The sequence below is a fragment of the Strix uralensis genome, chromosome 7 (assembly GCF_047716275.1).
Source record: "Strix uralensis isolate ZFMK-TIS-50842 chromosome 7, bStrUra1, whole genome shotgun sequence".
Classification (NCBI taxonomy): domain Eukaryota; kingdom Metazoa; phylum Chordata; class Aves; order Strigiformes; family Strigidae; genus Strix; species Strix uralensis.
This window is the reverse complement of record NC_133978.1, coordinates 36,073,568-36,134,515: the sequence shown is the minus strand read 5'-3', so window position 1 is coordinate 36,134,515 and position 60,948 is coordinate 36,073,568. Positions and strand designations below refer to the sequence as shown.

At 42.2% G+C, this 60,948-nt stretch overlaps 3 protein-coding genes and 1 non-coding gene across 6 annotated transcripts; 2 read left to right on the top strand and 2 right to left on the bottom strand.

Moving 5' to 3' along the window:
- Nucleotides 1-645: 645 nt before the first annotated feature.
- DENND10 (DENN domain containing 10) lies at nucleotides 646-10,247 on the bottom strand. Of its 3 annotated transcripts, none has more exons than XR_012629731.1 (10): nucleotides 10,176-10,247; nucleotides 9,372-9,568; nucleotides 8,058-8,137; nucleotides 6,344-6,492; nucleotides 6,044-6,155; nucleotides 5,584-5,684; nucleotides 4,372-4,479; nucleotides 3,695-3,789; nucleotides 2,360-3,020; nucleotides 646-1,089 (listed from the first exon to the last, which is right to left on the bottom strand). XR_012629731.1 is itself a non-coding variant. In XM_074875398.1 (9 exons), exons 1-9 carry the CDS (start codon nucleotides 10,219-10,221, stop codon nucleotides 2,844-2,846), a joined length of 1,065 nt encoding a protein of 354 aa, XP_074731499.1. In that variant the 5' UTR covers nucleotides 10,222-10,247; the 3' UTR covers nucleotides 646-2,843. The 3 variants fall into 3 exon arrangements, 1 of the variants encoding a protein (XP_074731499.1); XR_012629732.1 differs by having other exon boundaries at nucleotides 646-2,526; nucleotides 2,784-3,020; XM_074875398.1 differs by having other exon boundaries at nucleotides 646-3,020.
- A 2,523-nt stretch (nucleotides 10,248-12,770) lies between these two features.
- Nucleotides 12,771-46,353, top strand: EIF3A (eukaryotic translation initiation factor 3 subunit A). Its single transcript, XM_074875397.1, has 22 exons — nucleotides 12,771-12,909; nucleotides 16,549-16,739; nucleotides 16,931-17,067; nucleotides 18,106-18,269; nucleotides 19,584-19,783; nucleotides 21,174-21,382; nucleotides 22,392-22,563; nucleotides 23,600-23,704; nucleotides 24,489-24,587; nucleotides 25,290-25,406; nucleotides 26,410-26,595; nucleotides 29,236-29,583; nucleotides 30,122-30,226; nucleotides 31,984-32,097; nucleotides 32,376-32,498; nucleotides 33,475-33,628; nucleotides 34,643-34,827; nucleotides 36,394-36,482; nucleotides 40,955-41,685; nucleotides 42,999-43,173; nucleotides 43,599-43,768; nucleotides 45,077-46,353. The coding sequence occupies exons 1-22, from the start codon at nucleotides 12,861-12,863 to the stop codon at nucleotides 45,316-45,318; spliced, it is 4,065 nt and encodes a 1,354-aa protein (XP_074731498.1). The 5' UTR covers nucleotides 12,771-12,860; the 3' UTR covers nucleotides 45,319-46,353.
- LOC141946250 (small nucleolar RNA SNORA19) lies at nucleotides 24,950-25,082 on the top strand. The gene has a single exon (XR_012629771.1). It is a non-coding gene; the product is annotated as a small nucleolar RNA SNORA19 (small nucleolar RNA).
- A 6,481-nt stretch (nucleotides 46,354-52,834) lies between the features above and the next one.
- Nucleotides 52,835-54,049, bottom strand: NANOS1 (nanos C2HC-type zinc finger 1). Its single transcript, XM_074874055.1, has one exon. The coding sequence runs from the start codon at nucleotides 53,941-53,943 to the stop codon at nucleotides 53,155-53,157; it is 789 nt and encodes a 262-aa protein (XP_074730156.1). The 5' UTR covers nucleotides 53,944-54,049; the 3' UTR covers nucleotides 52,835-53,154.
- Between the last annotated feature and the right edge of the window lie 6,899 nt (nucleotides 54,050-60,948).

Sequence of the window (60,948 nt, the reverse complement as noted above, 5' to 3'; positions counted from 1 at the left end):
TAGGGAGTATCTTTTGCCTCAGCTGAGGAAGGAGCAGTGCTGCAATTTATTTGAATTCTAGGCTTTCAATTATTCTACATGCTGCATGCCCTTTGGAGGCATGTCTCCTAGCAGGTCAACAGGAACCATCATTCACCACTTCGTATTTATCCAAGAACAGAAAGTCAGTAAGATGAGAAGGCATGAATGAAAATTTTACACAGTCTTTGCTTCTAGGAGGAAGAAGAAAGGATGTCATCTGACTTTGCAAAACCAGCAACTGCACACACACTCTGCTCGCATGCATCCTGGGGAAAGGGAAGTGAGAAATAAGCAGAAATCTTTCCCTGTCCTGACCCTCCAGATTTTTCTATTTTATTCTAAACCTTTTTGAGAGGAAACAGTGTCAACAGTCATTATGAAAATTCAAGAACATTAGGACAATCTCGTGAAAGTACTGAAGCTGAGGGAAGCCAATACAACTTCCTCAGTGCTGACAAAAAAAAAAAAGCGCACATACAACAAAACTGTTTGAATATATAGTAGTACATTTCTGACCTAAACATCAAGCTGTAGCTTAATCCCAGTATTGAGAAACTAAGAGCCAAGGCCTGTGACTCAGTGGTCAGAACTACTCAGGAATATATTTACATAAATTAAAGGATAGACTGTTCAGGATTTTTTTAATGACATAAGCGTGCTATGAGTCCAGTTCCTTAAGTGCAAAATTGCATTTCATTTGTTTCGCACAAACGTCAGAATACAAGATCTAACACAACACCAAGACTTTCAACTTAAATATTTCCAAAACAGAAAGCAAAGTAAGCATTCAATATTTAGTTTGTAACTGAGCTTCTCTGCTTTTTGTGGTTGTCTAACACCCATACTACCCTAATGGTATACCTTATTTGTTAATATGAGAAACTATGTGAATTTCTTCAGTTACAATATGGTGTTAAGACAGATGACGGAAAGCATGGTCAGGTTCTTCTTGGTGAAAGACTTCCATTTCAGTGGACTTTAAAGTAGGTCCTGAATGGAATTTTCAGCATAATTTTGCAGTTGTGCTATTCCAACTGTTGTAGAAGTCCCAAACCAGAAGCAGCAATACTAAAGAATCATTAAGAAAAAACAATGGGCAAATGGTGAGAAAAAGCTGCAGAGCACTTGCAGGTAAATGAAGGCAATTGCAGTATTTTTCTCAAAGTTAAAAAAAAAAGCACACTCTTCTGTGTTCAGAATTTAAACTGCAGAGTAAGTGTTTAAGGTAGAATTTCATACCCCTGAAAATAGGGGATTATTCTGAAGCACTTTCATTTACTGACTGTAATAACTAGCCATTTCATACAGATGCCATATTCCTTACCCACATTCTAAAATAGATTCCCTTAATGTATGCAACATAACAAAAGGACAACCCTTTTTCAAACCAATATTGCTTGCACATAGTTATTGATGAGCTCTACCAGTTTCAGAATAACAAACATCCAATTATTTAACAATATAAATATTGATTACTAAAGTTTTAATCATAAGTATAAAATCTCTATGTAAAACAACATGCCACAGCCTATCTGTACAAAGGCCAGGAAAAAGGTTATTTTTTCTTATAACAAAGTGCTACTGCAGAACTGAGTGATTTGTTGTGGACATTTCTGAAGAAATACAGATCATTTGGCTCAGAGTATTTCCCTACAAAGAATCTAAGTTCTTCTCAGAAGATTACAAAGCAGTTAGTTTCAGGCTGCTCAATGAAAAAAAAATCTCTGGAGTTATGGCTATGCAACCAAATAAGTAAGCAAATTTTAATTTTCTCTAAACTATTTCCCAGTTTTCACTGTAACTTCAAAAGTTTCCATCTACATTTAGTCTACAAAGAGCACCATCAGATAGTACCTGTGTTACAGCTCAAGCAGTTTAAGAGGTTGATGCTCTACCTGTGGTACCTGGCCATCTGAACATTTCTAGTCCATTAGGCTTTAACAAATCTGATTTTCTGTCAAATGGATCAGGAATGAATGGCCAGGTATCTTCTCAGCAGAGAACCCCTTCTTAAATGACTCCAGCTGTAAAGCAGCACTTCTCTGTGAGCCCCCTAGGAAGTTCCAAAAGTCCTCTTTTCCCACTACCAGAGGCGTGGCATGGAGTGAAAGGGGGAAAAAACCTCTAAGGCAAGAGTGTAAGAGAGATGCAAAAACTCCCAGCTTTAGAATACCTCTTCCTTTATATACTAAGGCTACCACATCAGATTTTCCCAGACATCCTTTTTTACACCTAGACACTTTCAAGTAGAAAGAAGAGAACTTGTCCATTTATTTGGGATTCCCAGGTATGGGGCAGTCTAGAGCAAGAGCAGTATCTGACAGGCTGACTGACATACCTGAAGCCCAGAATGAGCACTCAGACCAACAGCACGTTCCGTGTATCCCTGTGCAGAGACTAGCACATCCAAACCACACTGGTTTTACAGCACATGCGTTACAGCCCGTGTTCCAGACCCCAGGAAGACAAGTCAGAGCAAGAACAGAGATGTCCGACACCTCGAACCTGCAGGACAAACAGCCACAAACAGCACAGCCAGGACACACAGGCCTATGCTGCTTGTCTACACACTCACGTTGTGATATGAAATACAGGAGCCATATATACAAAGTTATAGTTGGGGAAAGATAATGACACCAGGAATGCTCCCAAATATGCCTCCATATGTTCCCAGTCAAGCTCCAATATTCTGCATTATATCGTGGTAAATATGACATTCACTCTTATACCTTTAATTTTTCCATATAAAGTATCAAGTATACCTATCTGTATGGCAAAGACAGTATTTCTGAGTTGGTCCATAACACTGCGGTGCATCAAAATCAGATTTTGAGCATTTGTTCAGCAGCTGCTAAATGAAAAAGAAAGTTTTCTGTAGCTGGTGGAAATCGCTTTTGTTTCAGGGCCTCAGAGTTAAGGGTTGGTTTTTCATTGCCATCGGAAACTTCAGTAAGTGAGGCTAAAGTAGCCAAGATTTCTTTTGTCTTCAGAGAAATATCCTTGAAGAACAGAAAAACAACCAACCATGAATATAGTATGAGGTATTATAACAGGTTTTAACATACACTTACTGAAAAAGAAAAATCAATACAGAGCAAAAAGCAAATAATTATAAATAAATAGTTAATTTTAAATAAAGACCCCATTTATTTTAAGGGAAACTTGCAACAGCCCTTCAGCCTGCTTTGTGCGATGTTGAATAAAGGGAGCACAGCCACTCCACAGGCTCCTCTCACTGGCCTGAGCTCTTTTCACTAAGTTGCTCAGTTGTGAAATGACTAATAATCTATTAGACAGAGGAGGAAGTGAAAAAAATCATCATAAAAATCAGGCTTTACAGCTGAGAAGCCATAGCTCCGTAGGACTTTTTCAAAGGTATTGAGCAAAATAACATGCTTTGTAGAATAAAACCGGGAAACTAATTTTACTGGAAGTCCTATAATCAATATTGTTTCTGAAGTTTCTTCAGCAATGTGATTACCCAAGAGATAATATAAACCAAGTATGTCATCCTTAAAAACCCATATGAAGAATAAAAATGCTCATTTGTAATAACGCAGAGGGTAGAAGAGACAGACCGATTCTCAGGGACAATCTTCCTCCTACTCCCCTCCTTCTGCCAAGATTTAGCAATAGAAGTAATTTGACTAGATTTAAAAATAAAAATATTAACCTTAATGACTTGGCTGTCTGATTTATCTGGATCTTCTGCAGATTGAACAATTAGTAGTCCAATTTCTTTGTGAAGTTTTCCCATTGTCATTGCCTCTGAGTAAGAAAAAAAAAAGCACACATTAGTATAAAATGACCATTTTCTGTGATATCTAGAAATACCTATGAATAACAAGCCAAAACAAGGAGTCCTCTTCATGACTGTCATTTGATATCTATCAGTAAAGGCAGTAACCTGACATATCAGCAGCCATGCCAGCACAGGCAAATTGTCTACCTCTAAGTGGCCCAAAGCAGATGATAAGGAGCAGCAAGATGACAAGCAACATATAAGCTTTCCTTTCAAATAGTCCCCAGTCTCCAAGTATTTAATGCAATGTTTTTCTAAAGACTCATGTGGTATCTCTGCACTCAGCTGAATGTCTCTTCCATGTAACTAATATGGATGGTTTCAAATCTCAATTGTACATTTGTTGGAAGATGAAGCATGTCTTTCCAAATTGCAACTTTCACCAGTCTTACAGGGTCTCAGTAAAACTGAAAGACAGCTTACATACTGACTTTTCAGACCCTGGATGGAAGAAGGATCAAGACTGCTTGACCTACAGCAAGGTTCAGCAATTACAATCAACTCTGGAATAAATAGCCTCTAAATACAAAATATAAAAAGCAACCAACCTTTTACTACAGGGGAAATAGTGATCTCACTATCTGCCAAATTCACATACACATCATAGAGGTCTGGTCTACTGTTCACTTCAGAATCTGTAAATCCAGCAATGTAACCTAGAGAGCAGAATTTTGGCAAGATTATAATCTTCATAACCAAAACAAAACCAAGATATTGAGGAAAATCACAGTCCTAAAGTCTGTTCTAAGAGTTTGACGTAAGACTCATTAGGCCTAGGTTGCTCTCTTGATATTGTCATTTAACAAGCGCATCCAGCAGAACGTTATGCTTCCGAGGAGCTTAAAAATCAACTTCGAAAATTGCTGTGAACATGGACGAACCATTAACACTACATGCAATATAAAAAAGTTATCGATCTGAAATTTTAAACTCTCTTCCTACCATGCTACTAAAATTATTCATTTGCAAATGAAAAAGCCACTGAACTTCCTCTTTAAAAGAATCTCCAGATAAAACCAGCAGATTTTCTTGTTTATAGCATGCCAGGTGAGGAAACTTAGAGCAGCTTTTCTCTTTGGAAGACGTTTAGTGAGTTAAAACAAGCACTGTCGGTAATGTAGTAGAAATATTGAAGATGAGTAGTCTTCTTGCTCAGTATTCTGTACAAAAAAGACTCTTAATTGTCACGTTATGTGTCAGGCTAATCTCTGCATACACCAAGGGCCTCTTTCAGGATTATGCATTAAGTACTACGCATACACAGCAAGGTGTCACACAGATCAAACTCCTACATAGCTGGTGGTAAAGTCTACCTGTGATTAGGAACCAGACACTTCACTGACAGCACTCAGAATAAAAATTTGGAACTTCAGAATTAGGAACTGGAAAAGAAAAAAATCCTAAAAATTCAGTTACTAGCTATGTGTAGAAGTTGGAGTAGCTTGTCTAAAGTGAGCTGCTTCTGTACAACAGTGACTTTCAATCCCTCTGATCACAAAAAAGTCTCAAAGCTGCTTTGCATCTGTGATTAGGGGTAGGCTGATATGGATCCACCCAGAAACACCAGATTAACTAGTTATTTTTTTTAACATACTTGCTTAGTTGATTTGCCTTTTCCTCAAGAAAATTATGTTGTTTAACTTTGAACAATAACAGTAACAGCAAAGTAACCATTTTTTCCCCCCAAAGAGCAAGACCTTGCAGCAACAGAAAATGGAATTAAATTTTCTTTATATTTTTGATTAATAAATTATCACTACCTGTGCAGGCTTTTAAGGCTTCCACTTCCTCCTCATTTAGATGGACATATGAATGAAGAATTGACCAGTCTTGTCGATGCCACACTAAAGCAGGCAAAGTCCTAGAGAAATTAGATTGGTACTTGACACGCAGTAGATTTTTACTTATATTAATTAAAGTTTCACAGTATGAAATGCATGTCCTAAGAACAAACTGGTATGACTAGGTCTCATTTGGCATGCATATACATGAAGTAGAGACTTCTATCAGTGCAAGCAGAGTTCATCACTCATTCTACAGTCAAATTTCTCTTGAGTTGATGAACACGTGGTTAAAGCCTTAAGAGGAATTTAGCAGAATTTCAATAAACAGGTTTAAGAAAGATTTTTTTCTCCCAGAATATGGGCATTTCTCTTAATAAAGGTTCAAAATCTGTTGGACTTTTGGGGGTGGGTGGGGAGGTAGGGATTGACAAAGTACCTGGTAAACTCCTGGATAGCTTCTATTCTAGGATGGTACACTACAATTCTCTTCTTTAACATCAGTGCTGTATATAAGATAACTGTTTCCATTCCAAACTGAGAAACTATATCTAGAGAGGAAAATTATTTTATAGAAAAGATATACGTGCTTTTATTATAATTTGTTTTTTGAAGAAGTTTCATCATAGCAGCAGAGATAATACTGTTAACATTATTTACTTGAAGTACACATGAAAACTGGATTATATTTTATATTGTACAAAAGAAATCAGAATAGAGACTTCTGGTATTAATTAACCTTTGATGGAACCAGCAAGATAAGCCTTCCGAGCATCAAAATCCTTGCTGAGGAAAGATCCATTCTCTTCGCTTTGGCAGATCCCCTTTGTAAGGACTGCAATGTAACTCTCCATCATTTTAACTGGACTTCCATGCTTCAAGTAGATTCTGTGTGAAAAGAAAAGAGTCTGGTATTTTGACTGCAATCAGTACCAGCAGACATGAAAAAAGAAAATCACAGTATCACAAATAGCAGTATTATTGGCAAGAATTCTTATTTTTTGCACACCTGGTTCATTTATAAAATACTAAAATAGAAGTGTTTCAAGATGCACACAAAAACATGTTTGTCTTTCAGGATAAAAAACTACCTTGTATTTTTATTTGAGTCTCCTATTTTATGAAAGAACCAACATTTACCAACATAGAAACACAGCATAAAGGTGTAAGCAGGTGTCCAGACGAAGGATTCTTTGCACACTTGGAAGGTACCTGCTTTATGAAAGAGCAACTACTACAGTAACTTCTGTTACTACATGCAGACCATATGACTAGTTAGTTTTTAATTTTTTTACCCAAGTATCATTAGACACTTTTCCCTACTCTGTTAAATGATGAAAGAAAAATATAGACGTGTCCTTGATATTCATTTAAAAAAAAAAAAAAACAAACCACAAACCAAAACCACAAAACAACCATACACCAACAAAACCCACACACTTTTAGCTGTCTTCCAGACAGCAGAGACACACCATAACCTATTTCACAGGTTAGGGTACTTCAGGAATAGCACCGAAGCTCTCAACTATCTGTTTTCCATATTAACTATAATACAAAGCTATGTCACATTTGAAACTCAATTATCATGTTTAAAGGAATCCATCCTGGATTTGAAAAGAAATATTAGCTGATAAATCAGCATTAATGTGTTTCACAGTGAATCTGGTATTTCGTATTTCAGTGAAAAAGAACAATCTGTTTTTCAGTGCCCTGCAGAACTGGTAAGCCCAACAGCATTCCCACGTCTGCGATACAATAACCTCACAATTGCATCCAATTAGTGGCAAAATCGCAGGGAATACTCTTGGTATCAAAAGCCAGGACGTGACTAATTTGGGAACTGAAGGAAGAGCAAAGAAAGATGCAGAGAGAGATCATGAGAACGGGGATGTGGAGGAAAGTGAGCAAATGGTACAAGGGAAGGAGAAGATGGCAGCCTGGTTGGAAGAAGAGAGAAGAGAGAGCCACAGACCTCGAGAGGCAGAGGGCTGTCATTTTCCTAGAGGAAAGGCAAAACCATCCCTGGGTGCTGTACTTAGCTCAGAGGAGTTGCAAGAGGTGTCTGCAGTAGAGATGTTGTAGAGGGATGCAAGTTGCTCACTAGACACATGGTGACCTTTGACTACACAGCACTGACCTCTTCCCAAATGTTTATACTTTTAAAAATATGTTCTCAGAGAAAATGAGTGGGTGGGTGAGTGGTGGTGGTGGTGTCTGTCTGGAGAAGACACACTGAAACTTACTGGGCCTCTGACATCCATGCAACACTTCCTGCATGAACTCAAGATAAGCTCAAATCAAAGATTTATATAAACAGAGTCACAGTTTGTAGGACTGAGTTTCCAGCAGATCATTAGATCAAATGCAAACACAACACAATGACATTTAATCTTTAGCCTTGGCAAGATCTAAACGTGCAGACAGCAGTACATCAAAACAGCTTTTATACAGACCTACACAGTATCCTAGTAAAGGCTGCATATTTCTCTGGGTTGAAGTCTTTGGCCATCAGAACAATGGAGAAGTGGGTCACCTGGGCAAGACACACACAGAAAAATACACAGCTTATTTAATGACCCCATACAAACAGTCTTTTTCACATTATTGAACTTACTGCAGTACTTTGACAAGGTGTTTCAATTAAAAAAAAAAAAAAAGTAGTGAGCAGTAGTGGCAGATCCCAGTCACTAACTGCCGAAAAGGCCTGGTTAACAAATTTCTGATGTGACTCATTTCCATTGAGTCAGCTCTAGTACATACTATCTTTTGCTTAATCTACTCTTATAGAGTTGTTTTCCTTTTATCTCATAAGATTATTTTAAGAGAAAGGCATTTTTCTTCCCCACAGCAGGTAGGAAACTTCCAGAATCTGTTGCCAAAGGAGGCTGTGGAGGCAGACAGCATCAATATATTTAGAGACCAGAAAAAAATTCACAGATAGCAGGCCCACAAACAGAAATACTCTTTAACTTCCTTAATCAAATGACTGTGGGCTGAGACAGTGTGAGGCTAAAAGTCTGCAGACAGTGACCAGGCTCACATGTCCTCCTTAAATAGCATCTCCCACTGCCACTGTCTGAGACAGCACTGGGACACTTTATTCTACTTTTTTCATATCATTAAGGTTCATAGGAGATGTAAGCTTGGAGTGAGGAAACACAAGCAACATTTTGCTGTGGGCATGAAAATTACCACATTATCTTTCTACTTAAAAATTAGCGTGAATATGAAAAATGGAATAAACTTAACAGACAATTTAATGAACTACATAACAGGGAAAGTATAGAACATACAAGTATATTTGCAGTCTTCCAGTTACCAGAGCAGTAGAAAAGAAAGTACTTATACAACTCAACTCTTTCGAGAAAAAAGAAAAAAGCATCAAGTTCTATATGAACAATAGTTCGGACACCCTTTGCAGAGTTTTTTTGACAAAAAAAAAAAAGAGAAAAAATTTGCTGAAGTAGAAATGCAAAGTAACTAGAAATAATGGCATGAAACAGCATTTCTATTTTAATACAAGGAATCTAAATTGGGTAATGAGTATCTCAATCCCTCTGCAATTCCATCAAATATGCATCTTGGTGAAGAACAAAATGTGGACTGGTTAGCTAGCTGGGTAAGAGCTGCATCTGTTGAGCACACAAAACCTTGAATCCCTTCCCTTCCTCACAGCATACAATGGGAAAACACTGCTTAAACTCCAGAGGAAACTCTGCAGAAGTCTTCCCTGCACTCTACTGAAAAAACAGATGACCAAGTCCTACCTTTTTCAAGGCTGGAGAATCTTGAACTTCCACAGTTGTGATGTAGAACCATGACCTTTTATACTGGCCAAATACAAACGTATGAAGCAATTTATTTTCATCTGTGAGGCAGCACTTCCGCAGCAACAGACTCCTCAGTTCAGCTGTTATGGATGGGTAACACCAAACCCACAAAGCATCTCCATTGGTGTCTTTTTCTATGGTGGAAAGATGTTCACTGTGAGAATGCCAAACAGCAGCAAGGAAGTAAATCGATGGGTTAATCAGGGTTGTTTCCTGGTATCAGATTAAAATTCCACTTTACCCTGACCCCAGACACCCAGTTCTGCCACTACGGTTGAAGCTGTAGGGCAGCACTTGTGCTACGGGTCTTATTTTTTAAGTGTTAATAAATATCCATTCTTGATCTGCTTCACGAGGTCAAAAAAGCACCAAGAGTCTGAATACACATTCTTATGAGCAAGGCACTGACCAAAGAGCGCCCAGACCAGCTAATTTATGATTTCCCGTGCTTTTCCTATTTCTGCTTTCATACCGAAACCTCAGAAGCCGCGAACCCAAGACACTTTGCCCGAGTTGTGCACGGTTTAGCTCTGCAAGAGGCAGACTGAGACGCCGGCCCCAGCGAGGCGACACCCCTCAGCACAACCACAGGCTGGCAGGCGCCCGGTCGGGACAGGCCCTGCAGCCGCTGCTCGGCAAGGCACTGCTAACCGGCACCCCCCGCCAGCCCCGAGCCCCAGCCCGGCCCTCCCAGCAGTCTCCCGCGCCACAGCCCTTCCCCAGGGCCGGGGGGACCCTTACCGATCAGTCCCACAGCCAGCAGCGGCTGCGCCTCCGGCTCCGCCATCTTCCGCCCCCGCCCCCGGCCCCGGCCCTGGCCCTGGCGCCTTCCGCCCGCCTCAAGCTCCGCCCCTGTCCCCGCCCCCTCATCCCCGGGCCCACCCCCTCACACCCCCCCGGCCGCCATTTGCTCGGCGCTCCCGCGCGGGCGGTAGCTCCCTCACACCCTCTGTGGTACCTGCCCGCCTGTTTTCCAGCAGTAACTGGGGAAAAAAAAACAAACCACCTTTTGAAAAAAATACCGTTTTCATCGCCATTATTATTTCGCTTTGTAAGCCGCAGGGGACAGTTTACGTGGAGTGTTACACAGAAGGAGATGGCTTTGCTGGCAACCGCATCCCAGAGTCACGGCCAGACTGTATGGAATTAAGCCCAAAATCCAGGCTGCCCCAGTGCTGCTACTGGGCTGGTTTGTGCCTGAAACGCGGCCTGAGTAAGGTGAGGAATATTCATAAAGCGTAACAGCTGTTCCTGAGTAACTCCATGCATCACGTTTATCTGAGAATCTGAGAAACATGAGGAGTCAGACCATAAAAGCTGCTCCTGACATAAAATTGTCTTGATTCAAGCCTGGAGGGCTTTTGGGAACTTCAGAGAGATTTAAAAAAAAAAGCAGAGCAGGCTCCCAGATAGCAAATGCTGTTATGAAACAGCAATAAATATCAGGCAACACACCCACGGTCCCCTGTCAGAGCAGATGCCCCCCAGAGAAGGCTGCCAGCCCTTAGGGTAGGCACTGGCTCCAGCGACATGGTGCAGGTGGCCTGCAGATGCTGGGGAGCTACCACCCAGACCTGGGCGGTGTCTCTCATCTGACAGACTTTTAAATTAATTTTATGAAGACAAGACTTGTTCAGCACTATGAATAGCTTAATGAAGAGTCTACTGAACGTATCACCGTGGTTTGAAACAGGAACAACTAGGCTGCCAGAGACAGTTCAGAATGCAGACCGTACTAAAATACCATCATATAAATCAATAGCGTGGCCTGATGGAGAACACTGTGTACGATACCCGTCACCGGATCTCACAGAGGTACCAAGGACACAAGGACATGGAGAAACTCCCAAGTGAAGAGAGCCTGAAAGGCAAAGTTGGACTTTTTTTTCCCTCCATTTTTTTCACTCTGGAATGGAGGCTCATGCAATAGTGTGAAAACACATCAGTGTTACATGGATACGCTGATGGTGCTTGAAGCTTCCATACAGTGACTGCGTCTTCTTAGTCTTAACTATTTTTTTGTTTAGCAATAAACTGTGATTACAAGCCAACATTAAATTTTTTGAATGTGTTGTAATAATGGTTACGAACCTTTCTAGTAGCCATGCAAGATGGTTAATATGAACAGTATGCAAAAAGAAGCTAAGCAACAAGCATACAGAAAGAAATGTATCAAAACAGAAATTCAAAATACAAGAACAGGCTGTCTTTAGTCATCATAAACAGACTTCCTCTCCATCTACCTACATATTTTTTGAAAAATCATACTTCGATATACTTAAGAAATCAGTGTGAGACAGCCAGGTCTGCAGAGGTTCACAGCTAGTCACGATGTCATCAGTGATCCAGCTGCAGAGGGGCGCATTTCTGCTGAAAGACTGAAAAGCAATGTTCAACGCTTACATGGAGACACACTATTCTGGTGTTTACTCATCCAAAATATCCCATTAGTCACACATTCCCTTGCTAATGTTCCACTGCTTTTGTTGCTGCTGTTACGGGATTTTTGTGTCTAATTCACACATCTTTGTACAGCTTCCACTGTCTCTCCATGTGCCAATAGAAATTTTCACATCAGTGGTTTTGAAAAACACATGCTGGCACTATAAGTTATCACATGTACACTCATATGAATATTACTCTTAAGACTTAAGGGAACAGTTGTGTTCCTCCGATAGTTTCCCAAATTTTTAAGATTAAGAACAAAATCTGCAGCTGATGACTACATGCACCCACAGGGCCTTTCTGCAAGTTCTCAAGTGCACCCAAGTACACTTTCTGAACCAGCTGAACGAGTTGTCAAGAGCAAAGGCTCAGCATACATGACACCTGCTTTGCGAAAATATTCTTCAGCATTAAATTTAATTAATTCAAAGCCTTAAGGCTAAGTTAGCCAAACGGCTTCGTGGAACTCCACAAGCTAGCTCCCTGACTGGGAGGGCTGCCGCCACCCCTGAGGGTCTGATCGAGCCAGGGCCTGCCCCGAGCTGACGGCTACGCGGGGCTGGCGGCCCCCAGACAGGCCGCTGTGACCGGCCCTGCCTCTGTGGCAAACGTAACCGGGTTCCTGCCCTGTAACCCCTCCGTGCCCGAGCCTCCACCGGGATGCCTGGCACAGCGCGGGATGTCACTTGGGCACTAACAGCGGGAACCAGCCGCGGCGGACACACCCCGCCGGGACCTCCCAGCTGGCCAGGCCCAACCCCGGTAAGGCCGCGCTCGCCGGGGCCGCGGCCTCCTCAGGATCGCCTCACGCTCCCGCCGCCGCCAGCCGCCCCGCCCGCGCGCCAGGAGCCGCTTCCGCTTCCGGCGACGTCAGCGCGCGCGGGTGACGGGCCGCCCCTCCCTTTCCGGCCTCGCAGGCTGCCTGGCTGGAGCACGGAGCGAGCCGCCGCCGCCGCCCTGTGAGGAGAGGCCGCCGCCATCATGCCGGTGTACTTCCAGCGGCCCGAGAATGCCCTGAAGCGGGCGAACGGTCAGTGCTGGCCGCCCCTTCCCACCCTCTGTCCCCCTCCCCTGCCCCGCCGGTTCGCCTCCCGCTCCCCCCGCACGGAGGGCAGCGTGCGCCGCGCCGCTCTTCTCCGCTCCCTGCGGCCGCGCCGGGCTGTGCCCGCCCCTGGGACCCCTCAGCCGGCCTCGCGGCGCGGGGCCTCGGCCGGCGCCTGCCTGGCGCTGAGGAGAGGCCTCCCGGGAGCGGCGCGGCGCCGCCTTGCTGTGAGGAAATGGCCGAGGCCTGCCGGCGTCGGCCGCGCCGCATGGCGGAGGCGAGGCCCGGGCGGCCGCGGGGAGCGGGCCCGGCCCGGCTCCGCCTCCCTCTCCCCGGTGGGGCCCCCGGCCGCCGGCGGGTGGAGGCGGTGGGCAGGCTCTGGGCGAAGGGGGGGTCGCGGCGGCGGGGGCTGTTCCGCCGAGGGCAGCGCGGCCCGGGCCCCGTGGCCCCTCAGCCTGCGGCCCTGCGCCCGCGGGAGCCGCGGCAAAGCCGGCGCCCTGCCCGCCGCCGCGAAGGGGCTCTGCGCTGGCCGGGGGCTTGGCGTGAGGCGTCCGGCCCGGATCTCTCACCTCCTCTGGAATGACTTCAAAACTGGTCTGATCCCGGGCCCTGTGGGCTTCGTATTTAGTAGTTCCATCCTTCATGTGACTCTGGTGAGAATGCAAATGATTAAACTTCTTAAAGGTTGCACAAGCTGATGCCTGAGTTTGCCCCTGGAATAGAAACCACTGTGCTGTAGCTGTCACTTGCTGACTGCCACATATAAAGCTGGACTGGTTATACTTATCAGCTGTCTCCTTTCAGACTAAATATATGGCTTTGACACTTCTTTTTTTATAGTATGCTATTTTAAGCACTTAGCAAGATCATTTAGACCCTTCATTGTCACAGGTCTGATGACACTTGAAGACATCCAAATATTACAGATGATGTACGGGTCTTGAAATGACAGCTGAAGAGGCTGTGTAGACTGGGGGCTGTACATAATTCAAGCACTTGATATTTTAACAAGAAAATACAAATAAAGTAGTGCACGTTTTCAAGATTTCTAATCTGAAATTCATTGTAAAAATCATTCCCACAAAGATGAAATGATAAAAGGTAAAATGGGCTTCGGTCAACTTCCAAAGATGAAGTTGTATTTTAGCAGTCCTTTTACTGGAAAACATGCACATGCCATGGTTGATTAAAATTCAGAATTGTTGGGTAGAGTAAGTTATACTTAACTTGGTGAGCAAGTCACACTGCTGGAATATTGACCTTAAACTGTTTAACATTTTATCATTGCTGTCATGGTATTGAAGAGCGGCTTTAAATTGAGATCTCTTGCACTGCTGCAAGTCTGCTACATTCTGAGGAACTGAAGGAGTGGAGTAGTATAATAAAGGGTGAGATGTCATACCTAAGGCAGATTGTATGTTGCAGGAAGCAGTTTAATGTTAAACTGACATTTCAAATTGGAACATTCAGTGCAGTTTCCAGAGTTTCAGTATTTGTATTTTATACATAAGGCTTAAGCGAGCATTTAGGAGCACTTAATGCTTTGGGTTCTCAGTGACCTCAACATACATAGGTGGTGTTTGGAAAGAATAGCTTGAATGATTGTCGGTATGTACAGATATGTAAGAAAGGCTGTTTTTCCTTATAAATGATAAATGTAGGTCAAAGCCAACGCTTAGCTATCCTTAATATCTGTCATTGCTTTGTAGTCAAGGATGTAATGCAACTTTTGGGAGTGTTTTATAGTTGCAGATACTGAGTTTGCTCTCTGCTACAGATATTGGATAACATCTTTGTCACCTTCTGTAAGGATGTACATTTTCTGAGATTGAACATATAGATTAATTTGGGATTTTGGGTTAGCACCAGATGAGTTGTCAGTGGGTGTCAGCTAGTCCTTGTCCCCTCAGAGCTTCAGTTGCTGTTTTGGATACCTTTTATCATTTTAAGCGGTATAACAAAAAAAAAAAAAAAGAAAAAAATTTAATTCTGACAGCTGTTCAGGGGCTAAGGCTTTCTATTTTATCTGTTACAAGTCTTTGTTTCCATCATTTGCAGTTTCTACTGCCAGGCATGGTGATGTGTACTGTATTTGACTCTCTTCAGGTTCACTTTATGTGGGCTTTTACTACAGTATCTGTTAAATTAGCCTTAAGTATTTGTTGTACTTGTAAGAACTTGCTTGACCAGAGTTAATTAAAAGTTTCAAGACAATATGAATTAATTTTGTGCTTTGTCCAGTTGGTTATAGATCACTGAGAGTTGTGGTTGGAGTGGCCTGGCATTGTTGCAAGATTAAACTTGCCTTTCAAGTTTATTTTCATAAATAAAAAATTGTAAAGCTGAGCAGTAATTGTCTCAAAAGCAGCACTTGGGATAGAGTAACAGTGCAAATTATGGGATGGAGGATAGCTTTATTGAACTTCACTCAGTGAGTAAAAAAATACTGCTGAATACTGTCACGCTGTAACCCTAATTATCTTTGGATGTAACAGTATGTTTTTTCTAACTTGCTTGCCTTACGCAAGCTCGTTATTTACATAAACTAAGCCCTGAATACATGCTGTTGTGGTCCTTAAACTAAACTTACACTACTGCTTTCAAAATACATCTTTTAGCCATCTTTAACATTGAATCTAAGATTCCAAAACCTAGAACCTCTGATGTCTGAGCACCTTGAGCAGGCCCCTGCTTTAATCCTGCCTTTATTTCTTCAGCTATGTAGTGATTTCCAAATTACTCCATGGGAAGTACTGATGCCACCCCGCAGCCTTTAAGAATATAGACATTTCCTTTTAGCTGTACTCAACTTCTCTGTCTTTTAAACCTGTTTGCTTCTCATTCTCAGTGCTCTTTTGTCTTGCCTTTCTGCAGTTATGAGTACATTTAGAGTAGGGCCTGTCTGTATGCTGGTGGCTGGCTGTGCTGCTTTGGTATTTGCTCGTGGATGGTTTGCTGTATTTTGTACTGAGCAGAACAGTGGTATATGTGGTATATCATAGATGGGAACTGCTGTGTGCTGAGAGATCCTGTTAGTAACAGCAGCTGCTTAGGAAATGAATAAATGGGGCACTGGTTTAAAAAATGTCTGACCCTTCAGTTGGACTGTAGCAGCTTTAGTGTAACTGTGCTATAAACAGAATCTCTAGACTGTTTAGAGTTTTTTAAAAAAAATCCTAACAGCGTTTCTTGGCTCGAGGGCAGAACTTTTTTTAAGTCACATTCGTGGAATGGCTTGCAGCTTGTTGAATGATATTGATAGGCGCTGTACTACAAGCCTCATGGTGTGTATTTGTTGTCCTTCTTGATGAAACTGGCTTTAAAACTGGATGTGTGTGCTTTATTGATATGTAAGAAGTGCCCAGTCATGCCTTGATGAATGGAGAAACAACGCTACTATCCTGAAATGTTCATGTTAATGGAGAGGTCTGCGTTTGTTTGCCAGTTATGTCATTGAAAGACTGCCACTGCAGTTGCATCTGCCAGATTTTTTTATATGGCCAGCTAAATCAAACCATCAATGAACTTTGGTTAGAGTTGATTAAATTCTGAAAGTTTACAGTGTTAAGCATAAAAACATGCATCTTCTGGTTTGCAAGTCTTTTGCTAATTGGATTTTACTTTCAGAATTCCTTGAGGTTGGCAAAAAACAGCCTGCCCTTGATGTTCTCTATGATGTTATGAAAAGTAAAAAACACCGAACATGGCAGAAAATCCACGAGCCGATTATGCTGAAGTACCTGGAACTCTGTGTGGATCTCCGCAAGAGTCACCTGGCCAAAGAAGGACTGTACCAGTACAAGAATATTTGCCAGCAGGTATGGCCTTGGATTTTTTTTTTTTTAATTTGTAGCAAGCGTAGTATGTATCAGCTGATATGATCTTGGGTTGGTCTTGACTTAGAATTAACCTGCCTTTTAGATGTTCCTAGTTTTGTAGCATTTACATTTCAAATATTTGCTGCCTATTGTGGGTGGAAACATTTTCCCATTTTTTACCTTTGATGTAGGTGAACATCAAATCTTTGGAGGATGTTGTTCGAGCCTATTTAAAATTAGCTGAAGAAAAAACAGAAGCGGCTAAGGAAGAATCCCAGCAGATGGTACTGGACATAGAAGACTTAGATAACATTCAAACTCCAGAAAGGTAAGTGGCCTGTTTTTAAAATGTAGCAATTCACACCAAAGTGTCCTTATTTTCATGAAGGATGTTGTCAGTTCAGAGAAGTGAGATGTAAAGATGTTGAAATGAATACTAGTGGGTGTTTTAGAGGTTCTAAAGGTAGGAAAAAAAAATAGGAATGGTATTTTGCATTGAATAAAATCCTAAGTCCAAGTAAAGAAAAGTAAGTAGTAAAGAATAGAAAACATAGGTACAGTGGAAGCAGTTCTGGGAGTTTAGTCACTGTTTTCTAGGGTCCACTGAGATTGCATCTGTAATGGTATTGGAGAGTTTATTACTGAAAGCTGCTCATTATCAGTTGATGTACAAATGCCATTAATTATATTAGACCAATTTAATTCTTGTATGTGATAACCTCCAGCCTTTCTGACCGCATTGTGCACGTGCACACGAAAGGTAACGTTACTTGCCTGGGTAACTGAAGAGATAATAGAAGAAAGGGCACAGAAAATAAATTCAGAGTGTTACAGTTTATTGGATGGATAATGAGAACGTAGAAGGAATGGGAAAAACAATCAGTAAATATATCTGCTTTAGATTGTGTATAGACCTTCACTTAGAGTTGAAAGCATTGCTGGTGACTAAAAAGAAAGTTTCAGCGAGTAGGGAAGTGTCTGAGTAGACAGTGATATTTGAGTCGAATAACAGTGTGCAGCTCCCTGATAGAAGAGGAAAGGTGAAAATCCTGGGATTAGTTTCCTTTGTGAAGGATGCAAAAGCTCGTGATGTCTCTTATCTCTGGAGCTTGTACATGTCAGCCGTGTATGCAGGGAGCAAAGTTTGAAACTTTACAGCAAGAAAAGTTACCTGCATCCTTTAAAGAAAAAGGGAGAAGTCTGAGGGACCAGTTCCAAAATAAGCAACAGACTGTTCAGCAGCAATTAGCTGTTCAGATTCAGGCAGTCTCACCTTAGATCTTGATAAGAAATATTGGTGAGAATTGTGGGGAATAAAACACTTCTTTTTTTTTTTTTTTTTCCCTTACTCTCCTACCCTGACTAGTGTACTTTTGAGTGCTGTAAGTGGAGAAGACACCCAGGATCGTACTGACCGACTGCTTTTGACACCCTGGGTTAAATTTCTGTGGGAGTCATATAGACAATGTTTGGATCTTCTCCGAAATAACTCTCGAGTGGAACGCCTGTACCATGATATTGCACAGCAAGGTATGTCGAAGAGATGGAAACTCAGTGAGTTTAATGACTATAATGAGATCTAGGACTTCTGTGTCACACATCCTGTAAAACTAGAAAATTAAAGGTTATTTCTATTTGGATATTGCTTCAGAGTCGGAAATACATTTATCTCTTAAGCATATGTATGTACACACACCGTTCTTAAAATTACGGAGATTTCTTAAAATTACTGAGGTTTCTGGGTGCCAATCTTTTCTTGTAACAGAACCTGCAAGGAAGAAGTTATTTATTCGTGGACATATTGAGAATATGAGAATTACTGGTGCTGTATCTTTATTTTTTCTGACTTGCTGATCAAAATTAGTTATGTTTATTCAGAATGGCAAATGTGTCTTCCATTAATGTATTCTGTGTCAGCTAACTTCAAAAACTAGTGTACACAAAAGGGTACTGTAAAATTATGATACACTATCAATTTTGACACAGATGTAACTGAGCAAAATATAATGCAGAAGGTCATAGGAAAAAATCTAGTCTAATTCTTTCTGGCATTAGTCTGCAAAAATTGACTTTATAAGAATGAATACTCACATGTTAATCTTTTCTTAAGGGTGAGAGATGAGTGGAAAAATGTTTTCCTTTGTTTGTATAACTTAGGGCTCTGTATTTTTGAAAAAAAGATCTGTTAGATTTTTAACTCTGCATCCAAATTGTGCAAGTACATTAGGAAAGATGACTGTCAGATGAGTTCTAGGTGCTTTAGTGTATTTAAGCCTTTGTGCTACAGTGTTGAGGCTTCCTTTTGTGCCTGTTTCTGGTTGGTAGAGATACTTTAGAATTTTCAGAGTGACAGTGGCAAAACAAAACCAGATTTTTAAGAGGAGCTATGGGATCAAAGACAATTTTTTTTTCCGTGTCCTTTCCAGTCATTTGAAAGCCTCATTTAGCTTTACCATATTTAGATGACTTGAGAATTTTTCCCACATTTTACAAAGCCAAAACCTGAATTCATGCTATTCACAGAATTTTATTTGCACTTAGTTCAAAAGAAAAGCTAGAATCACTGCTTAAATTAGAACATTTTTAAAGAGACTCTAAGGATTCCTTTGCTCCTTAAGCTTAATTATGTAGAAGCATCTTCATTTTTTGAGGTCAAGATGGAAGTGCTCTGCTCTGTCACTTACTCATTATATGTGACAGTTAGATTGCATTTTGTTTGATATGTCTTTGGACTGTAAATGAAGATTCTTTAAACGTACTGATTTACATATTTTAATCCCTTTTAGAACTACCCTGAAGTCACCATTAGTGAACATTCTTAATTTATATTGTTCATTTTTGCAGCTTTTAAATTCTGCCTGCAGTACACGCGTAAAGCTGAGTTCCGTAAACTCTGTGATAACTTGCGAATGCATCTGGGGCAGATCCAGCGTCATCATAACCAAAGCACAGCAATCAACCTCAACAATCCTGACAGTCAGTCGATGCACTTGGAGACCAGGCTCGTGCAACTTGACAGTGCTATTAGCATGGAGCTGTGGCAGGTATGCAGCAGGGCTCTTGTAATCACACTGTAGTCGACAGCTTTTCCAGAATCTGTCCCATGCAGATCATGTTTCATAGTATATACTCCAAGGTAAAGACGGGATAACAGCTAAAAAATAAAGTTTTAATATCTAGCCCGTGGTACTACATGCATATTTAATACTTAGTCTGATGTTCCTGTATAGCATTTCATACTAAGCTTGTGCTGGTAGTAGTAAGTTGTAAAGTAGCTGAAGTCACTTTGAGTTGTTAAAGTGAGAAGTTGATGATGACACCTTCACCTCTGCCATCTTGCATTCTCATGAACTATATCACAGGGAAGTTGCTGATAAATGTTAAAGCCTGCTCTTAGGCTGGGACCCTGGCATTGCAGGTTGAATTATCACAGAATCATAGAATGGTTTGGGTTGAAAGGGACCTTAAAGGTCATCCAGTTCCAACCCCCCTGCCATGGGCAGGGACACCTTCCACTAGCCCAGGCAGCTCAAAGCCCCGTCCAACCTGGCCTTGAACCCTTCCAGGGAGGGGGCAGCCACAGCTTCTCTGGGCAACCTGTGCCAGGGCATCACCACCCTCACAATGAAAAATTTCTTCCTTACATCTAAGCTAAATCTCCCCTCTTTCAGTTTAAAAACATTACCCCTAATCCTATCCCTACGCCACCTGATAAAGAGTCCTTCCCCATTTTTCCTGTAGCCCCTTTAAGAACTGGGAGGCCACTATAAGATCTCCCTGGAGCCTTCTCTTCTCCAGGCTGAACACCCCCAGCTCTCGTGTCTAGCCAGTGAGGACATCAAAGCAAACTTTTAAAAGAGGTGCTTTGCTTTGCCAACCTTTCTAATGTCAAATTCCTTAAAAAGTCAAGGTTGTAATTTTTTGATTTTGTGAATTTTGGGAATGTTCTTTGTTGTGTTGTTTCCATTTTAGATATGTAAGTAGTTACATGTAAAGCATTTCCAAGATTATGTGTATTTTTAGGAAAACTATACCCATTTTGATTACAAAAAATATTTCTATGAAAAATGGTAAAACCAGTAAATAGTAGAATGGGTATAATAGTACAATAGTAGAAGTTGTTATTCTGGTTTGGGTTTTTTTTCTCCCCTTGGTTTGTAGCTTGAAAATTTGAAAGAAATGAGTTTTCAAAAAATTACGCAAACTATTTGCTAACTACCAAATTCTAAGCAGATAGTTAATGGATTTGCAGTATGTCCAAATCATTTCTGTATTAGAAAAGAAGTATTTAATTTCATGTAGCTGGCAAAACTGAAGATCACAGCTTTTGTTAAATATATTATAGCCTTACAACCTTTAGTGAATGTATATTTTTTTGGGTGTTGCAAAAACTTTCCTAAAACTAGAGTATTTGGGTTTTTTGGGTTTTTTTAGGAAGCTTTCAAAGCAGTGGAAGATATTCATGGACTATTTGCATTGTCTAAGAAACCACCCAAACCACAACTGATGGCAAATTACTATCACAAAGTTTCAACTGTCTTCTGGAAATCAGGAAATGCTCTTTTTCATGCATCCACACTTCACCGGCTTTATCACTTATCAAGAGAAATGCGAAAGAATCTCACACAAGAGGAGATGCAGAGGTGGGGAAAGATATTTAATATGATCTTAGATTTTATTTTTAAACCCATAGGTTTAAAAATTGTACCCCAAAAGAAGCAGATGACGTGTATGGCTATGAGCAGCTCTGCTTAAAGTGGCCAGTACTAATTGCCTCAAAAGAAACTTAAAGCAAGAAGGGTGTTTGACAAAGCTACTGTGTAAATAATGTAAACATCAGGATCGCCTTAGTTAGGCTTCCTTCTCTGTTACTGGCTGGGAAGCTAAGCAAGTTAATAAGTATCTGTGTTTTGGTTCCTTTTTCTCTTCTGAATGGTGGTATTTACTTCACAAGATTTCACTATAACTAGTGTAAACTTTTCCTTAATATATAAAAGTCTGTATAGCCAAATGGCCTTTAATTTTGTGGTAACAGGTATGATACTGGCAAGGCTTTTGAGGCATGCAGAATCATTGACTGCATTAGCCTCTGAAGTTCATGTACAGGCCTTTATAAAATCAGAATCTGGGGGGGAATAAATAGGGAAATTCTTATGTTCCTGTTCATCTGGGTACTAAGGTCAAAATTTAAATATTTAATGTAATTTTTATTGTTACATCAAAAGGTACATCTGACTTGCACAGTAGCTTTTAAAAATCAGTGCAATCAAAATTACTGGTATGGATTTGCAGTTAAAATAAGTTTTTAAAGGTGCTGCTTTCTGCTGTTTTCGTTGTTTTATAGTATTTTGATGTTTACAGAGGTGGCTTAAATTTCTTTATCATTTCTATGTATATATACATATGTGTATATACACACATTGTAAGTAATGAAAAGATGTTATCAAAATATTTTCCTTGCTTACCAAGAACACTACATTCTGTACTTCTGTTGCACGGTTTGTCATGTTTTCTGTTATTGCTGGTATTTTTACAGTTTTGCATCATGAATGCTACTCATTCCTACTCTTGAACTGGCACATATATGAAATGAAAAGAAATTAATTAGTGTTCTCTTGCAGTTCATCTTTTGCGGTTGTACTTTGTCAACAGGATGTCTACTCGTGTCCTTTTGGCCACTCTGTCAATTCCTATAACTCCTGAGAGAACTGATATTGCTCGCCTTCTGGATATGGATGGTATCATTGTTGAGAAACAGCGACGTCTGGCAACCCTGTTGGGTCTTCAGGCCCCACCCACACGTGGCAGTCTCATTAATGATATGGTAGGTAGTGGTGGTCAGGTGAGCAGCTTTTAAATATTGAGTCGTCTTTTTGGACTGTTTTCCTTCTAGAGCACTGTGTTTAGTTATGGGACAGCAGTTCAGAAGTTAAAAAACAGCTCTATGGTTAATTATATGACTTACGGTATAGCGTTAAAATTTCACGTTGACAAGAAGGACTGTTTGGAAATGGCAGCAATAATGAGAGGCCTAAATGCTTGTGTGCACTAAAGAGTCAGATTCAATATTGTCCCTTATGTCACCCAAGCAACAAATGTCAATTTGAAACTCTGAGGGGTCTGAAAAGGTTTGTAACCTAGAATGTTTTTTTTTCCTACTCTAAGGTGTGTAATTAACTGAACCTAGTGTTTATTTTTCTGTTTTAAATGTATTTTGAGTAAGCACAGATCAGATACCAAATAGTGGACCGTAAGGATCTGAGTGACTATGAAAACTTCCTTGTGTTTAATTTGAAGGGAGGTTGGATTTATCTGTCTTCAGATCTTCCCAGATACTCATAAACAAATCAGGCATTCAATCATAGTTAGGTATTTTCAGAGGATGCTTGAATTTCTTGCAGTCATTTGCATGCATGCCTAAAACTTACATTCAAGGTTCATTTTATAATTCACGTTAATTCTTCTGGTACCTCTCCAGTTTGCCTTAAAACCACAATTTAAAGCTTCGGAAGTTTACTCATGAACAGAGATGTGTGGTTTTTTTAGAAGTGGGCCTACATCTGTGTAATAAGACTTGTGTCTTAGAAATGGCTAATAAGTTGAGGGTGTTACTCTGGTCTAAATACTTATTTTGATATGTTTTTTGTCTACTTTCCATTTTTAAATACAGTTAAGTGGCGTAGCATAGCGTTATTTTCACTGCCATTAATAAGAATGCTGTAATAAAAAATAAGTAGTCTCCTGTATTAAAAGGTACATGTGGTGCCTATTTTACTTCATGAATATAAAATTCTTAAAGCACAACTATTTCTTGATACTGTATTTATTTTGAGATCTTTGGATTTTTTTGTTGGCTGTAGGTAAGGTTCAACGTAGTGCAATATGTTGTTCCAGAAGTGAAAGAACTTTACAATTGGCTTGAAGTAGACTTTCACCCGCTCAAGTTATGTAGCCGTGTCAGCAAGGTAAGTTTTGTAGTGCTGTGTATTTAGTAATTGGTCTTGACTAATAGTCTGTTATTTGAGTATTGGTTTGTGGTAAATACCAGATAGCTGCTTCTATTGCCAGAATTTTCAATGGTAGGCTTTATTTGGTCAAATTCCATTACCATGGCGTGTAGGTAACAAAATACACCAGATTATTGAAATAGAATGAAAATTCATTCAGGTCTCGAGGGTGCTGTTCATAGGGCCCTGCTAAAGGTGCAGAGTTTTGGGAACGTATCAGAAGGTTGTCTTGGTGGAGTTGATACTCAGTTAAATTTTGTTTAAATAGGCAGAAATGAGAAAACTGTGTACGCACGTGTACATATGCGTGCAAATGGCTTGTGTGGGAAGTGGAAAAATACACCAATGACTGTTTTTACTATTAAAATGTAGAGTATTGGGAGGTAAAACAATGTGAGAATGTTGATTAGGTTAATGTAAATTCTGCAATTGATGAAGCACATCATGTTCTTTTTCTTTGATAGTGGGAACAAAGATATTTGAGGTGCTAAAAAGAACTCGAAGGTAAATTAGCAGTGTGGTAAATGTTGCCAGTACTGTCAGTCACCTTCATACAAAAAATGCTAGCTATCCATTAAAAGTATCAAAAGATACACTTCAGTAAAACAGTGTAGTATCTGGACAGAAGTGCTGTTGTTTCATGAGCTGTAGAATAGAAGTATTTAAGAACCATGCTTCGTACTTTAATGTTGAAGTTTTTAAGGGTTGGTGCAGATAGAGTAACTTTTCAGAATTTTGATAGGTTCTGAACTGGGTGAAGGACCAAGCTGAAAAGGAACCTGAACTGCAGCTGTATGTTCCTCACCTGCAAAACAATACCATTCTTCGCCTTCTGCAGCAGGTATGAATAAAGAAAATGTATGTTCATAAGTATACATAAGTTAGAAAATGCTTTAGAAGAATGTTAAGTTGGAAACTTCCATGTTGAAGTAATTTTCTTCTATTGAATAGAATACCATTGTCATTTTGAAATACTTTTTTCCCAGTATACAACCTGTTTCTTCAGGTTTGTACGTCATTTAGGTACAGCATAGAGTAGTTAATAGTGGCTGCATACAGTGGCATAGTCTCTTGCCTAGATTTTCTTCATTACAGATCTGTGATGTCTTATTTAAGGTAATTCATTTTCTTAAAAGTTTTTGTGGAGTAAGGTTTGAGTTGGGTGGTTTGATTTTGTTTTGTTGTCTTTAGGTGTTTTATAAAGTGCACATTTCATTGACCTGCTTTCGTTACAAGTGACGAGCAGTGTTATTTCTGATGTGCTAAAGAAATAGTTGAAGGCTAATTAGCAGCATAGCTGTCTGTAGTTACTGCTGCCAGTCTCCTTCATACAAAGAAGCCATTCAGGAACAGCATTTAATCATAGGTTAAGTTTGAATATAGTACAGAAATAAAATCCTGAAAGAGTCTTTGTAATTCTATTAATATGTATATGTTCATTTGTTGACAATTGAGTAAGTTAGCTTTATAGCCTGTACAACAACTTTTATTGCTGATCTCTTTTTAATGAGGAAAAATACCTGATGTTTCTGTTCACATACAGGTGGCCCAGATTTATCAAAGCATTGAATTTTCTCGTCTGGCCACCCTGGTTCCTTTTGTTGATGCTTTCCAGCTGGAACGTAGTATCGTTGATGCAGCCAGACATTGTGACTTACAAGTAAGCGCTGTAAAAAGACTTCTGTGAGATGGTGTATGAATTCCCGGGTATTACATTGGATGAAAAACTAACTGATTGACATTGAACCCAAGGAAGACAATTGATTCTGATAGATGGAGATAAACTAGAGTAAAAGATGCATGTGACAATAAATTAAGAACTGACAATTATTTGCATTCCGGTGTGTATTTTTGATTTAGGTCAGCAATCATTAATGTAAGTCCAGTAGAAGTAAAAGTTGAAATAAAAGTTGCTGAAACTTGCCCTGTGAGCCCCAGTCATTTAGTCCAGCATATCCTGAAGCAAATCTAACAAACCGGGATGTGAATTTCTGACTCTGCTGAATTAGTTGTGCAAGACCAAAGAGCTAGCAGTTGCTGACGTTGGTTTTTGTCTAACCAAGTGACTGAAGTAAACACCAGTGTCTGAAATGTGCCCCGATGTCTGAGACCTTTCAGCTGCTGTTGAAGATCACGTTGTTGGTAAAGTTGTCTTTATTGAAAGAACAACAGCCTGTAATGAAATGTTTAAGCTGGTGATGAGATACAAGTAGTTTTCATTGAGGTTGCTTTAGTAATTATCCATTTAGGTTTTTAGATAAAGCTGAGTTAATTCATTTAGGTTAACACACAGCTTCAGCTTATATTTTAGATGTTGAAATTGTCTGCATTAAAGTCAGGATTCTTGTTTTGCATATTGCTAATGTGGAGAAAGAGGCAACAATCATTTGTCTTGCAGTGCTTATTTCATAGAACCATTGAAAGTTCAGCTTCTTCTAATGAACTTTTTTTTTTGTATAAACAATGGAAATCAAACTTTTATTCACAGTGCTGTTTTTCTTCTACTAATTTGGCATTTCTCATAGTCTGGTGTAGCTAAAACTTTTTTAAAGTAATTCCTGCTTAGGGCTTCTGTTGAGTCACATTGGTCATAGGCAGAGCAACAGAGAAACTGTTTAATAAATAATAGAATCCTTTTTCTTCCTATTTGTTTTTTTGCAAAGGTTCGCCTTGATCATACTACCCGGACACTGAGTTTTGGCTCAGATTTGAATTACAGTACTCGAGAAGATGCTCCACTAGGCCCTCAGCTACAGAGCATGCCTTCTGAGCAAATTAGAAATCAATTGACTGCTATGTCCTCAGCTCTGGCTAAGGCTCTTGCAGTCATTAAGCCTCCTCACTTACTGGTAAGCCATTTTGAGTCTTCTGAAGATGTTGACAAATTCTGACATTTCCCCTGTGTGCGTTGTGTGACGTTTATCTGTTGCCCTTATGCAGCCTTTTATTTTTTTTTCCTTTTGTTATTTTTTTGCTTGTCTGATCCACTGCTCCCGCCAGTAGTCTGTTCTCAGTGCAGTGGTAATCGATATTGTTACTGCTGTCCCCTCCTTTCAGAACAAATAATTGATCCTTGAGGTATTAATATATACAAATGTAGTGTAGCATTAATGTATTTATTAATGACAAAGTATTTTGCATCTGTTACATACTCATCTGTTCTAGTGGGTGTAAATTTTCTGGTTTAACAAGACAAGCTTGTTTTGTAGTTGTGAGATGACACTTGAAGGAGTTACTTGGTTTACCTTTCCTTGACATAGGAAAGGCAGTCAGCTATCTAATGATTAATTTAACGTGACATTGCAAGGATTTGAGCAGGTAGTGATTGGTGCTTTTGTACACTGGTTTATTTTCAGAAGTGTGTTGCTCTGTTTTTCAGAGCATTGTGGTAACAATCTTTGATCTAATTTGACAGTAATAACGGGCTTCATTTATATACTTGTGGATTAAGTAGAAACGTAAGCTAATAGCTTTGGTGTAAAGTGTCAAGTTTAGATTTTAATGTGTTTTCTCAGATTAGATGTACCTTTTCATTTCATTTTTTTTTAGCCTGGTGGTAGTCAGCTATTTGTGCTTGTGAAGAAGAGTTAAGTCATTCTTAAATGCACCCAACTAGTTAGTGTTTGGTCATAACTAAAATCATGTTAAAATGTACACAACGGGCCCGAGTAAATTGCCAGTGTTGCATATATCAGGTTTAGGATATACTGAATAATAACTTACCCGTAGGTGGGCCTACAGAGCTAGGATTTGTTTAAAATTTTGCCAGCATTTTTGAAAATCCAAGAGCCTGCTTTCTTTATTCTTCCTGGAGAAACTGCTGTTGTGAAGAACCTGGAATGTAACTTCATAGTGGAATCTAAAAACACAAACAAAAGATCCCACAACTCAAGAACTGACCTGTCTGTTACTCCCTGTCCTCCTCAACTGGGGCTGTTGGCTTCAGGGTCGACTCACCAATGAGCTCACATTTCAGGTTCTCCAGAGCCCCCTAGGAGCAAGGTGTAAATCAGTCTCGGATTTCCAGCATGCTTTGGTTGTGGCAAGTTAAACCTTCACTTCTCTTAAAAGAGCAGTGGTAATTTTTTCTTTTGTTCTAAGTTCATGAAAGATTTCATAGCAAACAAATATTTTTTTCATATGGAAAAAAGGCTGATAGCAAGATGTCAATGTTAGATTCTTTACATGGGTTGAAATACTAAGTAACGTTCTTAAAATACAAACACGCAAAGTAGGACTGTATCATGACAAAGTTTTCCCCTAAAAAGATTTTATTAGTGATTGGTATTAGACGTATTGTTGGTTTGAAAGAAAAAAACATGCTTTTTCTGTACATTCATAGATAGAAATGACAAATAGGCTTGACATGTTAGTACAATTAGCTGAATAAGACAGAAATGCTAGTAATTAGACTTGTAAAATTGGAGTACAGTATCAAGGTTAATACCAATCTGTCTGGTTAGAGAAGCTACAGAGCAAGTTGATACCCTTTTTTCCTTTGCTATTCGGATCAAAACTTTTCACTTTTTTTCAGGTGCTTAAAAACTTAATTTCTTTCAAATTTGTTATAATTTGCAAAATTGTTAAATTCATCTAAAGCTTTTCATTTTTGTGTTTCTGGCACCTCCATTTATCTTTAAATGCTTGCAGGTCTGCAACAAAGTATGGGTGTTCCAGTGTTTTTGTTGAATGCCCTAGAAGTGACAGATGACTAAAAATACCTCTGAGCTAGCTCACATTTCAAGAGCAGCATGACAGAGGGAGTGTAGTGAGCTGGTAGGCGTGCAGGGTTTTGCTGCTTGCTGTGGTGATTAAAATGGGCTGGCACAGTTACACCTCTTCATGTGCGCAGCATGAATCTCTACAAGGAACTGTATAGGTACTCTGGAGGAGAATGGCAGTGCAGTGAGAATTAAAGAACAGTCCATATTCTAGTGTCTAGAAGTCTAGTGCTTCTTATAATTTAATTAAAACGGTCTTATAGGCAATATTTATACCTAAATTGTTGATGCATCAGTTTTTTATTATTGCACAGATAGTGCTTTGTGTCAATTAGGATATTTTTCTCTTGTGTGTTTGGAAAAAAACCCACAACTTTAAAAACAAGGGGGCTTTGGTGACATGTGGTGCTCTACTTGCTAATACATGCAGAGACAAGCAAGGTTGACACCCCCCTTTCAGTTAGAACCTTAAATATCAGTAACATATGGGTGTGCAATATTTTTGGACAGGAAAAAGTGTGAAACTAAGATGTGTTGCAGAATATTGTCTTACAGACAACTTTTTCCATGTGCATGTGGTTCTAGTCAGTTGACAGTACCTTGTATGCCACTTGGATTCGATTTGCCATTACAGTGTATTTCCATGCAGTTGGCAGGTTTGGAGAATAAAGCTAACCTTGAGTTTTCTTTGAGAAGCATTTGCTATGCTTTCTGCCTTTTTAAAGAGGTGCTATATACATCATTGTCTTATTCTTAATTTAAATTCAGCAAGAGAAGGAAGAACAACATCAGCTGGCAGTCACCGCCTTCTTAAAAAATTCAAGGAAGGAGCATCAGCGTATCCTTGCACGTCGTCAGACTATAGAGGAAAGAAAAGAGCGCCTTGAAAGTTTAAACATTCAGCGTGAAAAAGAAGAACTGGAACAACGTGAAGCAGAATTACAAAAAGTCCGGAAAGCTGAAGAAGAGAGACTGCGCCAGGAGGCAAAGGAAAGAGAGAAGGAACGTATCCTGCAAGAGCATGAACAAATCAAAAAGAAGACTGTTCGTGAGCGCTTGGAGCAGATTAAGAAGACTGAACTAGGAGCCAAAGCATTTAAAGATATTGATATTGAGGTAGACAACTTATTATTGAAGCTTTGAGTTGTATTTTTATGCTTCTGCTGTTACGTTGTTAGGCTGCCTGAATTTCATGTTCTTTACTAGTTTTATACTGTAGCTGGTCTTATAAACAGTTTCTCTTAAAAATGAGACAGTTTGACACTTAAATTTTAATTTGCTCAACAGAGTAAGTAAACCTTAATTCTGAGTTGGGATAGGACCTTTTTTTACCCGGAGGAATTAAGTCCAGCTATTTGGTTCCCCCCTCCCCTTGTTGCTTGAACAGTATCTGAAATAGAAAATAGACCTTCAGATCCAATTCTGTAGTACCTGGACTGTGTCTCAATTGAAAATCAAGATACAAATGCCTTGGAGAGTTTTTTAAAAATAAAATACAAGTTACCCAGAAGAGAGGAAAAGAAACTGAGAATGTTTCTGAAGAAAATCAGTTTAAAAGTTAAGGGGAAGGTTGCAGAGAAGCTTAAATAAATAAACAAACCACATTTGTAACAGAAAAAATGTTTATTTTCTATTTATAACTGCTTGGTTGTAGGATCTTGAAGAATTGGATCCTGACTTCATTATGGCTAAACAAGTTGAACAGCTTGAAAAAGAAAAGAAGGAACTTCAGGAACGTTTGAAGAATCAGGAGAAAAAGGTACAAAGTAGGAAGGGTACAAAACAATGTCTATACAATGCTTTAGTTAGTGATTGTGAACTCCTGTATTGATACATAAAAATATACGCACATATATAACATTGGTGTTGAAAATGTTATTGTATGAAACTAAAAAAAGGTAAATGGGTTAAAAACCCATTTAAAAACATTTAAAAACTGATTTTCTAGTATCGGTGCACAAATCTGCTATACTTAATGGAGTTGATTTGAAAATGGACCCTTAAGCTGTGTGTGAACTGAGTCTTGGCTGCGAAGACTTGTAATTCAAAAATGTTCAGACCTGCTTACAGAAGGTGAGGCCATTACAGAGAAGCTAAATTTAATTAGTTTTAGTAGTCCTCACTGAAACAGAAGAAATTCCACTACTAGAGCCCTTCTAGATGGCAGAATAGGGTCTGCCTGAAACTTGCGTGACTATAAAAGTGTGAGGAACATGTTGTTGTAGTAAACAAAAATATATAACCTGGTCAAGGTGAACCTCACCCAGGACTTCGGACAGTATTCAAGAATGAAGCAGAGGTTATATGATACAGTTGATAGTTCACTCGCAACTTTCTAGTATCAAGGCAGTTTTAATTTACTTAAAAAGGTTCCAGTGAGGATCTTTTATGCTGCAGGCTTGTAAACCTCATGCTCATACTGGGCAAAGTAGCAGAAAATTAAACAGTAGAATTAGTAGTCACCTGGGTAAATATGATCTACCTGGAATGGACAGCACAACTTCTATAGAAGAATTATAAGCCAGGGCTTCCTTTTGGAGTTCTCTGAAGCTGTCAGAACAAACATAGGAGTGAGGATGGTCTGGTTGGTGTAACTAAGTTGGATTTTCCAAAAAGCTTTTTAAAAAGAAATCTTAGCAGCTGTGGGGTAAAAAGAGGAGTCTTCAAATGAAGTTCAGTTTACATAGATATTTTGTGAAGGGAAAGTGGGGAGAAAAAATTCCCCAATCTTTAGATTTACTTATTAAATGATGAGCTCTAAACTTAACATTCTTAGCAGTGAGAACTTGGTGGTTCTGCATCTTGAGCACTGTGTGCGGTTCTGGTCTCTCTCAAAAAGGACATGGTTGAACTGTAAGTTTGAGAGGAGGCCAACAAGAATTATCAATGCTGTGGGTTGGCTTCTGTGTAAGAAATGTCTATATAAATTAGTACCCCGATGTCTGAAAGACTCGTGGAGGAAGGATGTGGTAGCAGTCTAGGAGTGTACCTGCTGTAACAGCTGATGGTGGGGGAACAGTTGTTCTTGGACTGACTGCAAGGGATAGTGAACTAGGAAGCATCAAATGAAGCTGGTAGGAGCCATGATCAGAACTGTTTGTAGGTAGAAGGTGGGTCCTCATGCTGTGAGCCATAGACACGCAGGAGTTCTTCCCAAAGTACGTTGTTGTATAGGAAGAGCGTCTTTGAGTTCAGAAGGACAAGAGGAGAAATCCACCTCTAAATGCCTGCTAAATACAAAAAAAACTTCAACACAGGAAGTGCCAGGAGCTGAAAATTGATGATGCTGAGAGAGCATTGTATATATGCCTGCCTCTGTTCTTGTGTCCTTGCCTAGGAGTGCACTTAGTTACCAGTGGTAGAGGCAGGTTCTTGCTTATCTGGACCTTTGATGTGGTCCAGTGTGGTTGGAGAAGTCTCCAGATATCGGGGTTTTCTTTGGGGATCCTGAAGATTGAGTCTTTCAGGTTTGGTATTTGCATTATGACATGCTAAAGGTATGTTATCTTTATTTAGATTGACTATTTTGAAAGAGCGAAGCGATTAGAAGAAATTCCTTTAATAAAGACTGCATATGAGGAGCAAAGAGTGCATGACATGGAGCTGTGGGAGCAACAGGAAGAAGAAAGGGTAAGAATTTTTTGTTCAGATGATAAAATCCATTAGCAATGAATGAAAAATAGTGTGTTTTGAACTTTTTTCCCCCAGCTCAATCCAAGGGAAGAAGGGAAAAAGTTGATACAAAGAATGAAGTGTTAGCTTCGCAATTTCATTGTGCTAGTGGACAGCAGTATCTTCTGTCTTGGATCTGAAAGAGAAAAAGAGAATTTCTAGTGGCTGAGGTAGATTGAATGCAAATATATAGTAAGATTTTGCTTTGTAATACTTTGTATATTTTCTATTTTTAGATCACCACTTTGCAGTTGGAGCGCGAGAAAGCCCTTGAGCATAAGAACAGACTCTCAAGGATGTTGGAGGATAGAGATTTGTTTGAAGCCAGGCTCAAAGCATCACGACGAACAGTTTACGAGGTACACAAGATATGGTATTGTAATAAAATATTCCCCTAAAGTGAGGAACTAAACTTTGACCCAGTGATTCTTCATGGAAACTAGAAACAGATGAGTATCTAGAATGGCTCAGAGTTACGGAATTTTTTATTTCCTGTTCTGACTAAAAAATAAATTTGTGCACCCATTCATAGATACTATCACTTACCATTTTTGACAACTTCTGGAATAGCTTATATGGAAAATAAAAGGTAAATTATTTCTATACAGCTGTTAGAAAGAGATCATTGGGTAGCATATGAGCAGCCATCTGTATCTGTACAAGTGCTTGGACTTACTGTGGTGATGGAGTAATACTGACAATAATATTGAAGCTGAGAAATAGAAATACTTGTCTATTTTTTTTTAATCTTTCTGTTTGAATCTGGAAATTATTTTGACAGTTCAAGAATTCTTCCAGTTATGTTTTATGTTTGGAAAATTTAATAACAAATTGGACCATGAGGGCAGGGAAAAATTGTGCCTTTGTTTCTTGCTCTACATTTTTAAAATTCTACATTTGCTGAAGCTGTTCATAGCTTTGATTATTTGGGTATGTTGCAGTAATAACTGTTTAAAAAAAAAAAAAGGCAAAAGAGGTATTATGTTAAATTAAGAAACTGCAGATGATTCTTTGTAACAATATAGGTAACTTTAGGTAATGTATTTTAGGACAGGTAGATTATTGTTCAGGTAATTCCTTTTCTGAAAAAGCAGGTGAAGGACTAAAATTGTGCATGGTGATTGTCTTCCTCCTAAGTAGGAATATGTTCCCTTATACAAAATCAATTGCAGAATACGTTGAAATGGCAAACAGGTAGTTGTTTTTCAGTGGGGCAAAGTTAATATGTTGCGGTTGGTTTGTATTTCTGAGCAGCTTTATTTAGCAATTTGTGTAACTGTCTGGCTCTTAAACATTACAGTTCTGGTGTTTTCATGTGTATTCTTTGTATTTCAGGATAAACTCAAGCAGTTCCAGGAACGGTTAGCAGAAGAGAGGCGTAATCGTTTGGAGGAACGCAAGAAACAACGCAAAGAAGAGAGGCGCATTACTTATTACAGAGAAAAGGAGGAAGAAGAACAAAGATTACGAGAAGAACAGCTGCTTAAAGGTATAATCGAGACTGTGATTATTTTATCCTTTGCGTCCTTGACCCATTCCGGGTTTGTACGCAGCAAACTTCTGGCTTCCCTGTTTCATGATACTGGAGGAAGTCTTTTCACTTTCAGTCAGCGGTGAAGACTGTGTTCATTGCTGGTAGATACTGTACCTTCACATTTTACCTAATGCACCTTCTGAATGCTTAGGCGTGCAGCATAGAGATGAAAGTAAAGCTTTGGAGGAAGAAGGGAAAATGAAAGCAAATGAATGCTTCCTGCCCTCCCCTCCTCCCAGATGGAGGAGATAAAATAAGGGAGGCTAATGAAGAATTGAGTCTTTGATTTTAGTTGTTTACTTCGAGTTCTGGCCACTTGTTTGTGCACATCTTAAAGAGACTAGAAAAGGAATGTTGGTGTCAGATGAGGAACTCAAAAATTGTAAGCGACTCACTTTTCTTTGTGAATTGCATTTTCTGGTAGCCTGCTTCAAGGCTTTAGAGGAGGAAGAGGTGCTAGGCATCCTGTAACGTAAATTTGTGTCCTACTTGTCACTTGGTGGAGGAAGATTTTTATGTACCAGAGTTCATAATTGTGCAGTACTTAAAAACCAAACAAACAAAGAAGCAAGCAGTCCTGAATATCAAATTTCTGACACTGCTAGCTGTTTGACCTTTTCTAAGGAAGGGATCCTCTACTATGCTTGAGAGTAGTTACCAGTATTTTAGCTGGCTCATTTGTGGTCTGTACATCAAATTAACATAACGTTTTCTTACCTTTCTTGCTAGGTGTTGTTCAAGATGTCACATTAATGGATGTATCAGGGTTCCTTTTCCTATTGAGTTAGGATTCTTCTAGAAAACAGGTTCTGTGGTTAGTTAAAGGCATCTTGTGAAATGCTTGGATTTTTTTTTTTTGTAATAAGGAGTCAAAAGGGGAGATTGTATTTTGTAACCCTTCTGTGGATTACAGCAAAGTAATGGAATTTATATTGGTAATATGTTCTATTTATGTTTCCAACTCTGCAGAGCGTGAGGAAAAGGAACGCATTGAGCGTGAGAAACGTGAGCAGGAACAGCGTGAATACCAGGAACGTGTCAAAAAACTGGAAGAACTGGAGAAGAAAAAACGTCAAAGAGAAATGGAGATAGAAGAAAGAGAGCGTCGTCGAGAAGAAGAAAGGAGAGGTCTGGATGACCCCTTTTCAAGAAAGGTAGGTAATACCTGCAGGTTTGTTTTCGTTCTGACTGCTCCTTCTTCTGTGTATCATTTGGAAGACGGTAGCATTGCAAAATAGTAGGTTAAGATTTTTTTTTTTGAAGTTGTGGCATAACTGGCTAATTTAATAGTGAAGTTATTGTCACTTAGTTTCAGCTCACTGTCAGGATCTGGAATATGTAGTTTAGTAATAAAGTCAACAAAGAAACTACTAAGATCCAAGCTGTTTACAAACTAAACTAATAAAGACTAAAAAGAACACTGAATAAAATTTTCTTTAATGCAAAAGAAGGAAAGCTATATTGGAAGCAAGTATAGTGACTCATGCCAAAATCAGGCATTAGAGTAGATACTGAAGGAAAATCCCAGACTGAACATAGAAGCATAGACTTATATTTTATAAGAAATATGCAGTAACATAAAACATAAAAACAAGAGGTGTGTGCAACTTCCTACTTACAAATCTAAGTATTGGGGAAGATCATTACTCCAATCCAACAGGAAACAAACCAAAAGTTATTTGCAAATAAATGTTTAATGATTTAGAAGAATGTGACTGAATACCACAAACCTACGCTCCTACTTTTTCAGAAGTTATCGATAAGAGAACTAGTTTTAAATTTCATCCAGCATAGCCGTTGTCTTTATTTAATGCATGCTTTGTTGAGTAACACTATGAAGATAAGTGATCAGAGCTTGTATAAATTGTTTTGATAGTCTATCTGGTAAATAATCATCACAATCACAGAATAGTGGATCTGTGAGATCTTGCCCAACCTGTGTATTCCCCATAGTGAAGTGTAGACTTTGACAAATAAAAACACTTTTCAAGGAGCGGTTTAAAACCGGAATACCCTTTTGTAAAGAGGTTGGTTGATAATGTGAAATTGGGTATTTTATATGGTTTACCTAATTGGCTTCTTGTGGTGGAATTAAGGAATAAACTATGTTAAAAATAGTGTAAATGGTTTGTCTTTGTCCAGCAAAGGGAAGAGACATTTACCTTTATTTAAAAAAATTAAATTATTGTTCTGCCCTGCATCTAAGCAACCTGTGTGAATCACAGATACCTCATCTGTTCTGTGCATTGAGGTACTCAGAACAAAATGGTCACTGCTACAGAGAGCTTTCAGTTTATTCAGTTACATCTTATGATCTGATTAGAAAGCACCAAAGCAAATAATTCTTTGATTTCATTCCTACTGTCATTAAACACCAGGAAAGTGAAACTGTTAGAACCTCTTTTTTGTGTTAACAGGTGTTAGCTATGGCTCGCTGTAGCTGTTGTTCATACACTTGTTAGTGTATTTGCATATACCCTACCCTACTAGTAAAGTATGTGGCACAGAGGGAACCATACTGGTTTTTAAACTGTGTCAGAAACGGTAAAGTTACTCAGTTAAGACCATACTTAAATTATTCAAACTCTTGATAGTTCAGTATTCTCTACAGTGTAACAAGGGAGTTTTTAATGATACGCTCTGAAAGGAGTAAATTATATGTGAAAATGTTAATTTTAAAGTATTCAGAGAGAATGTTCCTAATTTCTTTTGACACATAGGAATCTCGTTGGGGTGATAGGGAGTCTGAAAGCTCCTGGAGAAGAGGTGGTGAGGCAGAATCTGAGTGGCGACGAGCACCAGTGGAAAGGTAATCATTGGGTTACTAAGCACCAGTTGTACTGGACTCAAAAGATGCAGGCTCCCTTTTTGTTGCTACTGCTAAAGCTGCACTAACTGAATATTATCTCATGCCTCTACATCTCTGAAAGTTGCCTTGTATTAAAAAAATTGCTTTGTAAGGATCTCAAAATGAGAGGCTTTATCTTGGAACTGCATTCAGATAACATTCCTGTTTTATTTATCTTAGATATGTGAAAGCTAGCAGACACCTTTCTGCATGTGATAAACAACTTGCTTGTTTTCTTTTTTAAATTAAAAATTTCTGTCCCACTCAAACATTGGTGTCAGTGGTATAAATACAGAGTGGGGAAGGATGACAAGCAAATGCAGGGTTCCTGGATGATAAAACTGAGATTTTCCATTTAGAAAATTGACAGTAATGTATAAGAATAGTAAAGTCAAAATTCAGAGTCTTAAACTATTCAGGTCCCAGAGTGAGTCACAGAGCAGAAAATATGTGCTATAATCTAAAAGTTCTGAAAGACTGTATTGAACAGAGAAGGAAGGATTTCTGAAGGAAGAATATTCTGAAGGTACTTGTCACCTTTTTAAAAAAACCCCGCTTGTTCACATCTGTATATTTTAGGGGGTTTGGATATGTTCATTAATAATGAAGACTGTTTATACAGGTGTAGCAAACAAGATCTTTAATGCTTGTCCATCCCTCTGCTACACAACAGGATGAGTTGTACCTAACGTATTTCTGATGGTGCACGTCTAGTTGTTCTTAGAAGCCTGTGCCCATGGAGATACCGCTGCTTGTTCCAATTGGCAGTATGTTTTAGTGCTTAATTAGCCTTCCAGGTAGATAGATTTTTTTTTTTATAAATGTCTAGCCTTAATTTCCAGTGCAGCAATGTAAATCCGTTACAGCTAACTCTGACTCCAGCGGAAGCAAATTAATTTACTCTTTCTCTCTCTAGTAATTTCTTCTAACATATTGGAAGAGTGTGATTTCTTGATTAAAAAAATAGTCTTTCAGTCTTTCCTTAAAAGCTATGTTGTCATGCTTGGTAGTGATCCACTTTCTCCTGTATTGCAAAATCAAAAATTGGATGAAACTCCTGGGTGAAGCCTTTAAGTATTAACATATTGCAGAAGCGTTTAATGCATCTGTTTATATGCTTCAATGTGATTTTTTTTTTTCCCCACACACAGAATGATACAGGTGACCCATATTCATTTTTTAATCCTTATAGAGTTTTTCTGCATAAGTGTTGTCTTAGTCATTTATCATTCAACTTTTGTAGTAATTGAGCTCAGTGACTGCTAAGGAGTTAAAATTAGGTATATTTTGAATTATTATGTAGCATGTTTGGTAAAAATTTCCTTCTTTTGCTAAAAGGAATATACTGAGGAATACTAAAAGGAAATACTGATAGCAGTCAAAATTAATATCTATGGAATTTTAAGTAAAGCAGTGTTTCTCAATGATTTTCTTTTTGCTGAACTAGGAAATAGCAAAGTAGAAGCAGTGATGCTCAGACATAATTGCAGAAGAAAGGTGTAATTCTGCATTCTTTAGTAGCCCTTAGTCTACCTTCAGTTGGATTTTAACTCTAAAGGGAAAATGTGTTGGATACCAAGACAGCAGTGCAAACCTAACTGTGAGTAAAGTAATTCCAAACTGTATTTCTGAATCGAGTGATAAAGGCACTAACATAGAGGACAGACCATCAGATTTAATTTGCAGCATGTATCTAGTTGTAAGTACAGTTATTGGATATATGCATTAAAAAGTCCTTAAGGATGCTAGTACAAGGAGAGGAGCTATAAAATTTGATTCTCAGACAGTTTCTTATGGAAATGGCACAGTCGTGGTGTACATGCCATATTGGTACATAGGCCCTTACAGCCACAGAGCAACCACTTGTACTATGCAGCAGTCCCCAGAGTGCTGGAGTCCAGGTGATGTTCTCAGTCTCTTCCATACCATGGTTCCAGTTACAAGAAAAAACAGATTTTACAGAAAGGTAAAAGAGTCCAGGAAGGGCTGTCTGTCTCTTGGACTGCTAGTGGCTTTGTTATGAGTTAACAACTAGACTGTATTTGCTTTCTGTACTTCACTGTGCAAGAAAGGTAGTTACTGTAAGAAACAAGAGGAAAATAAAACTAATGATGTAATCTTATAAGGAAGAGAATGAAGTTTTCTGATACAAAAAAAATATTACAAATATTGTGATTGCTGGAAAAAGAGGTTAACATAGAAGTTCTATGTAGGAGTTAAATTAAAAGCCAGTTGATTTAGTAGAAAAAGTAATTTTATGGTGGTACCTCTTGTTCTTTCTCTAGATCACAGAAAACCCATAAAATGCTCTCAGGAACTGGGCACTTGCTCATTGAAACAGTGAAATGGCAACTAATACAGACCTGGTATTCACGAAAAGTGGTGGGGCAGTGCTGCCGGCTGTCACACTTGGCACAGCTCATTAGAGTTGCTGCTGCCACAGATTGCTGTCCCAAAGGATCAGCAAACCCGTATGTGCTTCTGGTCAAGAAATCTGAGAGCCAAAATGTATGGAAAAGGGGAGTTGACCTCTAGTTTATGTCTGTGCTGTTTGTGCCTGAGTTAAGACAAGCAAAAAAAAAGTTAGAAACCTGTAACAGTGGTAGACACTACAGTGTGAACTTTGCCAGCAAATTTCTGCTTTATTTGGTAAAGCTGTCTGCATACTTGCAGCTCTCATAGATCTGTGTGTAGGGTTTTTAGAGGTATTGAAAAATGGATTCTGTAATAGAAACTGGATTGCATGACTACCAGTGACTGCCATTCAATAATATTCTTAATATTCATGCATCCCTCTGTTCTTATTAATTTATCAGATACTGTTTGCCTCTTAATTTCAGTAAACTTTTAAAGTGGGAGTAGGATTTCTAAGAGGGAAGGAAGGACAAAAGCTGAAATAGGAATACTAAAGTTGTCAAACAAGAAAAAAATGTGGAAACAGAGGCATAATTTCACCTGCAACTAATAGTTTAAAAATTAGAGTAGTAATACTTTAAAAATAGATTTAAAAATCCTAAAACCCTGAAAGAGTACCTAAGTATGAATTAATTAAATACTTGTTCATTTGGTGAACTTTATAATGGTTTCTCTACATGTCTTTTATGTCAAAATAATCAGATTTTTCAAAGGAGAAGATTATCCAATTTGAGTCTAAATGGAAGTTAACAATTTCCATGTCTTATTTTTCTCTCACAGCTCAATGGTAATTGCATTTGCTATTATTCTTCCAAAACTAGGAAATGGGCTGCTCACAATTCCTCAAAATTCTTGAGATGCACAGTTGTCACACTGTTGCCTCTTTGTTCTCACCTCTTGGAGTCCTACATTTGCTGTTTTATTGCAAGTTGTTGCTGTTCTTTTGTTTACATTTTAGTAGCATAGTGGATTTCTAAACCTGTAAGGTTTTTTTGTTTTGGTTTGGTTTTGATTTTATTTTTTGAATCCATGAGATTCAACCCCAGTGCAGCTTCTCTTCTCTTGTCAAGAAGCAGATGCCAGTGCATCTCTATTCCTTGTTTCTTTTTATTTCTGAGGAACTAGCTTAGGAAGGTTAATTTTCTGAAATAAATTAATCTGGTGACAAAGCCAAGGTTTATGGTCTAAGTGTATGTGTAAAATCTGTAGATATTGAACTAAAGGGTGTGTCCAGAGAAGTGACAAGAGTGGAAGGCTCTAAGGGTTGTTCAACAGTGTGTGATCTTTTCAGTATTAAAAACCCAATTATATTTCAGAGATGAACTTGATGAGTCAATAGCCCAGGGAAGATTATCACCAGTTCTTTACTTCCCACGTACATCCTAGTAAGGAGAGTCTGGTGCAAGCACTGACAGCCTGCCAGAGCCTGGTGCACCCTGCTTGCTCTCAGGCAGCAGCAGCAGATTGTCACAAGTTTACTACATTGTCCTGCTGTATCCAGTTGTGGATGCTTGTCAGTGAAAGTATTGCCCATCTGTTGGGCTGGAGCTGTGCCAAAGCATATGAAAATGGGAATCGGATTGTAGGGTTGGCATGTGCATGAAGAAGAAGGGGTACTTACTTGATGGTTGTGGGGTTTTAATACTGGTTCTTTGAGACTTAGCTTGAGTTTGTCAGATTAGGGTTGGTGCAGAAGCCAAACCTCTTCTCTGTTGTGTTGCAGCAGATAACTGACAGGGGACTGTAGTTATCCCCTTTGAACTGTAGTTTTGAAGGAGATGATAAACTGTTCAGTCTTTACTGAAGCTGTAGGGATGGTGACCCACCACTTTCCCAGAGCAGTGAAGGCGATTAGAAGGTGCATTTGAAAACTGCAAGCTCTGTAAACGTGTTTGCAACCACACATCAAGTGGATGCATTCAGAAATGGCCTTGAGGGGTTTGGAGCTGTCGATTGAATGTGTAAAGCTTTCCTGGATGTCAACTTCTACTTTTTGCTCATTCCTTGTGGTTTTATAGAGATTGGCGTCGAGGAGAAGCAAGAGATGATGAAAGACCTTTCCGACGCGGGGATGATTTGCCCCGACGCGGGGATGATCTGCCCCGACGTGGTGCTGCAGAAGAAAAGGAACGTCCTTCTATGGAATCAACGGAGGACAGGCCACCGAGGCGCGAAGGAGATGAGGACAGGCCACCGAGGCGCGAAGGGGATGAGGACAGGCCGCCCAGACGTGGGTTGGATGAGGACAGGCCGCCCAGGCGTGGTTTGGATGATGACAGAGGAAGCTGGCGGGCTGCAGATGATGACAGGGGTCCCAGACGTGCTTTAGACGACGACAGGCCACCCAGACGTGCTTTAGACGACGACAGGCCACCCAGACGTACTTTGGATGATGACAGACCACCCAGGCGCGGCTTGGACGATGACAGAGGCAGTTGGCGTGCAGCAGATGACGACAGAGGACCCAGGCGTGGGCTGGACGACGACAGGCCGCCCAGACGGGCTTTGGATGATGACAGGCCACCCAGGCGCGGGCTGGATGACGACCGGGGCAGCTGGCGTGCTGCAGATGACGACAGGGGTCCCAGGCGGGGGCTGGATGATGACAGGATGTCTAGGCGTGATGATGACCGGGGACCGTGGCGCAGCGCAGATGATGACAGGCTCTCCAGGCGAGATGATGACAGGGGTCCGTGGCGTAGCGGTGATGATTCAAGGCCGGGTCCTTGGAGACCGTTTGGTAAACCAGGTAAAATAGAATAATATAATGATCTTCCCTCCAAAGCGTGTGTTAACCTGGTAGATAATGGTTGTAATGTACTTGGTGCCAGAGATGGGAGAATCAACTCTGAAAATGTCTGGATTAATTTGGCTAATGTGGACACTCCTTTACTTTGTATAATTAAAACTTTTAATTTGGTTGAATTAAAAAAAAAAAAATGCAGCAGTGTTGGTTGCTTGCCTGGAAGATAGCTAAAGGTCATGTAGTAATGCTGGTAATTTACCCATGGGCAAAACCAAACTATGTAAGTTGAGTGCTCTGGTGGGAAATAAACATTCCAAGTAGGTTAGCACACCTTGGGCTCTTTCCCTGCCCCCTCTATATGTCTGAGGAGGATTTTGATACAGCGTTCAAGTGGGACTGGTTTTGATGTGTACAAAGGTATTCCTGTTTTTACCATTCCTTTTTTGCTTTTATGTCTACCTTTCTTGAAAGTCCTGCTTTGAGCAGGAGTTTGGACTAGATGACCTGAGGTCCCTTACAGTCTGAATTACCCTATTCTTGTATAGTTTATTTCTAGTCTTATGTCTTGTTGATGGTGACTAGAACAACTGTTTCTGATTCTTTTCAGAACTGTTGATGATGTTTAAATGGTAGGTATTATTTTGATTTCCTGGTTGTTCTTATTCAGATTTATGTATTCACAGGTGCCACATCAGCTTTTACAGACATTAATTCTGTAATCCAAACCTGTAGAAAAGTTACTGTAAATCTCAAAATTCGCACTCCAATAGCTTTCTCCTCTTTCCTATTTAAAGACAAAGCAGGCTGCATAATAAAGAGCTCCCATTCATAAATAACTGAATGATACTGCAGGAGGCACTGTGTAAGTAGATGATAGATGACAGTCATATTTTAAAGTAGTGCTTTAAAGTAAGTTCTTAAAAGATTTGTTCGCCTAAAATCTCACTTGTAGATTTTCACAAAGGAACCTGCTGTCTAAGCTACCCTTTACTTCCTCCTGCACTTGTTTTGCACAAGACCCTTGAGGAGTTTGTGGTTTCTGACTGAAAACTGCAAGGTGTAATCAGCTCTGCTGAACTGTTACAGGCAGCCCTGATAGATGAGGTATATATCGCTGTCTTTCTGTTAAGCAGTTTCTACAGTGTTTTGTCTATGGCTCCCACTCAATATGCACGCTTTTTACAAGCATCTGGAGTTGGATCCTCAGGGATCAAAACTTGAAGAACCAGTTTCTGTGAGTGAAGTAAAGGATTCTTTGTCTACAGAGAGATCAGAGGTCAGTCACAAATTCCTTTGACTGTGTTTCTTACTTGTAGGGGGATGGAGAGAACGAGAAAAGGCTCGTGAGGACAGTTGGGGGCCTCCCCGCGACTCCAGACCTCCAGGAGACCGTGAATGGGATAGAGACAAAGAACGTGATGAAAATGAAAAGGATCGTGAGTTTGACAGAGAGAGAGATTTTGATCGAGATGATCGCTTCAGGCGTCCCAGGTTTGGCTTCTCTGTTTAAATACTTCTAGAATGTTTCTGTTGGGGGGGGGGGAAGTGCCCTGATGATAAATAATATGACATTGCAGAGTGAAAGGAACAGTGGTTGGTTTGTATGAAATTAAGCACTTTAAGGGAGTAAATGGATAGTGGCATTTTGGGGCCTTTTTGGTTTGTTATTTTTAAGAGGACATGAACTGTTTACAGAAGGAATTCCAAAATGCTTTACTGCTTTTTTTTTTTTAACCTGTTATCAAGAGAATTTCATGTTAGGCTCCAGAAAAGCAGAAAAGGTTTTTAAGTATGTCAGTACGTTAAATAGAGACCCACAGGGCCTGAAAATATCTGTGTTGTGATTTACTGCTTCTTTCCATAGCAAAGGTAAAATACTAACATTTAGTCTTATTTTACATTTTGAATGGCTAAAGGGATGATGCTGGTTGGAGAAGAGGACCAGCTGAGGAAAATTCTAGCTGGAGAGATTCAAGTCGTCGTGAAGAATGGGACAGAGGTGGTCGTGACATGAGAGATCGACGTACTGATGACAGAGATCCACCCCTCAGAAGAGGACCGCCACTCCGATCTGACCGGGAAGAACGTATGTTTATTTTAGTGTTCCTCAAGGTTTACATTCATTATAAGGGCCTTCAAGTTACTCTGACAGTGCTAGGATGTGGGAAAATGGGAATAAGTTGTATTTTCAGCTAATTCAACTCCCTTTGCATAAGCAAAGTAATAGAAAGAAGTTTTAGTGAAATTGAGAATTCTTCCTTGAATCTTGACTTTTTTTAGTTGTGCTCATAGTAGCATTTCACATCTGCAGTAGAAGGACAACATTTTAAATATGCAGTTTTCATAGTAGGATTATGTTCAGGGTGACTGAAATTCTTCTACTTAAATTATCAAGATAGACGTCCCAGAAAGTAATTTCTGGCTCATTTCTTAAAACCATTAAAATACAAGGGAAGTATTTCCAAACAAGGCCTTATGGGTTTCACACTACTAATGGTACTGATTTTGATGAATGACCTATTTTAATTGCATACATTAACCTGCTTTAATGATGTACTAATCCTTTGCCGTGTTTTAAAAATACAGCACCAGCAAATACATGTAGCCTGAGATACCACATCTTCCCATTTTGGCATTCTCACGTTCAGAACCTCATTTGGTCTCTGTCCCGAAGGCAGAACATGTCATACAGGACTTCAGCTGGCAGAAAGGCTGAGGGTTCTCAAATGTGGGGATTTTTTGGAAAAAAAAAAAAAAAAATTATTTATGTAACGCATCAAGAAGTTTTGGTATTTGACTGGTTTGGTATCTGACAGAGCTTTGTTCACACATAGCTGGGGTAGAGTTCTTAACAACCTTTTGGTGGGAATGAACAATTCTACATACAGTAAAGGATGGTGAGTGCTGATCCCAGCGGAGCCATGTAATTGTTGCTGTTTATACCCTGATTTCAGTAGGCTGAAGAGTAATTTGCTGTTTTCTGAGACAGTGAACACCTAAACATTTTCCACAAGTGTTTTTAAGTCAGGATTTTTCTGTTTTCAGGGTTCAGTAGTTTCTAAGGAGACACTTCTGTGCATTTAATTCTGATAATAATATAAGAATATATTTTTACATCATAAAGTCATGTACATCAATAGAACATTCTTACTGCAGTTATTGTGTTTTAAAGATGACACTTGGGTTGCTTACAGTGATCCCAAAACTGAAAAGAGGCTTGAGTAGTTCTGTTACTTCACTATGAAATTAAACTGTTTGCCTGTCATCATCGTATTACCTCTTGGCAAGGTTGACAATCAGTAAATCAGACTGTACAGGGCGTATTTGTTTAAACTCTTGCAGGCTGCTGGTGGAGCATGACAAAGGTTGTTTCATTGTCTTTCTGTATTTGTAGCGAGCTCATGGCGGCGTGCAGATGATAGGAGGGAAGAACGTGGAGAAGAACGTGAAACAGTTCGGCGATCAGCTCCTGCTCCTGCTGCTCCTCCAGCTTCTGCTCCCCCACCAGCATCAAAAGATCGAGAAAGAGATGGGGAGAAGGAGAAAGGTTCCTGGAAAACAGAAAAGGAGCGTGAGCCCCTTCGCCGTACTAAAAATGAGACAGATGAAGAAGGGTGGACCACTGTACGACGTTAAGTGAAAATCACAGAGTTTAACCAATGTTTTAGCTTTGATTTGATCGAATCCATGGATTATATTTGTGCTTATAAACATTCTGAATTGGAATTCTTTAACAAATGTTTTGAGGTAACATGAAAGCATGAGCTTGAATTACTTACTCATATAGATTGATCATGCACAAAACTCACAGCAGAAGGTTGGAAATTGAATGCCAGTTTTTGAAATTTCAAAATGATGCTTATTTCATGGGTCATTTGTTGCTAAAATAAAAAGAAGCAAGCCCAACAGCTGTCTTGAGTAATGCTTCTATCTTGCACCAAAACAGGCTGACCTTTTTATTTTTAGTCTTTCTTAATTTGGAATGGGGTATTATCGTCACAGAACATGCATCTGAAAACACCTCTGTTCACACAGTAGAATTATTGAAAAAGCAGAGCGAAATCCATTTCCATAATTAGCCGAAAAAATATAAAAGCCCTCTTTTACATAGGTATCTTTGAGGGCAGGCTGTTTCTGAGACGTATTTTATCACTATCTGAATTCAGCAAGTTGTTTAAATTTGGATTAAATACAATAAACATAACGAGCATTAGCTACACTGGGGTATTTTCTGTAGATTTACTTGAATACACAACGCCTCTGAGGCCATTTTGCAGTCATCGTTCCAGTAATGTATACTGCTGCGGTGTACAACCACAAAACTTCAAGCTTTTACAATTTCAGTGTTTTGGTAAGCATATGGCTATGTATTTTCTGTTGCCAATATCACAACTGCTTTTTCCATTACTGGATAATTCATGCCTTTCAAGGATTTATAAATATTGTCATATTTAAAATGTGTGGTTTTGGAGAAATTGTTGAATTTTTCCCCCATTCTTTGTCTTCAGGGTCAATTCTTTCCCTTTCCAAAAAAGTGATTTGTAGTAATGGCTGTGTTGACTTCAATTTTGGGGTGTGGTAACAACGATTAACTATCTGGTCATACTGAAGCCAACACAGAACTTGCTGCTGTGTGTTTCTTCAATGATAAATAAACAACTTAAGGAATTAGCTGCTACAGCGTCTTGATTTTAGTAACTTCCTGCAATGTACGTTAATGCAGAACAGCTGTAAACAACTCCTTTTGTACGTGTACCTGTTCCTGTACTGGCTGAAGGAGAATGTGAGAAAACTTGCGGTAGTTTCTTCCTGAGAAACCTGGTTTCATTTTAGTGTTTGTGAACAAAAGTTGTAATCGTCCTCTTGTCCTTTTCCTGCCCTCTGAGTTACCCAATACTGGTAGGCTTCTCAGGAAAAACTTGCTCTCACAGTCATCTTCTGGGGGTCAGATTTTTGTGTCTTTGGAGCTTGTCCTGTCACTGCTTGTTAAGTCAGAATTCCTCTAGAGTGTTTTCTAAGCCAAAAAACTACTGTATTGTTTGTTGTACAGTCCTACAAAGGATGGAACTAGAGGGCGGCAGCTATCCTGTAACAGTGCGTACTGGCTACCTGGAGTAGGGGGTGTTGCTGCTGTTCAGCTGCCTCTTGCTGTCCTTACGTTCTGTGTCACAGGGTCATTCCTCTTAAAAGGGACCCCAGGAGCTCACTTCACCTCTGGCTGGGAAATTACTCTGTTGCTCAGAAGCACATCTCTCCAGCGTGGTCTTGAAAACCTCCAAGGATGGAGGCTACACCGCCTCTCTGGGCAACCTCGTCCACTGCTTGACTGCTCCCAGACTGAAAAATTCTGGACTCAGAGAATAGTTTGGGTTGGAAGGGACCTCTGAAGGTCACCTAGACCATGAGCAGGGACATCTTCAACTAGATCAGGTTGCCCAAAGCCCTGTCCATCCTGGCCTTGAATGTTTCCTTGGATGGGACATCTACCACCTCTCTGGGAAACCTGTTCCAGTGTTTCACCACCCTCATCGTAAAAAATTTCTTCCTTATATCTAGTCTGAATCTTCCCTCCTCTAGCTTAAAACCATTGCCCCTTGTCCTGTTGCTACAGGCCCTACTCCTGTCCCCACCTTTCTTACAAGCCCCCTTTAAGTACTGAAAGGCCACACTAAGGTCTCCCTGGAGCCGCCTCTTCTCCAGGCTAAACAACCCCCTTCTTCACAGGAGAGGTGCTCCATCCCTCTGATCCTTTTTGTGGCCCTCAAAAAGCTCAACCCTCTCTCTTTTCAGCATCGACCCAGTGTCTCTCCTCCTCCTGCCTCTGCACTGCTGCAAAAAGTCTTAAGTTTTCCTGGTAATTCCCTGGGAGGTGCTGGCTGGCTGCTGTTAGGTCTCCCCAGAGCCTTCCCCTCTCCAGGCTGAACAAGGCCTCTTCCCTCTGCCCTCCCTCCCAGGCATGTGCTCCAGCCCCTAACTATCGTGTTTACTCAAATTTGGCAATGATGTCCTCCTCATAAGGGGGCAACAGGACCCAAAACCACACACAGTAGTCAAGATGAGGCCTACCAAGTGCTGAGGGGACGCTCTCCTCACCCACAGGCTCTGGTCCCGTTGAAACTGCCGGAGCTCTGCTGGCTCCTGCTCAGCTTTTTTTGCCTGCCAGGGCCCCAGAGGCATCCGAGCCCCCCCCAGCCAGCCCCCTGCCTGCCAACCTAGAATGGGTGCAAGAATAGTGTGCGAGACAGCGCTGAGAACCTTGCTGAAGTTAGGATGAAGGACGTTCACTGCTCCTTCCCTTCTCCACAAAGTTCTTCTGTTGTAGAAGGTGGGTGAGTCAGGTGTGATTTACCCTCAGTAAATCCATGCTGACTGCTCCCAGTCACCTCCTCCTGCACCTGTCCAAAAACATGCTCTGGAATGGCTTCAGGATTTTCCCAGGGACTGAAGCAATACCACCTGGCCTGTAGCTTTTCAGACAGTCCTGGCCTTTTCTGAAGATGGGTGCAACATCATCTGCCTTTCACCAGTCATCGGGGAGATGTAAAGAGTGATTATAGCTCCAGCTACATATTTTTAATTTTATCCAAACAAAGCCATTTTTACATGGGGGATAACTGTCAGTGATCATTGCACCAGCTAAAGATCTGTTCCCAAAGCCGTGTTCTTCACTTACGTATTTTGAGGTTGTGATAATGTTGCCAACACATGTAAAAGTCAGGGCTGGGCAGCTTGAGAAAGGATCTGCAAGATGTGAGCTTTACAGACATGACAGCGTGTTTATTTTACTGCTCGATCATTTTAGACAGAATACTAACTACAGTGATCAAAACCCACTACTGACCAACAGCTAAAACCTCCACCTGCTGCCGTAATTACACATTGGCACAAAGTCTGGTTACCTGAAAATGCTGAAGTCCAATGAATTCTGTCAAGCATTGCTGTGTTTGATTCATGTTCAGTTAAACATCGAGAATTTTCAGTGAACCTTAGAAGAATGCAAACTGTCCCATGCCACATTTAGAAGGCTGCTGCTGGTTAAATAGATGCTCAATTAAAACAAATCTCCAAGAGCAGAGCAAGGCAGGTGATCAGGTGTGAACAGTTGAGTTTCTTTCCTACTCCAGGAGCAGCCCAGAGACTGACCCACAGCTGGCAGGCAGGGCTGAGGACCATCAGGCTGCCCAGCAGAAGCAGAATATAGGCAATTGAGTGATTTTTTTTTAGAGTGCCTTTGTTCTACAAAATAAAATTAAATCAGTATTTTATGAGACCTGGCAGATCAGGGCAGGGGCAGTGGCTGAAGTGATGCTGCTCCAGACTGGGCACGGCCACAACCGCATCTGAGGCCACATCCTGACCTAGGTTAGAGGGGCCTCAGCACCATCCTGGGCAGGATCAGGGGCACACTGGGGAGCTACAGTTCAGGTGGGCTGGTGGCCAGGCTGGTGGCCAGCCAGGAGGCAAGCTCGAACAGGAAGAGCATTGGAACTCTTGTCTTGCTGTAAATGAAGTGTATCTTTGTTGGTGTAATATCCATGGGTTGCAGTCATTGATAGGAACTGCTATGTGGAAGTTTTGCTTCTATAACTACAAGGTACTGTTAAATTGTGTAAGCCTACTAAGTGAAGGTGCTTGGTCAGTGAAATACAAGATTCAAAACCTACCCGTTATCCAGGCACTAGTACCCCTCCTGTGTGGTTTACAGCAGAATTGCAGGAAGTAGGCACGCAAGTGGCATAACAAGAACCCTCAGTTCTTCCTATTTTGCCATGGCAGGACCAGCTAGAACTGAAATGCTCTACACTTCATCCAGTCGTCCTCTTAAAAAGAATTATTAATGCATTTAATTATGGTAGGATGGAGATTCTACAAGCTATTCCACTGCTTTTTGCTAACCAAAATCTCCCTCGCTGCAATGGAAGCTTTGTTAGTCCTTTCCCCCTTGGGCAGGATGACAACTACCAGCTTTGCTATATCTTTTTCTATATTTAGCTATCTTTCCTGTTTTGCCCAGACAACAGGCATATTAGAAGTAATTATCTTCCTCCCCTTGTGACCATTAGCAAACTATCTCCAGTATAACCTGTATATTCAGTGGGTCAAACTGGCACATCTGTGGGGAGGAAGGGCATTTCAGAGCCATCCTGGCTTAGCCCTATGGCACAGCAGCTACTCTGGCCAGCAAACAGAGCAAATGCTGTCCAGAGAGGATTGCCACTGAAGATGGGGACAGACTGACCTGACTTCAGCTGAATCGAGTTATCTGTGCATCTGAAAGTAGTTTTGAATTAGAAGTAGCTTGCATTTTGCCAAGACTAGTATCAGCTGAGGATGATGACAGGCTATCCAACACTGCATTCACTCCTCTTACCACAATATCACTATGGAAAAGATGCTGTCACTTACATGCTTAGGAATAGTTCCCTGTAATAAAGTGATTCTTTGAAGATAAACTATTTGGTTTAAACAAGCAGCCATAATATTTTGATTTGCAGGTGCCTGTAGAATAAATGAAAATAACATCTGACTTTTCTTAGACCTCTTCTGTGGACCATGTAACAGCTTCAGCCTGGCCTGCTTTCAGATAAGCTATTTGCTGTTCCTAGGATTTAAATTACTAATGTAAATAGTTTCCAGTATTTAAGGAATCCAAGTAACACTATAAGCACTATCTATTGTAATAAGCTTTTCAAAGTGACCAAGAACAAGCACGTTTTAGCTTACTCAGTATCACAAGAAGTGTGCTGATGCACAGAAAATCGTAGCAGCTTACTTAAAACCCAACAAAATGTCATTAAAGGTTCAGTCTTTGTAAGACACTGACCTGTAAAACTTTTAAAGGGCAAACTGTCCTGTTGAATGATCATGTAAAGTAACCGAAGGGACTTGCTCTCAGTCTGCCTTTTCCTGATTCTGAATCTTGTCATCTCCTCTCTGAAATAGGTTGGTATGGTTGTTTCTTCCCCTCCTAACTGGTCTTTTGAAGCTGTTACTCCACCGCCTTACCTGTTAAGACTCTGACCAGATGCCTAATGCTGTGCAGTGGTTACAACAGGCAGCTCTCAGCCTTCCCACAGCAAGGCTGCAGGTCACATGTGGGACAAGAGGAGACCCAGGAGCAACAGGCAGCAGCAGAGGCCCTTGGTGCAATAGTTTTCCTCTTACATGGGCCGAGGGAAGCAAACAGGCCCTGCAAAAGGCAGGGCCATCCCCCGCAGGGGCAATTCTGGTGTCTTGACCAATTTCCAGACATTGCACTTGGGCTGTTGCTACACAGTAGCTGAATGTACAGACAGGGAGGAGGGGTGGGTACCTCCCAAACACTGCTGGGAGCACCCCGGATCCAGCCCTGCCACAAGAACCCTCAAAAAGGACCCCGGACAGATTTTCTTCGATCCTTCTTGCTTGTGTGTCCAGTAACAGTCAACTGCATTAAAACGTAGATACTGATCTTCAAACTTCCACAAGGAGGTAACAAAAGTACAGAAGAAAACTCTTCCCATAACATCAGACTTGAGCTTGACTCTAACGTGTGGTGGTTACAGATTGAACCTGTGGCAAAACCAAACACCTCTAAGGTCTAACAGTTTAGGAGAGCCCGCAGTGCGCGCCCCACAGAATGGGAGACCCTACCCAAATGATGCTTCGCAGGAGGGGAGGGCAGCTGCCACAAAGTGGTATTTAACACAAGCCCCACTGCATTTGGAAATTAGACCCAACACTATCTTTGGAGCCATCTGAGGAAGATTTAAGCAGACACTTCCACACAAAATGAGTTTCTCCCTAATTGCTGCAGCTGTGAGTCAACAGCAGTGACAAATAACAAACCCCAGGCTCTCCTCCCCAGCCCACCCTGCACAAGTTTTGGCTCCATCCTCACCTGCCCTGCTCTCCCCCCCTCTCTTGCCCCTACCTCCCACCCTGTCAGGCAGCTGATGGAAAGGAATCCACCCAAGCACACATCACCCCTCACTCTCCTAGCTCCCTTTTTCTGTCAGGACCCATCTCCTCTCTCATCCTCCTGGCCATGCCCCAGCAGTTCTGCACAAGGCTCTCTTCACCTCCCTGTTTTTGGCAGGGCCACCCTCGCAGACCGAGCACCCCTCTGCATTCCAGGCATCGGTAAAAGCCATCTACATCTCTGCCCAGAGAGCCTGGGCACCTGCCTTTCGGCCCCGGAGGACTCCAAGGCGAACTACAGCCCTGCTGCTGCTCCTCATCCTGCCTCTGAGTCACATTTCTTGAGACTTAGAAGCAACATAGTCCTGATACTTGGTACCAAAGAACTGCCATCACCTGGGGTCCAGGTCTTCAGCATCAACAGTACCTTCTGTATAGTCTATGTAGTGTTAAGGATTATTTGTTAACCATACGGGTAGATCCCTCCCACCTTGCAATGAGTTAAAGCCACGTTCTCTCAACTCTTGAAAATACGTCACCTTTCACGGTTCTACGGTCACAGCTTTCTGCTTTGTCCAGGTCTCTTCTCTCCAGACTCCCATCACCTCCCCATTCTCCACCACAAACACAACCTGCATCAAAGCTTATTCTCTGCCATAGTTCTGCCTCTCCTCCAGCAGAAAAGGCTCAGTTTGCACCTCCATCCAGACTCATTACATTTTCAAACATGCACTTTCTCCTCTCAGACCCTCCCTAAAGCCGCGTATCAGACACGGGGACCTGAGAGATCAGCGCTGTCCACGCTCACCAGTGGAACGGTTCAAGGGAGACGGTGGGGCACAGCCCTGCTCTCCCCCCGTGCAGGGTGGGATGCTGCGATTTCGGGGAGGAGGCGTTAATTCCCGAGCGAGTAACCGAATGAGGTTTGATGACGATTTGCTTCCCGCTTTGAAGAGCAGCAAAGAAAATTGCTCGGATGTTTACTGAAGAGTGTTGTACCCTAATTAAACACCTTGCTACTAACAGGCAAGACGACAGCTCTGCCGCCCGGCCCCGCCCCGGGGCAGCACCAGGCTGGAGGGCTCAGCCGGGCCCCCCGAAGGCACGGAGCCGTTCGAGGCGCGGCTGCGGCCGCTCTCCCCTCCCCGCAAGCGGCCGGGGACCCCCGCCAACCCCTCCCCGACCCCCTTCCCCGCTCGGTCCGTGCTTTAACCCCTCCCTCTCCTCCCAGTTAGATCTCGCCGTAAATCCGTTTCCGTAAAAATCACATATATATATATTTTGTTTTTTTCTTACAATAAACAAATACAGTGCATCTAAGCTGCGCAATTCCCGCGGCCCGGCGCCGGGCTCCGCGCGGGCCAGCGCGCACCAGACGCGACGGGCAGCGCGGCACCGGCCCGGCGCTCCCGCTCGCCAGTCTCCACCTTTCATATATTAACGTGTGAAAAGAACAAACCAGCCATCTGCTTCAAAGACAAAAAAAAAAAAAAAAAACAAAACAAACAAAACGAACCAACCCCAAAAGACCCCGAGGGGAAGCGGCCAGGGCCGCCCCCGGGGTCCCGGCGCCTAACGGCCCTTCTTCCCCAGGGCGGTCCGGGCGTGTTTGAGCTGTTTGGCCGCCTGCATTTTGGAGAGGGGACAGTACTTGATGGTGTGGGCATTGTCGCCGCTGGCACCGCAGAGGGGACAGGTGTAGCGCCGCAGCACCGGGCAGAGGACGCGGCCGTCGGGTCCCTTGAGGATGTGGGTGGTGTAGAGGGCCACGGCCTCCTTGTTGTTCCGGCAGAAGACGCAGACCTGCAGCTCGGGTTTGAGGAGGCGGGAGGCGGCCCGCGGGTGGGTCGGCAGCCGCCCCGCCACCACCACGCCGCCCCAGGCGTGCGGGGAGCCCTCCCGGCCCGGGTGCTCCCCCGAGCAATCGAAGACCACGGCGGCGGGGCCGCCGCGCCCGGGGAAGGGGCTGAAGTCGGCGAAGCGCTCCTCCAGCAGCCCCTCGCCGTGGTGGTGGTGATGATGGTGGTGGTGGTGATGCCCGCACAGGTCCAGGTCGTGCAAGTCCAGCGCGCCCTCGAAGTACGGCCCCGCCGCCTCTTCCTCCTCCTCCTCTTCCTCCTCCTCCTCCTCGGCCGGCGGCACAGCCGCCGCCACCACCACCGAGGGAGGCTCGGCGCCGAAGCCCTTGCCGGGGCGCACCGCCTTGGTGATGAGCGTGGCCAGCCCCAGGTAATCGTTCCAGGAGTTGAAGACGTTCCCGCAGGCGCTGTGACTCCGGCCGCCGTAGCGGGGGCCCGGCAGGCGCTCCACGGGCGGGAGGTGCCGGTGCTGCTCCACTTTGCCGCCGGGGAAAGCCTCCATGGGGGTGCAGCCGCCCGGGAGCGCCCGCTCCCCCGAGCGCGCTGCGGTGCGGGGCTGAGCTGGGCGCTCGTCCGCCCCCCGGGCCGCGGCTCCGCACCGCCCGCGCCCGCCGGCCGCTTGTGGGAGCGCGCGGCGCCGCGCCGCGCCTCAAATAGGGGGCGGTGGCGGAGGGGCGGGGGGGCGGGCGCATCGTTCCCATTGGCCGCCGGCCACAGCCCCTTCCCGCTCATTGACTGTCGGGCAGGAGGGGCGGGGCGGGGCGGGGCGCGCCGGCGGCGCAGGTGTGGCGGCACGTGCGGGCGGGGCGGGGCCGGCTGAGGGGCGGGGCCAGGCGGGGCGGGGACCCCGCGGAGCCTCCGCGGCAACTCCGCGGACCGCCGCCCCCCCCCGCAGGGTCGGGGTTCGGCTGGGGAACGGGAGCACCGCGGGGCGGACCGAGCGGTCCGTGTGAGCCGGATCCCGCACAGCCCGGGCCCGCCGCGGGCGGGGGGAGCGGTGCCTCTCGGAGCGGGCAGGGCGCCGGCACCGGCAGGGACGGGTCTTCTCCCTCCCCGGCAGAGCCATGAGAGAGTAAAACACGTTTGGTAACGCACAGCCCAAACTGGAAAGCAATTATATCCTGGTAAGCTCATTCAGGGCAACAGATGCCTTCCCATAGTGCTGGCAAGCTGTACGGGGCAGAGGGTGTCTCTTCTCCAGACCCCTCTTAATCAGTGGGTTTGACTGTTATTACCTAAAGCTGATAAAAATTTTGTATCGGGTCTCAGATGAGGTGCTGGTGCTCGGTCTGGTAGATTCAGCCCAAAAAAGAGCGGGGGCTGACCGACGCCACGGCTGTGGGCGCGTTGTGCGCAGTGGGTGCACGCGGAGGGGGTGGCACGAGGGGCCTGGACAGCGGGGTGGGTGCAGTGTCCCGCAGCACCCACCTGTCCAGCCTGACGGGTCCAGGTTTGGGTGGCCCAGCTCTCGCCCCTCTGAGCGGAGCAGCCGCCGCGCTGGTGGACGTGGGGCCGTGGTGGGGAAACATGAGTCCCCTTTCCTGCCTCTGATGATTCCCATCTGGCCTGGCCCCCCAGAATCCAGATCCTCCTGAGGGAAGCATCACACGCGTGCTCTTCCATTTGGGCAAGAGGAGTTAACACATCCGCAATTAAAAATCTTATTTATTTCCAGCTGCTGGTAAAAGCTGCTGGGCTGAGCACGGTGGGTGGAGTTTTGTCAGTAGTAAATCTGTCTCCCCTGAGCATGGCCTTGATTTGTAGGTCTGACAGGCGCTCCTCTGGCAGGTAGAGCAGCTTTACATTGTGGTTTGTCGGAAAGTTTCATGAGCTCAGCTATCAGAAATACCTCCCGAGGGGCTGGCTCCCTGCACCGTGAGGCTTCGATACGCTGCTCCAGCCCCGTGATGTGGCTGGGAAGGGGGTGTACCGAGCACCAAGGAACAATGCGGACAGCTGCAGGGAGTAGAGCTGGCTGGAAGCAGCATTTCGGAGTGTGAATGTTCTGGTTGGAAAATGGGGCTCCTTTCAGTACTGAAAACATTTGCAAAAGAAGTCCTGTTCCGGAGCCATGCTTGTGGTGGGACATGGTTCTGCACCAGGTGACCACAGGGACATTTCACAGTTGTGCGGTGTCAGGCTCAGCCTAGAGCTCTTCCCTGAGACGCATTATGGGCCTTTTCTCTCTTCAGTGGAGCGTCTCGGGGCCTGTCCAGTGACGTACAGGGATGTTGCCTCTCTGAGCGCAAATGGATGGCTCAGATTTCACAAGGGGTGAGCAGGTTGCACTGCAGCCAGCAGGGAATGGCCAAAGTAATAAATGGGTGAAATGGCACAGGGTGATCCGTCAAAGCGGTCGAGCATCACATCCTAGGGCAATAGTTGTCGCTCATCTTCTCTAGACGTTTCAAGAGGAAATCTTGGAGAGTGAATAATTTTAAATCACTTCATGCTGTAGCAGTATAAGTAGCACAGGCAGAGAGGAAAAAGGTCCTGTTCCCCTCACTGCGAATGCAGGGAGTGATGAAAAACATGAAGCAGCATAAAAAATATCTTCACTAGAAAAATACTGTGAAGGACAGATATCCATCACCAGCACGGCAGTAACAGCACCCTCTATTTGCCTGACAGCTCTGCTCATGTGCGTCAGCAATCCAAGTGTACAAGGAATGTAGAAAAAGTTATTCTGCTGCTTTCCCTGTCCAGACTTTTGCAAATGCCCCCTCATGTTCCAGGTGTGGAGCAAAGACTGGAGAGCTCGACTCAGGGGTTGGGTCTCTTCAGAGCTGTCAGGCGTCATCAGATTTCAATGGACCTCGCACCGGCTTGTTGGGTGGCACGTCACAGTGCTGGTGCAAGGGTAGGGAATGCCGCTGCTGACACTGGAACAAATTGATGTCTCAGTGAAACTCTTTCATCAGACAGTTTCAAACAGTAAATAAAAAATATGGTCATGAGCAGCTAATGGAGGAGCAGCTGCTCCTAGGAAGGATGCAGCACTGGCGTTTTGGTGTTCTTTGAAAATGTTTTTAATTTGAAACGTTGTAAACTGCAACAAAACCTACTGCTTTGTCCTTAACTGGAGGTTGGGACTATTTCTGACTTTATCCCAAACTACCTTTTGGCAACCGCTGTAAGGACTTTTGACAGTGTAAGACCACAGCGGTCTTGGTGGTGTCTTATGTGAGTTTTTGCAGCAAGGCTGCACAACAACCCTGGAAAACTATTGGCTGGAGCAGAAGTGACAAATAGCTGTTGGCACCATGAATTCAACACCATGGGCCAAACTCTGCCCAGCAAAGGGGAAAGGTTTCTGCAGTCCCTCAGAGTAGCGAGAAGCTGTGTCACCGATTTAAGCCGATCTGAGCACAGGAAGCCATCAGATCTGCTGGGAGTGAGTAATCTGCTTGGGAGGACCGGTATGGGAGCTCCCACTGGCCACAGGAGTTTGTTGAGCCCAAGATTGCTCCTGGGAATATGTATATGAAAACTATGGAGCCATAGAGCCATGGTAGTGGACACCACTGCTTCTGAGGGATGGAGCTGTGGTGCTTGGGGTCACCAAACCATGTCTGGCTGCTGAGTGTCATGGGAAGAGCCTGTCTGGGCAGCGCTCCCCTGCGTGCCACGGGTGCAGTGTTCTTGGACATTGCTGCCTCCCCGGGAACTCTCCGAAACTCGGGAAGCCAAAGCAACGTGGTGCCGCTCCTGTACATGCCAACAGCAGGTCAGTGAGGTCTTTGTATAGGGTCAGAGGAAAGATTTCTTTCTTCATATTAAAGGAAAAATGATCTAACAAGTCATTTAGCAAGAACGATAGAAGGATTTAAGCACAGGGGGGGTTGAGTGCATGCAGGACAGCTGTCGAGTTTAGAGAGGAGATCAGCGGTTCATTTGAAAGATACATTAGGAAAAAGAGCTTACTCCAGGGGGCTCTTAGCTCCCTTGAGGCTGGGGAGGATTTAGTGTCTGTAAGTGTTGATGTATTGTGCATGTTATAAAGCTTGCCATCCCAGCAGCTTTGATATGTTCCAGCTTTTCTTTAAAACCCCCGTGGATGTTAAAGTGACTTTCATTTAACGTGGGACATGTTGACAAGCTGCCCCAGGAGGCTGGCGAGTTCTCAAAAGGGTCTTTTAAAATATTAGCTTCACCGCCAGTTTTAGATGATTTTTTTTCCCCCCTCTGGAATATCAAGGAGTGGTTTGTTTCTGGCAGTGCTAAAAATACATTAGGTGTCTGCTGACACAGGAAAGATATGGCCTGTGCTGGTTGGAGTCCTAGCCTAGTGTTTGGGGATCCTATCTAAAGCTTTTGGTTTAACAGATGATGCTTGTGTTTGGAAAGCTGAAGTTTATAGCACAGAGCGATCCTTCTGTTTAGAAGACTGGAAGCAGCTGGTGGGACTAACGCAGGCGAGCTAGGTTCCAGTGGAGGATACAAACGCAAGTCCTGAAAGCAGAGCTTCAGCTTGGAGTCTGCTCTGAGGCTCCAGCGCCGATGTTCGATGCGCCCACGGGCTAACCACTTTCCCCAGCGTTTCCCTTTTCGGAAGGGAGAGGTGCACAAAGGCTTGTGCTCTAAGTGCACGTGGAGCGGCCATGCTGGCGGGAGGCTCTGGGGAGGAAGCCCTTGCTCCTTGCTTCACATTGCTGGTGTGAGGAAGGTGGGGGGCCCCCAGCACGACATGTCCCAGGCTTTGGGGAAAGGAGGGCTTGAGCTGGCATGAGGGTGTCAGTAAGAAATGTAATGAAATGACTCTAGGCCTTTTACTCGCAAAAATACACTGGGATGGAGGATTAGGGAAATAGAAACCAGCTGTGAAATACGACTTGGGTTTTGGGATCCTTTCTCCGAAGATGTACTTTTGCTTTTGTTGTGTGAAAGCAGCTGATCCTTCAAGGAGGCGGAAATCTGTTTGACTGCAAAGGAGGCAGTGGCAGTCTTGCCTTTCTCTCATCTGTGCTGAGCCCAGTGGGCTATTTCTGCATAACCAAACATGGTAGACGTTTCTGTACCAGGGTATCAAACTTCTCCATGGTGTAGACCACAACTTTCATGCACAGCGCTGGAGGCAGGAGTGACTGTCCGGATCCATCGTCTTCAGCCATTTTAGAGTTACATGACAGTCCTCAGGCAACTGCAGCAAATGTTTACCGGGGCAAACAGAGCTGGTGGGGGGTGTCATATATTTTTAGCTGTCTTTTAATTTGATTCAGCCATTGAAAATGCAGAGCAGCACACAGCGGTAGTCAGCTCTCTAAGAACTCCACCTCTTTGGATGGAGACAGATAGAAAGAGCTGGAGGAAAAAGTAAAGGTGCTTCCAAGAGTACATCGTTGCCCAGTGAAGAGACAGCATGATGTTTGTCTCCATTTCATGGGTGTAAAACCAGAGGAGGCAGTTGTAGGTCCCCAGTGAAGCAGAACTAGATTGTTGGCTCCCAGGTCTTGGCGCCTAGCGAGACCTCCCAGCTCTCCGTGACTGCAGTGGTATCTGTTCAAGGTTCAAGTGAGGAACTGGACTGCAAGAACTGGGGCTGTAATCCCAGACCAGCTCCTAGAGAACCACGCAGAAACGAATAATCCTATTTAACTACAGACTTTGACAAATGCCACCAGTTGAAAGACCTGGAGTAAAGTATTGATGAGCTATCTCATAAGCTGGGCACTGTACAAGCTGGGCTTTGGATGGCATGGAGAATCCAAGTAGTGATTATGTAAGTAATGTGCACATCATAGCAGAAAGTTATATGGGCAACCTAAATACAGCTGTGCTTGACTATTGAGTGCTCAGTTTTCCAGAAAAATTACATCCTTTCCCCCCTTTTGTTTTATCTCTAGCAATGGTATCTTCTGCATCCCAAGGTTTGAACCTGAGCCTTTAGCAGAGCCCAAACTGCAGTCTGGCAGGATCGGTCTGTCTGTGGCTGTAGCAGCAGGCGTGCATGGGGACATGCATGGGGGCTGCTGAGGCCACAGCCGAGCCCTCTCCAGGGCTGACAGCAAATAGGAGGAGAATAGACTTCATTTTTGGGGGCTGACAGTGCAAAGAGGAGAGAAACTGATATTCCTCTCCCCCAGAAAAGTTTGTCAGCTGAAGCTGAGCTAGTTTTCAGGTGGCAAAGTGTTTTTTGGACACAGACCTTTTTAAATTCAGAGCACAGCTGAAAGTGTTGGAAATAGTAGCTGTTGAAAAAAAAAATCCATGACAAGACTATTTTTTACAATCAAAAATGTATCCACTCTAATTATTGTGGCTGATAAACAGTAGACACTATCAGCTCTTCCATCACCTCCGGCAAATGCATGGAATTTAAAGGAGAATGCAAAGGTCGTAGATGACCAGCCAGGGTTTTGCCTTGCCCATCCAAACTACTGCAGAACACAAATACCAGCCACGAATAAAGTGTTTATCAGCAGAAGCATATTTTTCCTGAGTATATAGTAACTCACATTAATATCTCATGGAGAAGAATGTCAAAGTAGCATAGAAATTCACATATACTGTTTATGAGAAAAACAGTTTTTATGAAAACCTAAAGGGTTTTTTGATTAAGAACAATTTGTGTTTATGCATTTTATATATACATCAGGGAAGTGTAATAAATGCTATAAGCATTTCAGGTTCTAAATGTCGAATGAGCTTTCCCTCTTACAGCAAATCAGACTCATGTTGGAACTGAAAAACAGGTTCTTCTGTAAAGATCCTGTGAGCTTGAAATGGCACAGAAAACACATTCATTTTACAGTTTTATAATAAATGAAATCAAACTCTGTGTTATTGGACTTTATTATTACTGGATATCTCAAACTCAAGTTGAAGCAACCAAGGCAGGATGGGTGTTTGGGACCAACAGCTCTCTGATCCATGCTGAGCCGCTCGACCGCAGCCGAAGTGACTGCGCCCACTGACACCAGCCTGCAACCTGGCCTGTGTGGTTTGAAATGCCGAGGTTGAAATCCTGACTCGCCGGTTTCATCTTCAGAGCTTATTGTGACTGGCAGGTTACTATCGTGTGCCTCTGTCAGTCTGTCCCAGCAGCTGTGTGCCAGAGGTTCATGCTGTCAGTGCCTCTTGGAGGGTCTCGTATTTCGGAGCTTTCTCACATCTAAATTTGAAGTGTCAGTTGGCTTTGCCTGCGTGTAATGCTGTTTCACGCTTTCTTTTAACTCCAGGGTAATAATAAATGAAAACCCAGTTCAGCAAACACTTAAGTATGTGCTTATCATTGCAGGCCTTGCTACAGCATTTGCAGTTTTTCTCAAAGTTGGCAGTTTCTGCTAGATTTCAGGGGACTGCAGAGTTTTTGAAGCACAGAGAGACATTACGGTGACTTGCAATGCAGGGTAAAATCCTCTTTGGTTGATATCAGATTCAGATGAAACTGCTGCTTACTTAAAGGGGGTGGCCAAGAGTTTACCTACTGATTGCATTGCGTGCTGCCCATGCTTTCGTGTCTCCTGTGCAAGGTCATGGAAGTGGAAGGCTGAGCCAATGCATTTGG

Bases quoted from the DNA above. Each gene is read 5' to 3' on its own strand.
- DENND10 (XM_074875398.1), bottom strand. From the start codon at position 10,221: ATGGCGGAGCCGGAGGCGCAGCCGCTGCTGGCTGTGGGACTGATCG. The intron at 6,156-6,343 runs GTTAATTAATAC...TTTCCTCTCTAG, and splicing joins TCTTGCTGGTTCCATCAAAG to ATATAGTTTCTCAGTTTGGA. The intron at 3,021-3,694 runs GTTAATATTTTT...CTGTTCTTCAAG, and splicing joins CAGACAGCCAAGTCATTAAG to GATATTTCTCTGAAGACAAA.
- EIF3A (XM_074875397.1), top strand. From the start codon at position 12,861: ATGCCGGTGTACTTCCAGCGGCCCGAGAATGCCCTGAAGCGGGCGAAC. The intron at 18,270-19,583 runs GTATGTCGAAGA...TCATTTTTGCAG, and splicing joins CCATGATATTGCACAGCAAG to CTTTTAAATTCTGCCTGCAG. The intron at 34,828-36,393 runs GTAGGTAATACC...TTTGACACATAG, and splicing joins ATGACCCCTTTTCAAGAAAG to GAATCTCGTTGGGGTGATAG.
- NANOS1 (XM_074874055.1), bottom strand. From the start codon at position 53,943: ATGGAGGCTTTCCCCGGCGGCAAAGTGGAGCAGCACCGGCACCTCCCG.